At 33.3% G+C, this 57,089-nt stretch overlaps 7 protein-coding genes across 7 annotated transcripts; 3 read left to right on the top strand and 4 right to left on the bottom strand.

The window, feature by feature from the left end:
- Positions 1-19,523: 19,523 nt before the first annotated feature.
- On the bottom strand, positions 19,524-22,109 carry LOC105780945 (pentatricopeptide repeat-containing protein At2g03380, mitochondrial). The gene has a single exon (XM_012605484.2). The coding sequence runs from the start codon at positions 22,076-22,078 to the stop codon at positions 19,697-19,699; it is 2,382 nt and encodes a 793-aa protein (XP_012460938.1). The 5' UTR covers positions 22,079-22,109; the 3' UTR covers positions 19,524-19,696.
- A 5,985-nt stretch (positions 22,110-28,094) lies between these two features.
- Positions 28,095-31,316, top strand: LOC105780089 (probable mitochondrial saccharopine dehydrogenase-like oxidoreductase At5g39410). The gene is made up of 3 exons (XM_012604205.2): positions 28,095-28,565; positions 29,105-29,429; positions 30,463-31,316. Exons 1-3 carry the CDS (start codon positions 28,213-28,215, stop codon positions 31,162-31,164), a joined length of 1,380 nt encoding a protein of 459 aa, XP_012459659.2. The 5' UTR covers positions 28,095-28,212; the 3' UTR covers positions 31,165-31,316.
- A 30-nt stretch (positions 31,317-31,346) lies between these two features.
- On the bottom strand, positions 31,347-32,507 carry LOC105780090 (uncharacterized). Its single transcript, XM_012604206.2, has 2 exons — positions 32,306-32,507; positions 31,347-32,157 (listed from the first exon to the last, which is right to left on the bottom strand). Exons 1-2 carry the CDS (start codon positions 32,448-32,450, stop codon positions 31,412-31,414), a joined length of 891 nt encoding a protein of 296 aa, XP_012459660.1. The 5' UTR covers positions 32,451-32,507; the 3' UTR covers positions 31,347-31,411.
- Positions 32,508-34,788: 2,281 nt separating this feature from the next.
- Positions 34,789-37,031, bottom strand: LOC105780874 (pentatricopeptide repeat-containing protein At3g29230). Its single transcript, XM_012605404.2, has one exon. The coding sequence runs from the start codon at positions 36,841-36,843 to the stop codon at positions 34,990-34,992; it is 1,854 nt and encodes a 617-aa protein (XP_012460858.1). The 5' UTR covers positions 36,844-37,031; the 3' UTR covers positions 34,789-34,989.
- Positions 37,032-42,931: 5,900 nt separating this feature from the next.
- Positions 42,932-44,872, top strand: LOC105780994 (lamin-like protein). Its single transcript, XM_012605554.2, has 2 exons — positions 42,932-43,193; positions 44,445-44,872. Exons 1-2 carry the CDS (start codon positions 43,013-43,015, stop codon positions 44,774-44,776), a joined length of 513 nt encoding a protein of 170 aa, XP_012461008.1. The 5' UTR covers positions 42,932-43,012; the 3' UTR covers positions 44,777-44,872.
- A 3,315-nt stretch (positions 44,873-48,187) lies between these two features.
- On the top strand, positions 48,188-50,969 carry LOC105780715 (uncharacterized). Its single transcript, XM_012605196.2, has 7 exons — positions 48,188-48,475; positions 48,556-48,650; positions 48,929-49,046; positions 49,177-49,295; positions 49,776-49,962; positions 50,059-50,202; positions 50,508-50,969. Exons 1-7 carry the CDS (start codon positions 48,254-48,256, stop codon positions 50,796-50,798), a joined length of 1,176 nt encoding a protein of 391 aa, XP_012460650.1. The 5' UTR covers positions 48,188-48,253; the 3' UTR covers positions 50,799-50,969.
- A 1,582-nt stretch (positions 50,970-52,551) lies between these two features.
- On the bottom strand, positions 52,552-55,987 carry LOC105780139 (probable WRKY transcription factor 3). Its single transcript, XM_012604275.2, has 4 exons — positions 55,413-55,987; positions 54,144-54,847; positions 53,896-54,051; positions 52,552-53,092 (listed from the first exon to the last, which is right to left on the bottom strand). Exons 1-4 carry the CDS (start codon positions 55,812-55,814, stop codon positions 52,804-52,806), a joined length of 1,551 nt encoding a protein of 516 aa, XP_012459729.1. The 5' UTR covers positions 55,815-55,987; the 3' UTR covers positions 52,552-52,803.
- Between the last annotated feature and the right edge of the window lie 1,102 nt (positions 55,988-57,089).

Genomic DNA, 57,089 nt, shown 5'->3' with positions numbered 1-57,089 from the left:
TGGCATAGAGCCAATACATAAACAAGCTTACAACTTGACAAAACAGTAGGTTAACCTAAACACTACCTACTACCACTAACAAACTTAGTAACTTGAGCTAATTAACTTGTACAAATCAACAAAGTTGATTAATCAGCTCAATCACCATCAGTTTTACATCAAACATAAACCTAACATAGTTGAAATACAACTAAGTTACATTACATTAACTTAAAAATACAAAATAAGTAAAAAAATAGCTTGCTGGCTTGATGAACTAGCAGCTTCTGCATGTAGTGCCCTCGACAGTCTTGGTCGCTGCATGCTGACTGTCGAAACCATTTTTTTGAAAACAAAAAATTTTAGGGTGCCGACTTTAAAAAATGAAAATTGGGAGTCTCCACCAATCTTTTATTAAAGTGTGATTAGGTCACCTAAAACGACTTTGGTCTACGAATTTTAGAAAAATGGGTTCAGAAGTCGGTTACGTATGAGGAAGGATTAGCACCCTTATTACGCCCAAAAATTGGTACCTAGTTAATTAATTAATGTCTTAAGGTCGAAAATTTTAAAAATTTAATCTTTAAAAACTTAAAACGTTGCATATTAAGACCCTTTTCAATTCAGAGAAGCAAAAAATGCCACACCCAATACGTTAGGGCACAACATTCTAATTTCACCCAAAATGAATTAGGTCAGAATATTTATACAATAAAACTCTAAAAGAACATCCACTCATCCAAGATTTAAGAAATCACACCCAATACGTTAGGGCACGATCCTTTTAGAATCTCAAACTCGGAATATTTCCTTTACTTTAAAAGAACATCCACTTATCCAAGATTTAAGAAATCACACCCAATACGTTAGGGCACAATTCCTTTAGAATCTCAAACTCGGAATATTTCCTTCATGAATTTTTTTAAAAAAAATCTTCATTTCGAGAAATCAATGCGTCACATCCAATACGTTAGGACACAACGTGTTGAATTCCCAATAATGAGTTTTTATTTTTTTGATTGAAGAGAAATGCTCGATTGTCGGATTTAACGAAGAAAATCGGAACCCAATACGTTAGGGCTCAATTCCCTTGAAAATCCTAAATACGAACATTATCTCAATTTTAAAAAATTTCTATCTTTAAATTTGAGTAAAAGAATGATGTAACGTGATTTTATACATACAAATGCTATAATAATAATAACAATAATAAATACATCATCGACATAAAAATAATATAAGCAGATGAATAAACGAAATAATAAAAGGTAATCCATGACATGCAAAATATTAAATGTAAACACAATTATACAATGGATGGGATAGCAAACAAATAAATAAGGATCAAAAGACGATAATATACACATGAAAATTATGAAGATTAAAATATACATATAATTTACAAATAAAATTTTGGGTTATAGAATTTTATATATAAATACAATACATAATATACTTATGCAAATAAAGAAAAATATAATTATACGACCATATATAAAATAATAAAAATAGGTATATTTTAAAAATAAAAAGTGAGTATTTAATCATTAAAAACGTAAATATATACATATAAATATGAAAATATTCATTAAAAAATATAGGAAAATATTCATTTTAAAAAATATATACATGTACATATAAAAGGAATATACATGGATAAAAAAATTAAATAATGAGTACATTATCAAAATTAATTTTAAAAAAATAAATATACATATATATACATATATAAATGTGAGAAAATATAAGTTAAAAATATGTGCATAAAATATACATGTATAGATTTAAAAAAAATGATTACGTTATTAATTAATAAAATAAATGAAAAGAACAAAAAAGAAAAGAAAAACTAAATTGAATTGCAATAAAAAAAGCATGCGTAAATCCAAAATAAATAAAAGTAAAAGGATTAATTTGAACGCGAATTACATAGAGGGGCTGAAGGAAATTTTCCTTCTCCTCTAAAACGACGCTGCTCAACTTAGACCCAATTGAAATAAAAATAAATAAAAGGGTAAATTAAGAAAAATAAAAAACTTAATTACAAAAACATTAAAAGGCGGAGGGCTAAATAAAATAAATAAAATTAAAGTGGTATCACCTTCTCTCCTTTTTAAAATCATAAATAAGTAAAAAAATAATCGAAAGAAAAAAATAGTAAGCCACCTTTAAAAAACTGCCAATCGTTCTCTTTTTTTATTCTTCTTCCCTTTTTCTCCTTTTTCTTTACAATGAAGGGAGAGGCCTCTATTTATAGTTGAGCCTCCCCAAATCCAACGGTACAGATCAATTACATCAACGGCTGAGATTAAAGGGTATCTCTAAGATTACAAAATCATATATTCTAAGATTGCATATCATATCAAAGATTATACATCATATCTAAGATTGCATATCATATCTAAGATTGCATATCATATCTAGGATTGCATATCATATATAAGATTGCATATCCTCAAAAATTATGTTTCCATATGTGAGCCCGGGCTAAAATTGGGTATTATAGCTGCCCCTCTTTGCTCGTTGTCGTGTAACAGGAACGGAGCAAAGGCTTTAAAAATGCCCAATTTTGCCCGGTCGTGCTGAACCTTGGTACATCTTCAGAAGTATAGGAATTAGTGACATCTTCAGTCTGCCTCACTGCAACTTCAGGAGGATAAGACTTGCTTGTTTAGTCTGCTTCACTGCAACTTCAGGGAGATAAGACTAGATGCGATCTGCTCTCTGCAACTTCAGAGAGATAAGATCTAAGGTTTTAATCCGCTCCACTGCAACTTCAGGGAGATAAGACTAGATGCGATCTGCTCTCTGCAACTTCAAAGAGATAAGATCTAAGGTTTTAATCCGCTCCACTGCAACTTCAGGGAGATAGGATTATCGGCTTTAATCTGCTCCACTGCAACTTCAGAGAGATAAGACTTGCCATCTTCAGTCTGCCCCACTGCAACTTCAGGAGGATAAGACTTGCTTACTTAGTCTGCTCCATTACAACTTCAGGGAGATAAGACTACTGGCTTCAATGTACTCCACTGTAACCACAGGGAGGTAAAATCCACCATCTTTGATCTACTCCACTACTGCTTTGGGAGATAAGACCTGAAATCTTCAATCTATTCCACTGTTTCCCAGAGAAGTAGAATTACTGGCATCAATGTACTCCACTGTACCTACAGAGAGGTAAAATCCGCCATCTTCGATCTGCTCCACTACTGCTAAGGGAGATAAGATCTGAAATCTTCAATCTATTCCATCGTTGTCCGTGGAAGTAGAATTACGGCTTTAATGTACTCCACTATAACCACGGGGAGGTAAAATCCGCCATCTTCGATCTGTTCCACTCTCGCTAGGGAGATAAGATCCAAATCTTCAATCTATTCCACCGTTGTTCAGGGAAGTAGAATTACGGCTTCAATGTACTCCACTATAACCACGGGGAGGTAAAATCGCCATCTTCGATCTGCTCCACTATCGCTTAGGAGATAAGATCCAAATCTTCAACCTTCTCCGTCTTCGAGGGAGACAAGGCTTGGTGGCTTAAATCGCTTCCCACTATCTTGGAAAGATAAGATTCATTGCCTTCGATCCGCTCCACTCATCGCTTAGGAGATAAGATCTACAATCTTCAACCTTCTCCATCGCTCAGGAGACAAGGCTTGGTGGCTTAAATCTGCTTCCCACTATCTTGGAAAGATAAGATTCGCCGTCTTCGATCTGCTCCACTACTGCTTAGGGAGATAAGATCTACAATCTTCAACCTTCTCCACTGCTGCTCAGGGAGACAAGGCTTGGTGGCTTAAATCTACTTCCCACTATCTTGGAAAGATAAGATTTGTCGTCTTCGATCTGCTCCACTACTGCTTAGGGAGATAAGATCTACAATCTTCAACCTTCTTCACTGCTGCTCAGAGAGACAAAGCTTGGTGGCTTAAATCTGCTTCCCACTATCTTGGAAAGATAAGATTCACCGTTTTCGATCTGCTCCATCACAATGCAGAAGGCAAGATCTGCTCTTTCACCGATCTTCTCGTGGAACATGACCTGTATAATGAACCTAACTATGCCTAATGATTAGGATGGCATGATCAAAATGCATCAAATGCTCCTAACTAGACATGTGTGAATTTTGTATGAATGTAAAATTTATTTTTCTGAGAATGATCCCTCTTAGGTTGTCATTACTCGAAGTTTATTAAGGCTTTGTGACTGACGTGCTACAACGCCTTCTTGCTTCACTGGCTTTTTTGAAGAAACATTTAGCCAGGCTGCCCTCCACTGTGAACCTCCAAGTTTAATCCATTGGGATGCAAAATTTGTACCCTCTTTCTTCTACTATGACCCAAGGGTAAAAATATCTGGTCTTTTCCCAATCCTCTGCTATCACAATTCAAAGATACAGAATACGAAACTCTTTGGTTTCCTACACCATTCCTAGGGTGTCATATCAAATGATCACGCACAAATGAAGGATTCTCTTCTCCAAAGAAACCCCTTCTTATTGTTTGGTGATTTAAACTTTGTCACCCATCTGACATCCTGTCATTTTATTTGATCAATGTTTTTGACAACAAAATCCAAAGAGATAGTCTTCATTTAGACTCTTCCTTCTCAGATTTCCAACCTTTAAACTTGGTGCGTTCTAAACAATAGTCCTATTTCAGGCTCCTGTATTATTTAGAAACTTCTAGAGTAATCTGCAAAACTTCCTTCGTGAAAGTTTTATTAGTCCATTAATCATTATTCTAATGCAACATGCTTGCAAAAAGGGTATAACAATGGATGAGAATACAATTGGTTCTGAGCATAGCTCGAAAGGAATAGATTATCAAAAATAATAAACAAGGATAGCAAAGAAATTGATTGGGAATGTGTATCTTGGAAAAGAATGAAGTATTCCAAGAATAACAAATTCAGTATGAATATTGGGTGCCCCAGATATCGCAGCTTGAACTTCTCTGTACAAACTTTTTAAAGATCCTTCTGAGTTTGACATGTGTTTAGGAGATCCACAGTACTCTGCTAATGCCCCAAGATGTTGCCTACCTTTTCCTGCTAATTCAGGTATAACAAGATCACCACATGCCCCAATCTGGTTAAACTTTGAGTTGCTCTAATCACCTCGTGCCCTATTCTGATCAATATTTGAGCCGCCCTTTTCCGGTTTTCAACTCAAATCCCCTTTGGTCTCAAAGTGCCCTTTGCGGGTTTTCACTTTGGCCTCTCCATTTTCTTTTCTTTTTTCTTTCACTTTCATTTTTTTTGTTTTTGTTTTTGTTTTTTTTTTGAATCTGAACTCATAGGATTAGACAAGTCCTCGTTATCCCTTTCGATCAGAACCAATGTAAGATCTTCTTTGTGATCAAATTTCTTTCATAGAGCCTTTTGGGGCAAAATTTAACTATGACGAAAATTTTGGATCTTCCTCTTCAATTAGGATGAAATCCAACAACGGAGAAATGGTAACTTGACTTCGACAGGCTAAACCATGATGAGCCAAAGGAGAAGGCATTGCCCCGACAAAGAATTCTAAATGCATCGTTCATGATGTTAATCTTGAACATACTGTAAATTCTTGATATCGTATTGTTGTTCCGATTACAATGTCGGTGCTTACTCAAGCATATCCTGATATGACCATATGAAGATATCTTTGAACTCTTTGAAGTAACTCAACAAGGTCATGCTTCATTTCTTCGGTTATGCACGCTATCTTAAGGTCACAATCTCCATTGTCCCCTCATGAAGTAAGATTTCATTCCTGTTCTACCATCCTCAACAAGTCTAAAAATAGGCTACAATCTATGTCATCTTTAAAGTCATGAGATCCCTCTAAACACAGATCTCACTCAAAAGAAACTTCTGAGCCCGTATCAGCATCACTCATGTCGTTGATATCTGGGGACCCATAGTAGGTACCAAAGAATATACAAAAGAATGTATGAATAATCATTTGTACAATTATGAATGAATAGAATAATATGGAAGAAGATTCGAAAGAATGAAAGTATAATTATTCGAAAAGAATGAAAGAATATTGGCTCTAAAAAAATGAATGCAAAGATGTATTTTATTAGAATAACGACGTTCAGACATGAGCCTATTTCATAAAGGAATTCTTATTGCCTCTAGGTTGAAGGCAACAAGTGTGTTTTGAACATTACTCTGAGTAATCTCTAAATACTACGGGTTTCTTCGCAGCCTAATTATTTAAAACACTCCCAAGTCTATAAGGGCAAAAATCGACAAGGTCTCTTCTTGATTGTTTCATCGTGAACACTTCTCAACACGCCTTCATATTCAATCATGATGGGTACTAGATGAACCATCTATCTTGACAATACCCATGTTGATGAATTTTTCAACTAGCTTTTGAAGGTAATGCAATTTTCTATAGAATGCCCGTAATGCCCGCATGATAATCACATTGTGCACTTGCATCATACCATTTGGGATACGGGGTCGTGGAGGCTTCACATGTAAAGCAAGAACAACATGCGCATTGAATAAGCTTTGATACTGACTCATTGTACGACATTGGAATTGGTGTGAACTGGAGCTTTTCAAGACTGCTTCACACCTAATTCTTGTATTGATGAACCTGTTGATTAGCAATCGATTTGCCGTGCGTATTCACGTTTGTGCACCTCATTTCCCTTTTCTTTTGAGGCTTGCCTTCGTTATTTCCTCCAAGATCAATCTTTCCGCTCCTTATGGCGCTTTCAATCATTTCACCATTCATGATTATGTTAGAAAAGCTTTTGTTGCACTCCCTAACATATGTGTGATGAATGGTGCCTTCAATGTGTTGACGAAAAGTATCGTCATCTCTCTTTCTAGTAGAGATGGCTGAACTTGGACAAAGAACCTCCTCCATCTCTGTATGCATCGCTGAAACTTTCACTAGGCTTCTTCTCCATGTTTTACAGAGTAATTCTATCAGTACCATGTCACCACATGACCTGCATCGCTTATAAACGCTCGTGCCAAATCTCTCCATGAGTTAATATGGGTACGGTTCAATCGATTGTACCACTTGGATGTCGCCCTACGAGGCTATCCCGAAGCAATGAATCAAGAGTTGGTCATTATTGACATAACGGTCATTCGTCTGCGAACATGGTAATATGAGCTTGAGGCTACTGGTTCCATTATATTTCTCAAACTCGCATTTTGAATTTGTAAGGAGCACTAAATCCTAACCAAGCTCAATTCTTTAGCGTCAATTCCATGGTAGCCCTCAAGATTTTCCATCGCTCTAAGTTTTTCCTCCACCACTTGTACTTTTCCTCTAGTGTTTTGGCAATTCATCATTCATTTTCTTTTCCTACCGCCTCATCGAAATCAGGGATAGCAGGATTAACAAAGTTGGCTTCGGGGTTAGAGCTTGATCCCGCCTGGAAATTTATTTGCGTTGCAACGTCACCTGGAGGATTAATGGTAACAGAGGACCTACGCGGGTATATCTCAACTTGTTGGGGTGTAAAGTCCGGAGGATAGACAAGTCCCTCATTGTCACCTTCTTCATTGTTGAGCACCAATCCCTTTCCTTTGTCAACTCCTCCAGCCAATAACTGAGTCAACTTAGCCATCATACTCCCTTGAGATTCCATTATCTTTTCCATCATCTTTTGTTGAATCTTTTCTAATTGTTCATTCATTTGCTCTTGCATTTCTTTCTGGAACTGTTCTAGCCTTTGGTCCATGTCTCTAGTTTTGGATCGAGTTCCGTAGCAGTGTTTGATAGCTTGATTGGTTTCCAGATTAACTGAGGAGTGATTTAGATTAATTAGAATCCCTTAATGTATTTATTAATGCATATGAAACAATGCAATGCATGAAATGAATGCAGAAAAGGCGTCAATTTGAATTCAATTCCATATAAGAAAACTTTACTAGAAATTAAATTCCTTTACATAAAATGAATTACAAATACGACTTTGCCCTAGTACCCAGAACCCTAATTTTTCTAAGTAACAAAGCTAATTCTTGCCCCCGATCCGATTCTAATTCATACTTCATACTCAAAGATGTCACTGATCGCTAAAATCAGACGTAATCGCCTACTTCTAACTGGACCACAGCTTCCTTCATAAGATGATCTCTGCTCCTAAGTTGACTCTGAAAGTGGTGGAGCTGTTCATTATTACTACTTTCGTTTGCTTTCAAGTGCTTGATCTGGATATCACAATTTTGCAGCACCGTTTCTAGCTCTTCCAAGGAATGCACTTGCTGTCCCCCTTTTGCTTAACTCGTGCAGCGACCCACTGCTCACTCATCCCTATTATACCTATCAGCTTCTTTGACAAGGTTGGTACATTTACCGCTCTCGAGTAAACTCTATCCACTTGAAACTTTGAACAACGTAGTAAAGCCATATACTCCTCTATCGTAGGCACTAAATCGACCTTCCCGAATGTAAAACAGCTGTAAGCAGGATTTGGACGAGGGCTTGAAACAAATGCTTGTTTACCTTTACATCAAGCAAATAAGGTAGATCCCCATAATTATCACAAAAGAGCTGTTTAACCTCATCACTCCACTGACTCCAGATTTCCTTCAATTCTTGCAAATTGTTTTGAGTTGCACTGATATGCGTAAAGTCCCATAACTCCGATACATGCCCATCACCAAACTATCACCCTTTTCTTGTCGCGTTGTTTCGCACCAAGTTCAACAAATAGTATTGTCCTCTACTTTATCAAGAAACCCGCTTTCCATGATAAGCCTTCTATCTAGCAACTGAATTTGAATTGACGCCTTTTATGATGAAATGAAATGTCATGTCATGCAAATAAAACACCAAAAGTCAGTATAACATAGAAACAAGATATAATCAAGAAATAATAAAAATCCCTAATTGGATATCTACTAGGGTTTAGTATGATTCTACCTAAGGTGGATTCCTAATGTTCATTATATGAAGTTTGGCTTCTAGAGTAAAGGTACCCGAACCAGCAGATTCCTCAGTCCTTACCCATTATAGGCTCATATGGACCGAGTTCAGTTCAGGGGAATACATTTCCCTATGGCTGCACGGAGATGAAAAATCTCACGAAGACATAGGTACGGATGTATCCCGAAAGCAATCCACTACCCTACACGGAGGTAAAAACCTCACGAAGGCATAGTTTCTCACTCCGACTTAAAAGGGTGAATTTGTTCAACTCATGAAATGCATAATGCAAACAATATTTAAACAAGAAGATAATGAATGCAAAAGGATGTTATGAGTTTTTTTAAAAAAATATTTCTCGACCATAAGACAAAAAAAAATTAATTAACTTTATGGCTCAACTCTCTTCTTTTTTTTAAAAAAAAGTCCCCAGCGGAGTCGCCAAGCTGTCGAAACCATTTTTTTGAAAACAAAAAATTTTTGGGTGCCGACTTTAAAAAATGAAAATTGGGAGTCGCCACCAATCTTTTATTAAGGTGTGATTGGGTCACCTAAAACGACTTTGGTCTACGAATTTTAGAAAAATGGGTTCGGAAGTCGGTTACGTATGAGGAAGGATTAGCACCCTCATTACGCCCAAAAATTGGTACCTAGTTAATTAATTAATGTCTTAAGGTCGAAAATTTTAAAAATTTAATCTTTAAAAACTTAAAACGTTGCATATTAAGACCCTTTTCAATTCAGAGAAGCAAAAAATGCCACACCCAATACGTTAGGGCACAACATTCTAATTTCCCCCAAAATGAATTAGGTCAGAATATTTATACAATAAAACTCTAAAAGAACATTCACTCATCCAAGATTTAAGAAATCACACCCAATACGTTAGGGCACGATCCCTTTAGAATCCCAAACTCGGAATATTTCCTTTACTTTAAAAGAACATCCACTTATCCAAGATTTAAGAAATCACACCCAATACGTTAGGGCACAATTCCTTTAGAATCTCAAACTCGGAATATTTCCTTCATGAATTTTTTTAAAAAAAATATTCATTTCGAGAAATCAATGCGTCACATCCAATACGTTAGGACACAACGTGTTGAATTCCCAATAATGAGTTTTTATTTTTTTGATTGAAGAGAAATGCTCGATTGTCGGATTTAACGAAGAAAATCGGAACCCAATACGTTAGGGCTCAATTCCCTTGAAAATCCTAAATACGAACATTATCTCAATTTTAAAAAATTTCTATCTTTAAATTTGAGTAAAAAAATGATGTAACGTGATTTTATACATACAAATGCTATAATAATAATAATAACAATAATAAATACATCATCGATATAAAAATAATATAAGCGAGATGAATAAACGAAATAATAAAAGGTAATCCATGACATGCAAAATATTAAATGTAAACACAATTATACAATGGATGGGATAGCAAACAAATAAATAAGGATCAAAAGACGATAATATACACATGAAAATTATGAAGATTAAAATATACATATAATTTACAAATAAAATTTTGGGTTATAGAATTTTATATATAAATACAATACATAATATACTTATGCAAATAAAGAAAAATATAATTATACGTATATATATAAAATAATAAAAAATAGGTATATTTTAAAAAGAAAAAGTGAGTATTTAATCATTAAAAAACGTAAATATATACATATAAATATGAAAATATTCATTAAAATATAGGAAAATATTCATTTTAAAAAATATATACATGTACATATAAAAGGAATATACATGGATAAAAAAATTAAATAATGAGTACATTATCAAAATTAATTTTAAAAAATAAATATACATATATATACATATATAAATGTGAGAAAATATAAGTTAAAAATATGTGCATAAAATATACATGTATAGATTTTAAAAAATAAAATAAAAAATGATTACGTTGTTAATTAATAAAATAAATGAAAAGAACAAAAAAAGAAAAGAAAAACTAAATTGAATTGCAATAAAAAACTGGGTAAATCCAGTAAATAAATAAAAGTAAAAGGATTAATTTGAACGCTAATTACATAGAGGGCTGGAAGGGAAATTTTCCCTTCTCCTCTAAAACGACGCCGTTCAACTTAGACCCAATTGAAATAAAAATAAATAAAAGGGTAAATTAAGAAAAATAAAAAAAAACTTAATTACGAAAACATTAAAAGGCGGAGGGGCTAAATAAAATAAATAAAATTCGCAGTGGTATCACCTTCTCTCCTTTTTTAAAATCATAAATAAGTAAAAAAAATAATCGAAAGAAAAAAATAGTAAGCCACCTTTAAAAAACTGCCAATCGTTCTCTTTTTTATTCCTCTTCCCTTTTTCTCCTTTTTCTTTACAATGAAGGGAGAGGCCTCTATTTATAGTTGAGCCTCCCCAAATCCAACGGTACAGATCAGTTATATCAACGGCTGAGATTAAAGGGTATCTCTAAGATTACAAAATCAAATCTTCTAAGATTGCATATCATATCAAAGATTATACATCATATCTAAGATTGCATATCATATCAAGATTGCATATCATATCTAGGATTGCATATCATATATAAGATTGCATATCCTCAAAAATTATGTTTCCATATGTGAGCCCGGGCTAAAATTGGGTATTACACTGACCATTGCTTCAACACTCCTCCTTAGTTAGCATGTTGCAAACTCTCATCTTATCTCTCAAATGTTGAAACTTTGCAACACTGAGTGCATTTGTCAAGATATCAGCAATTTGCTCTTCAGAACTGCAATGAACCAGTTTAATAACCTGAGCTTGTTCCATTTCTTGAACTGCATGGAGCTTGATATTGAAGTGCTTGGTCCTTCTATGAAAAACAGGATTCTTTGCAATAGGAACTGCAGATTGGTTATCACACATTATCTCAATTGCTTCATTTTGCTCATGGTTAATGTCTTTCAAAATTTTTCTAAGCCATATGGCTTGATTGACTGCTGCAGCAGCAGCCACATATTCTGCCTCTGCAGTCGATTGAGCCACTACTCCCTGCTTCTTTGAACTCCAGCAAATCATAGCAGAGCCTATGTTGAATGCATAACCCGTAGTGCTCTTCATATCATCTAAAGAACCTGCCCAATCACTGTCACAGTAGTGTAATACCTCGAAAATTTCTACAATAAGGAAAGTAAGATAATATCTCTAATATAGTAAAATAAGGAAATAAAGTGCTAAAAAGGGGTAATTTTGAGTTATGGCAATATTGGGAAGTATATTATAACATATTAATTCAAGAAAGGATTAAATCGTAAAAGTGAGAAAAGTGTTGTTACCCAAGAGTAAATACTCAAAAGTTGAGGGGTTAAAGTATAAATATGAAAAAGTTGAAGGACCAATAGTGTAAATATTTTAAGGGCGGAATAATCTAGAAACTAAGAAAAATGGATGGATTGGGACCAAATTGAAAAAGGTAAAGAAGTTTGAGGGACTAAATCACAATTTTACCAAATTAAGTGATGACTCAATGATGGAATTTTAAAAGATCATACAGGGCAAAATGGTCAATTAGAAGAGAGAGAAATCTAGAAGATAATGATGATGTTGGAGATATTTTAGATTAATAAGTAAATTAATATTAGTTTATTAATATTTTAATTTGATTTTTTTAAATGATATTATTTTATTATTATTAATTTATTTAGTATATATATGTGGAAAGAAGGATGAAAAGCATCCATCCCCACCATTTTTGCATGCATTAACGTGAGAAGAAGAGGAGAAGAAAGAAAGCTTTGTTTTCTTTACAATTTGGTCCTTTCACCAAAAATCTACCATTTTCACTTAGAAATCAAAGAAATTTCCATAGCCACCAAGAGAGAAAATTGACAAGGAGACTATGGGGAGCTAGAATATCAAGTTAGATTCAAGAAATAGAGGCTGGAGGAGAGAGAAAATCAAGTTAAATATTGAAGTCAATTGAGCAAGGTAAGAACATCATGATTTCAATATATTTTTGAGTTTGATATTATTAAAAAAAGTATGAGATTTATGTTAATGTAGAGTTTTATTATATAATGTTATATGTTCTTGATATGTTAGTGAAGAGAAAATAAGAGAAAGTGCTGAGAAATAGTGTAGAGAAGGAAAATAAGAGTGTTATAGACTTAGTAATCAACATTTTACACTAAAATAGTTTTGAAACAGCAGCAGTAGTCTGACTTTGAAAATCTACCAAAATCGTATAAATTGAATTATAGGATGAAAAAATATGAAATTAAATCTTATTGAGTCTATTTTCTCATAGAAGAAATTTTGTAAGCAATGGAATTGTAAATTATGAGATATTATAGGTTTTGTGAGATAAGGTCAGAATGATTTCGGGTTCCCCTGTACTGACTTTGGAAAATCATCAAAAATTGGAGAAAAATAATTAGAGGCTTAAATTTATATGTTTAAATCCTTACTGAGTCTATTTTTAGTATAAATAAATAGTAACATCATTCAAATTCTTTACGAGGAGATTGTCAATTTTTAGTGAAGAAGGGTCGGAACTGTCAGACAGCAGAACAGGGATGACTTTAAAGAATAAACTGTACTTATTGGCTAAACCAAAAATTTTGAAAATTTTATGATAAGAATATATGTGAGTCTAGTTTCAGAGAAAATTAATGGATCTTAATTTTGAATTCTTTAGCTCAAGATATAAATAATTTAGTGATTATGACTCAAGTGGACAGCTTTGAATGAATATATAAGTAATTGGTGAAATTATAGATAATGTTACCTATAAGCATGTTATATACATTAAGGATTTGGAATGGAGAGGAGGAGGAGGAAAATATATGATTATTCAATTAGCATGAGTTTTCATTAAAATGACCAATTTATATGTTTCAGGGACTAAATTGAACAAATGTGAAAATTCAAGGGTAAATTTGTAAAATGTCAAAAAGTGATCAAATTGCACGAAATGAATTTTTTTATTGTTTAAATTAGTAAATTGAAGGAAATATTAATTTAGATCAAGATTGGATGGAAATTGAGAAAATAGAAAATTTCCAAAATGTCCCTGGATTTTGGTATTTCTGCAATTTAGCTTGGTAAGTTCGTATGAACTATATTCTGTATAATTTTAATTAAAGTGAATGTTATTTGATGATGAATATTATATAGATATGTGTTTTATTATTGAAATTGAATTATTATTGGTAATATGTACAATTATTAGATGTAGTGAGATGATTATCGGAAGCTCGATTGTGGTTGGTAGGAAATGTTGTATTATTTATATTATGAAGAACTATAAAAGCATGTTAATAATTTGAAATTTTTAATAATTAATGGAATTTTATAACTCGGTTCAATACGTTTACAAGTGCATGTATTCTGGTAATGCCTCGTACTCTATTCCGATGTCGAATATGGGTAAGGGGTGTTACAAGTAGCCAACCAGTTTCAAGTCTTCAGCCTTGGTAAACTGCATTCCATAGGACAAGGTTCCTTTGATGTATCTTAGAACCCTTTTTGCAGCTCTAAAGTGACTTTCATTTGAAAAATGCATAAACCTCGAGAGTAAGCCCACAGCATACATTATGTCAGGTCTAGTAGCAGTCAAATACAATAAACATCCAACTAGACTTCGATAGGTTGTTTCACAAACCTTTTCATGCTTATCTTGGCTCGATAGCTTTTCTCCAACAGCAACTGGTGTGTTGGTTGCTTTGCAATTCTCCATTGAGAATTTGTTGAGAGCCTTCATAGCAAAGGTCTTTTGACTTAGCCAAATTCCAGTTTCAGCTTGAGTTACTTCCATGCCTAAGAAGTAAGACATCAATCCCAAGTCTGACATCTCAAAGTGCTGTTGCATTTTGGCTTTAAAGTTGTTTAGCATCTCTCGATCTCCTCTTGTCACCAGTAAGTCATCGACATATATTGAGACAATGAGCTGAGTTTCAACACTAGTTGATTTAACATACAAAGTTGGCTCGCTGAGACTTCTTTCAAATCCTTGACTTGTCAGATAGCCATCTATTCTGCTATACCAAGCCCTTGGAGCCTGTTTCAAGCCATACAAGGCTTTGTTGAGCTTGTACACCATTTCTTCCTTGCCAGACACCTTGAAACCTTGAGGTTGCTCCACATAAATCTCCTCTTCAAGGTATCCATTTAGAAATGCTGATTTTACATCAAGTTGATGTATCATCCACTGCCTTTGTACTGCTAAGGCAACTAGCAGTCTGATGGTATCGAGCCTGGCCACTGGTGCAAAGGTCTCCAGATAGTCTGATCCATACCTCTGACTAAAGCCTTTCACAACCAATCTAGCCTTTAACTTGTTTAGGCTACCATCAGCATTGTTTTTGACTCGATAGACCCACTTTACACCAATAATCTTCCTATTTGTTGGTTTTTCAACCAGACTCCAGGTCTGATTCTTTTCAATCATTTTGATTTCTCCAATCATTGCTTGTTTCCAGCCCTCCTGGCTTTCTGCCTCTTCAAAACAATTTGGTTCAGCAATGGCCACTTGTGCTCTTTCATAGACATCAGTCAATGATCGAGTGCCTCTAACTGGAACATCATCTATATCCATTTCAGATGTGTTTTGATCAGTTTCAGGTTGGTCAAATGCCGTGTCTTCGCCATCGCCTCGTTCACCTTCTCCCAATTCCAAAGATCCTTTTCATTGAACACAACATCTCTGCTTACCAGTATCTTGTTTGTAGTAGGTTCTAGGATTCTATAGCCCTTTTTAACCATACTATAGCCGATTAGGATCCCTGTTTGAGCCCTTTTATCTAGCTTGCTTCTCTTCTTAGCTGGAACTTGAGTGTAGCATAGGCAACCAAATGTTCTGAGATGAGCCAGAGATGGCTTGAACCCAAACCAGGCTTCAAATGGAGTCTTCTGAGCTAGAGCCTTGGTTGGGAGCCTGTTTTGGAGGTAAACTTCAGATAATCGCTTGACCACGAGTTTTGGGTAAATTCTTCTCAAACAGAAGGCATCTTGCCATATTCATCAAGCTTCTGTTTTTCCTTTCACTGACCCCATTCTGTTGGGGTGTATACACATTAGTCAGCTGGTGTTTGATGCCTGCTTCTTCACAGTAGGCTTGGAACTGAGCTGAGGTATACTCAGTTCCATTATTTGACCTCAGTTTTTTAAGTTTGCAACCAGACTCGGTTTCTACAGCAACTTTATACTTCAAGAACACAGATGCAACTTCTGATTTCTGTTTTAGGAAATAAATCCAGCAGTATCTTGTATAATCATCAACAAAGAGAATAAAGTACCTGTTTCCTTTGAGAGAGTCAGTCTTCATTGGTCCACACACATTAGTGTGCACAAGTTGAAGCTTCTCAGATGCTCTCCATGTTGTGCTTGTAGAAAATGGCAATCTTGCCAATTTTCCTTGTTGACATATTTCACAAAGCTCATCATTCTTTACTGAATCGATGAAGTTTTTAGCAAGTCCTTCATTGGCCATTCGAGCTATGGATTTGTAGCTTGCATGTCCAAGCCTCTGGTGCCAGAGTCTAGAGTCATCAGTGGAGGCTATGCAGGCTAAGTGCAAGTCATTTGGCCAGTCAACTTCAAAACATTTGTCAGTCATGGTGACTGTTATGAGGTTTGATCCACTTGGATGAAAAAATTTGGCATTCTTTCTCCTTGAACACAACTGAGTAACCTTTCTCAAGTAGTTGAGTTATACTGAGAAGGTTCCTATCAATTTCAGGTACCAAGAGTACATTTGAAATGATTTTGGCACCTGTTGGAGTATAGATCAGCACATCTCCTCTTCCTTCAGCATTTATGAACTGACCATTTCCTATTTTCACATTGGTTTTGCAGGTTCTATCCAAGGTTTTGAAAATAGTTTCATCTGGTGACATGTGGTTTGTGCAACCACTGTCTAGAAGCCAGCCCTTTGAACCCTTCTTCTGATTTGCTGCACATGACACAACAAAAACCTGTTCTTCTTGATCACTGCTTTCTTCAGCCACTCTAGCTTTTGCCTTTTGTTGCTGAAATTGAATCTGCCTTGGTTTGCTTCTGTTCTTGCAAACCTTCTTAACATGGCCCTTTTTCTTGCAGTGTTGGCATACTGCATCTGGTCTAAACCAGCATCTATCTTCTGGATGACCAGCTTTTTTACAATGTCTGCAGAGTTGGTCACTGCTCTTAGCAGCATCGGGCTTAGGCCTGTTTTTCCAGAACTTCTTGCCTTTGTGAGCTTTGATGCTCGAGGCTTCTTTTACTTTGGCTTGAAAAGCCCTTTCCTAGTGCTCCTCTTGTCTGCTGGCTCTTCTTTGCTCTTGTGCATACAAGGCATTGATTAGCTCAGTTAAGGAGATAGTTGTCAAGTCCCTTGAGTCTTCGAGGGATGAAATTTTAGCTTCATACCTCTCTGGTAGAGTGGTCATGACCTTCTCAACTATTCTAGCTTCACTGAATTGCTCTCCAAGGAGCCTTATACTGTTTACAACAGCCATAATTCGATCTGAATACTGCTTGACTGTTTCTTCCTCTTTCATTTTGAGATTTTCAAAATCCCTTCTCAAGTTGAGCAGCTGTTGTTGCCTTGTTCTCTCAATCCCCTGAAATTCTTCTTTCAATTTGTCCCAAGCCTCCTTTGGTGTTTCACAGGCCATGATCCTCATGAAGATCACATCTGTCACACAATTCTGTATGCATGACATGGCCTTGTGCCTTTTTGTTCTTTCATCAGTGTGTTACCTTATTTGAGCAACTGTTGGATTAGCTCGAAGAGGTGCTGGCTCAGCATCTGAGTTAACAACTTCCCATAGGTCGAATGCCTGCAGGTAAGTCCTCATCTTAACTGCCCAAATGTTGAAGCCCTCTCCATTGAAGACAGGTGGTGAAGCTGGTGAAAAACCTGATGATGCCATGGTTTTGTTACTGAACTACAACAGGTCCTCTAAGAATATGGCTCTAGATACCAATTGTTGGAGCCGAGAGCAACAAACAGCAAGTTCAACAAGAAGCTTGTCGAGCGAGAATCGTGACTTGCAGAAGAAACAAAGTAGAAAAACAAAACAGATTTTGAAGCAAAGCTAAAATAGAGAGCATATGGATGAAAACTTGTTGAATTCATTCAAAAAACTGAAAATGGCATAAAGCCAATACATAAACAAGCTTACAACTTGACAAAACAGTAGGTTAACCTAAACACTACCTACTACCACTAACAAACTTAGTAACTTGAGCTAATTAACTTGTACAAATCAACAAAGCTGATTAATCAGCTCAATCACCATCAGTTTTACATCAAACATAAACCTAACATAGTTGAAATACAACTAAGTTACATTACATTAACTTAAAAATACAAAATAAGTAAAAAACAGCTTGCTGGCTTGATGAACTAGCAGCTTCTGCATGTAGTGCCCTCGACAGTCTTGGTCGCTGCATGCTGACCATTGCTTCAACAAAAACAATAATAAAATAGAAAGAAAAAAAAAGAAGAAAGCAAAGTTTAACGACTACCACAAGTTTGGCACCCTTTTGGAAGTTTCACAGTGAACCCAACAGTGGAATGGTAGTTGTTGATTAGGAGAATAACAGTGTTTGAAACAAGAACATTTTGATAGCCAGATTAGATAGGTCCAAGGTTAGTTTGGCATTTCCTAGCCATTTTCAAGAGAATTTAAACTAGTAAAATGGTAGAGAAGGACAAGAAGAGCATTTTGGTGGTTTCCTATCACTGATTCGACGTTAGAGTAAGAAGGTGAAGCCAACTCTCAAGAGGCGGATAGCTAGTGCTTATGTGGCAAATTTAACTTACCACATCACCTTTCTATCAATGTTGTTAACGGATGAGTGACAAAAATATTATAACCTAATAACATTAATGACTAAAACTTAAGAGTGATAAAAATAAAAAAAAATCTAATTAAAGTTGAGCCATAAAGAAAATATCTATAAGTAATTTTATTAAAAGAAAAATAATTGTGCACACCTAAGGGCGAACCATGCTAATTATTGGCATGTTTCTTCCTAGTCCTAATTGAAACAAATTCTATTATAGTGAAACTAGGTCAAGTCTTTCTTTCGCCAAATTGCATTGCAAGAAAGCTAAAAATTTTAAAATTTCGAGACTCAGGAACTGTCTATTCAGAAAGGGGGCTAGGAGATGCTCAAATTTTTTGATCAACTCAAACTAAAGTCCAAAGTACAAAATGATCTTCTTACTATTTTTAAAATCTCGAATGTTTATAGAGTGGACTTTAATCTAAGGAATCGAACGTAAGATGGAAATAAAGATTTCTCAAAGAGTGAAAGTTGAAATCCTTATATGTATATCCAAACAGAAATCCCTATATGATTGCAATTATAATTCTCACTAGAATCAAAACTAAAAATAAGATAAAAAATATTTTAGTACAAGAAAATTAATCAAATAAAATTTTGGTTGACAGAGTTTTCCCAACTTTAATTTCGACTATAACAACATATATTTACAGGAACATATACAAGGGTTGTATTCTTATTTGGAGTACATTAATTAATTAAATTAGAAGGATTCAAGTCCAACTAAGATTATTTGATCCCATGGTCGGCGACTCTCAAGGGGAAATTCCCCTACATGTCGCACCACATTAGCCTTAATGAATATAATGCGCATGGAAATACGTAGGTGATGGCAATATAAATGTGTGTTGCAGACAACAAAAGTCTGATTATCACTCTCATTTGTACAGTCATCCCTTTGTTTTTCATACCCTGGAATGGTTAGAAACATTGTCAAAATCATCTCTATCTATCCCTGCTAAACATAATGTCTTAAGAATGAATCAAACAACGACGGGAATCCAGTCCCAGGGATATTTACATCGTCGAAGCTCTCGGATTTAGTTCTATCTGACTATATCCAGCAGCCTTCTTCAAACCCCTCATCTTTGCCATGTTCCTTGTTCTGGCTGCTTCATCCCATTTTCCACTTTCTGCATATAAATTTGACACTAAATTATATACACTTGGCCTTTCTGGTTCTAAATCTAAAAGCCAGTGCCCAATAACCTCCCCCAGTTCAGTGTTTCCATGGATTCTGCAAGCAGCCAACATGGCAGCCATTGCTGATGCACTTTGTCTAGCTGGCAGTAATTTAAGCAATTCGTATGCTTCTTCGAGACGTCCTGCTCGGCTTAATAAATCTATTATGCATCCGTAATGTGCTTCACAGGGTATTATGCAATAGTCTTCTCTCATGCAGTTAAATACTCGCAGACCCTCTTCCACCATGCCAGAGTGACTGCAAGCAGTAAGTATCGATGTGAAGGTCATGTCATCAGGTTTGATCATCTCGCTTCGCATTCGGTCAAATAGCCGGAGAACTTCTTTGCAGTTTCCATGCATCCCATATGCTGCAATCATTGTGTTCCATGATGTCACACACCCTCTATTGGTGTGCTCAAATAAATTTCTTGCCATATTTAGATTTCCCAACTTGGCATAAGTAGTTATCAGGGAGTTTATTACTAGTGTTTCGTGATCTAGTCGAGTTCGATATGAATGACAGTGAACTTCCTTTGCTAGACTTAGATGTCCAAGCTTCAAGAATGCCTGGAGTAAACTTATCAGAGTGACAGAATCATGGTCGAGTTTTTCTCTTTTCATCATTCGGAACAATAGAATGGCTTCTTCGGGGTTGGCATGGTAGATATAACCCATCATCATTGACGTCCATGAAATCAAGTCCTTATATCGTATCCCATTGAAGACTTGCCTTGCATCATAAATATAACTGCATCTAGCATACATGTAGACAATTTGATTGGCAACTTCGGTATTCATACGAAATTCATGTTTCAAAATGTAACCATGAACACTCCTTCCTCCTCTTACGTTCTTCATCTCTGACAATGCTGAAAGTACATTCAGGATAGAACCTAGGTTCGGTTTGAGACCGGAACCAACCATTTCAATAAAAAGGTCCACGGTTTCGGTAGCAAATCCATTTTGGAGATAACCTGCCATCATGACATTGTATAAAATCACATCTCTTTTCTCCACTACATCGAATAACTTCCTAGCCCGGGTAAGATCATTGCACTTGGAATACATATCAACCAAAGCAGTGGTAGCTATGAGATCAAGCTCGTAACCTATCCGAATAATGCGACCTTGAATAGCCTTTCCTTCTTGCAAATACTTCAAATCAGCACAACACAAAATCCCATTGGCTAAGCTAATCAAATCTGGGAAAACATTTTCATGTACCATCTTACAAAAATGTCCCAATGCTTCCAATGGCTGCCCCATATTAAGATATCCAGTTATCATAGCATTCCAAGAACCAATGGTCTTCATCTTCATTCTACCAAAAATGCATGCCGCCATTGTTGGGACCTTGCATTTAATATACATATCCATGAGACTTGTCTCAAATACTTCATCTGAACAACCAATCCCTCTTCTAATAGCATATCCATGGATCGACCTGCCTTCTTCCAGTGCTTCCAACTCGGCTGCTGCCTGCAGTAAACTCACCATTGTCACCCTGTTAGGATCGATCCCCTCCTTCTGCATGAGACGAGCAAATTCAAACGCCTTGTAAGTAATATGACCGCCAACTAGTGCGTAGCCAGTTATCATCGAAGTGTATACAACAACATCTCTTTCAGTTATTTCATCGAACACTTTGGAAGCACCAACCATATCTCCATTCTTTGAATACAAACATATAAGTGAAGAACCCACAAATCCATCTTTACTTAACCCAAACTTTAAAACATCAAGATGAACTCCTTTTCCAAATCCAAAACTACCCAATTCAGCACAACTCTTCAAAGTAAAAGTAATAGCTGAGCAATCGAAACCAATCTTTTTTTGCTTCAATTTCAAATACAGCCTAAGAACTTCACCATATTGACCACTTCTAAAACATCCAACGAGAACTGAATTCCGAAGAAAGATATTGCTCTTGATAATTCCATCAAATACCCATCTTGATTCAAGTGAGGATCCAAACTTTTGATAGCAAGTTAGAAGTTTTGAGCTTATAAATGTACTTTGACAAATCCCATTAGTGAAAATACAAGCATGGAGCTTTCTCAAAGAAACAAAATCTTTACAATTCTCCAATAAAGAAGCAAAATTTTCTACTTTATGGCTAGTTGAATGATAAAGGAATAAACATCGAGAATTAAAAGAGGGGATTGCGTTGGTTTTCTGGAGAATTGAAGGAATTTTAAGTAAGAAAAGAATCATGCTTACATGTAGAATAACTGAGAAGCGATTGTCCCTGATTAACGAATGGTTTAGTATCAATAAAGGCCCATTTCCGAAATTATTTATGGAAATGGGCTATTTTCAAAAATAATAATGGCGTTTTCAGGGGATATCCTAAAAAAGCACGTGGAAGTACTTTTCTAGGATATCCCTTGAAAATACGTTTACGTCAATGCGTTTTTGAATTTTCGGTCTATACCCGTTATTATTTTTAAAAAAAATCTATTTCCATAAATAATTTCGAAAATGGATCTTTATTGGTGCTAAATCCATTAACGAATATATAGACCCATATGAATTAATTTTTGAAAAATAAACTACCCCATCAATGGTTGTTATTTTGTTACCGTTAATTTTTATTAATTTTATCACTTCACCGTTAAATAATAAAATTGTGTACTTTCACGTATTATTTAAAATCAAAATAAGAATGATTCTTACTAACAGATAATTTGTTTTAATTTTAGAATGACTGACGTGAAAATATGAAATCTTGTATCAGTCAATAAATAAGTTACTTGTGGCATCACTTGGATAGAGCTTTTGCAGTGTCTTCGATCAACTTTTTGGGCTTTAGTTTACTATTTCGTGTGATTTCTTCAAGAGTTTTATTGATTCTATTGTGAGGTATTTTGAGCAATATCGAGGTTGCAAATATCCATTGATGTAAGAGTTGTTTGAACTTTAGCCAATAGTTATATCGGACGAATTATAGAATAAAGATCATTCTTTAAACGAGATTCTGTAAAGTAGGACTGATAAATCTAAATTGCGTTAACAAATATTGTGTGTTAATTATATTCTTATTTACTTTATTTTGCCTAATCTTGAACAACGTAAACGAAGTTATTTATTCCAACAATAATTACAACATTAAAGTTGGAACAATTAGCCAACTAAAAGTTACAACACTAAGTGCACTGGAAAAATATAAAACAAAAATTAGTGAAAAATAAAAAATTGTAAAAGAAAATTAATTAATTAATTATTATCAACTAAAGAAAAGTATATAAATATAAAATAAATTAAGAAAAATATTGGATTAATTTAAAAGGAAAATATAAATAATCTGCATGAGAGGATGAGAAAAGAAAATCTTAAAAGTTTTTAAAGTTTTTCCTTAACAAATTAAAGTAATTTTTTAAAATTTGCTTTATTTATTTTCTTTAATTGTTTTGGTATTGAGCTTTACCTCATGACTTTAATTTAGTCTAAGATTTTAATATAATATAAATATTAATAGTGTAGTATCTATCATCTATATAAAAGTACGAGTATATATAAAACTTTTGAATCGAGAAAATATCTTTTATTTTTATCATATTATTAAAAATATTAATTATCACTTAATTAATTTGAGTTAATTATGTTAATTAATTATTATTTTGAATTATGTTATTTTGCATTAATTATATAAAGTATATTTCATGTTAAATATGTTAAACATGCTTTAATTATTATTTAAAATTATTTTATTTTATATTATTTGAATTGTGATAAATTAATATATTTTAATTATATTAAATATTTCAAATAGAAAAATATCATTTTACACTAATTATACTAATAAATAGCATTAAAAATATTTTTATTTTATTTTTAAAATTGTAATATAACAAGAATAATAAGAACCAAAATGATCTTAGTCATTAAATCAAAATGTTCTAGGACTCTTTCAAATTAGATAAGTGTTGGTTGATCGTATATTTTATTATAGTTCTATGATTCAGAGTACCATTTCCTATTTGATCCCTTTAAATTCCATATTCGAAATTGCGATACAAATATTTACGTGAAAAATTCCTTTCAAAAAGTTTATAATTGAACTACTTGAAAACGACTCTTCTGCTCAGAAATGAAATGTTCCAAATGCTCCTAAAAATTCTTGCTTCTATTTGACCATTTGTATCTATATGCATCAGGATCTCGAAATGTTCTAGACTCTTTCAAATTAGATAAGTGTTGGTTGATCGTATATTTCATTATAGTTTTATGATTCAGAGTACCATTTCCTATTTAATCCCTTTAAATTTCATTTTTGAAATTGCGATATAAATATTTACGTGAAAAATTCCTTTCAAAAGTTTATAATTGAACTAAAATCACATGGATATTTAAAGTACATAATTATGTCTCAAAAAAATAGGTAGTATCATGAGAAAAAAAAGAGAGTATAATTCAAACATCAAATCATGATTAAGCCATTTTGTAATCTAGCATTTAATAAAATTATTTATAAAATGAGCATTATGAAAGTAGTTTAACATGTAACACCCCTTACCCGTATTCAACACCGGAATAGGGTACGAGGCATTATCAGAACACATACACTTGTAAACGTATTTAACCGAGTTATAAAATTACATCTAAATTAACCTTTCAAAATTATTAACATGCTTTTATAACTCTTCACAATATATCCTCAAAATATTATAATCATAATAAATAGGGTCTACGAGACCCGATACATACTCATGCAATTCAATGCTTCATTTTCATTTCATTCAATTCGCAATTTCTCATGCTCACAATTTAAATCATATCACTGAGCATATTTAAATCATATCACTAGCAATTTCCATTTAATTCACGTACAATTCAATGCCATTAAGTTCAACACTAATACGTATTTACCATTTAACTCAACGTTTATCGATTATACCATTCATTAACACATTTATGAAATTCTCAATTTTGCAATGAAAATATCACTTTAGCTTAAATAACAACATCATCCTGGTATAAATACACTACCACTTATCCATTTACTTTAATTTTTTTGGGCCCATTTGTCACTTACCATCCTTAATCAAATTAGGGAACGGTTATGGAAAATTGAGTACTTCACTTCCACTTTGCCATAGTATAACTATGGTCTTGCATATGATCACTTATCACTTTCCGAAGCCATAGCACTGCCACGATTTTACAAGGATCACATTTATCACTTGTCACTTGTCCCTGATCAGATAAGTGTAGCTAAAGCTACCACTTATCACTTGTCACTTGTCACTAATCAGATAAGTGTAGCTAAAGCTACCACTTATCACTTGTCACTGATTAGAAGTACTTAAATCCGACGTTTCGCTCAATTTGATCATTTATTCAGTTTTTCGTATTGTTATTTTATTCTCAATCCATCAACAACTATATATCATCATATACTATATAATTCATGAAATTAACATTTAATCATTAAATTTCAGCCATATGAACTTACTATTCCATTACCTTTCCACACTTGTTTCCTATGCACATAACACAAGATATAAACATATCATTCAACCATAGCCGCAAGCTAGTGTATTTAAACATAACTCTTTTTTGAACTAACCACATGTTAAACCATTTCACTAGAGATTACATAATTTAAACCTTACCACCCTTTTCATGATCACAAGCATATTTTCAATTAGGCACTTACTATTTCAATGCATAACTTATAAATTTAACGTGGCATAATCTAGCCACTACTTGGCCAAAGCCTAAGCATGTACACCAAATATGTTAGCCAAATACACATATAGCATAAGCATTATAAGCATGGATGAGCACAACATTTATTCATGTATCACGCTTACCAACATGTGTTAATTCATAAACCATTCATGACATTATTTCATGCCAAATCATATACCGAATATACCAGGCACACATATTATGAAACTTTATTTTCACACATGAGCTTAAACCATGACCAATAATGCACAAATATAAGCATCATTTGTATTTCATCGTTTATCAATTATAATCAAGCATATGACCAATTATACACAAATCATTCATAAATTTCCCAATTTTCTCCTCCTCCTCTCCATTCTACATCCTTAATGTGTATAACACACTTAAACAACATTAACTATAATTTCACTATTCACTCACATGTATATTCAAAGTTGTTTATCCGAGTCAGAGTTACTAAATTATTTTTATCTGGAGTTACAAAGCTTCAAATTAAGATCCGTTAATTTTTCTTGAAACTAGACTCACATATCTTCTTACCATAAAAATTTCAGAATTTTTGGTTCAGCCAAATAGTACAGTTTATTCTTAAAGTTTCTCCTGTTCCGCTGTCTGATAGTTTCGACCACTCTTCACTAAAAATGAATTATCTAATTGTACAGAATTTGGATGATGTTTCCATTTGTTTCCTTTGAAAATATACTCATTAAGTATTCTAAGCATATAAATTATAACTCATAATTATTTTTCTTCAATTTTTGATGATTTTCCAAAGTCAGAACAGGGGAACCCGAAATCATTCTGACATTGTCTCACAAAATTTATTATATCTCATAATTTACAATTTCATTACTTACACTGTTTCTTCTATGAGAAACTAGACTCAATAAGATTTAATTTCATATTTTATTCACCCTCTAATTCAATTCCCACAATTTTTGGTGATTTTTCAAAGTTAAACCACTGCTGCTGTCTAAAACTGTTTTAGTGCAAAATGTTGATTTCCATTTTGCCCCAAATTTCACAATTCATACAATTCAGTCCTTGCTCAATTAACCCCTCAATTAAGCTAATTTTTCTCAATTAGTATTTTACCTAGACATTATAAGTTATTTCACAACTATTGAAATTCAGAATTTTCACATAAAACCCTAACTTCAAACTCTTTTACTATTAGGTCCCAAACATTCACGTTCTATTCAATTCTTTCAATAAAATCAGCATATGAACAATTTAAAGCTCTAATTCCATGCTAAATCATCATATACTTCCAGCATGTATTCATAGCAACTTTCAACTTCTTTCATAGAATCAAAAACTAATGAATTCAACAAGTGGGCCTAGTTGTAAAAGTCTCAAAAATACAAAAAAATTCAAGAAATAATCAAGAATTGAACTTACTTGCAGTAAAAATATGAAGAACCAGCTTAAGGAAACCCTTCTATGGTGTTTTAGCTGATGAGAATGCAGAAAAATAAAGAGAAATCTAGATAATTCCACTTCAATCCTAGCTTTATTAAGTAAATTTTGTAATATTCCAATTTTGCCCTTAATTCTCCTTATTTTCTTGCTGATTTTGTACCTTTGCCGTCCAGCCCAAATAGACCTTGGGTCTATTTACCTTTTAAGCCCTCTTCCTTTTATCATTTAAACTATTTAATCATTTCCCACAATTTTTCATTTATTACAATTTAGTCCTTTTTGTTCAATTAATTATCGGAACTTTAAAATTTCTTAACGAAACTTTAATACTAACTTTTTAACACTCCATAAATATTTATAAAAATATTTTGGCTCGGTTTAAAATCTCCAAGGTCTCGATACCTCGTTTTTTATTCTAATTATTTTAATATTTATTTCTAGTACACTATTCACTATTTAAAAAAAATTTCCTAACTTCACATTTAATTTATACTCACTAAATTAATAATATTTTCAACTCATTTGTAGAATTTAGTGATCTCGAATCATCGTTCCAACACCTCTGAAAATTTAGGCCATTACATTTTTCCTCGTCGGATTTGTGGTCCAAAAACTACTGTTCCCACTAAACCCAAAATCGGGCTATTACATAACGAAATTTTACACAAAGGCCAACTAATTACTTGAATGAGTATTTTGTAAAAAGGTGAAAAAAATTTAAATGTAATCCACTCTAGTTTACTCGTGATGAGGGTGATATTGGGTTAACTTTTAAAAATTTTTAAACTGTTAATCATAATTTAATTCAATTTAATTATTGATTTTCATATTAATTTTAGACTTATTTTAATAAAATAAATTTTATTTTATGACTTTTTAAAATTATTTAACAAAATTTTAAAGTGTTTTTATAAATATTTTAAAAAAATTTAAATTATTTTTATTATTTTAAATATAAAATATTTATTTTTATATCATAAAAAATTAAAATTAATTATATATTAAATAGAAAAACAAATATTGCAATTTTTTAGCTCAAATTCTATAACCGTGCAATTAACTCGATTTTCAATTTTATATATTAAGTAACACACGCGGAAGAAATGAAGCAAAGCACCGCTAAAGCTCTCGACCCACTTAAAGGTAAAAAAACCTCTGCAGTCAAATTTTCTCTCCTTTTCTCTTCCATCCTCATTTTCCGGGAAAACCAGAAAAAACCCCCTAAAACCATGCAAACAGCCCAACCCCCAAATCCCCGTCCTCTGTACGACATAATCATCTTAGGAGCCTCAGGTTTTACTGGCAAATATGTAGTAAAAGAGGCTCTGAAGTTTCTCAACACCCCATCTTCTCCTCTTAAAACTTTAGCACTTGCTGGCCGTAGCCGTGAAAAGCTTGTTAAAACTCTTCAATGGGCAGCCCATCCTAGTTCTCCTCCTAATGATGTTAGTGTTATCATTGCTGATACTACTGACCTGCCTTCGCTTTCCAGTCTTTGTAACCAGACGAAGCTTTTGCTTAATTGTGTCGGACCTTATAGGATCCATGGTGAGCCTGTTGTTGCTGCTTGTGCCTCTTCTGGGTACCCTTTTTCCCTTTTTGAATGTTTTTCATATTCTTGTTCCTGTATTCGGATTTTTGGATTTGTTGTTAAATGGTAGAAATCGGGGTTTCTTTAAGGATTCTTGAGCGCTAATATGCAATAAAACTATGAAATTTCAGCTTGTTTATGGGGATTTATTCTTGATAATTTTAAGAGCATGGTGGAAATTAATGAATCTTGATGGCAAATAACTTATTTTAGGTACCTTTTGTACAACTTCTTGAAAGTTGAAAGTTATACATAATCTAGGTAATGTATTGGAATGTGTTTGCCTTGTTCTTTTATGTCAATTATGCCTGAAGAGGTTAATTTTATTTTATTTTATGCCTTTTATTATAGGATTTATTTCTAAAATAATGAGTTTTATTTAGTGCAAGCATTCTCTTCACTATCAGCTAAAGTTTTTCATCACTTTATTAAGTTATCCTACAATTAATCTCACAATTTCTTACTTTGAACTAGCAACGAATATCTACGTAATTCAATTTATTTACGCTGTTATTTGTTCATTATGTTAGGTGTGATTATTTGGATATAACTGGAGAGCCTGAGTTTATGGAAGAAATGGAGGCCAAATACCATGAAAAGGCTATGGAGACAGGTTCATTGATTGTTTCTGCATGCGGATTCGATTCGATTCCTGCTGAAATGGGGGTTATGTTCAATACGAGGCAGTGGGTGGCTCCTGCTGTGCCAAACCATGTTACCGCATATGTAAGTTTGGAGTCTGATAAAAGAATTGTTGGGAACTTTGCAACATATGAATCAGCAGTGTTGGGTGTGGCGAACATGGATAAGTTGCAACAGTTGAGGCGTTCCAGACCCAAGAAACCTAGGCCTGTGGTAAGTGATCACTCTACATTTCTGTTTGTTGTTGATATCCTAGTGTTTCATGGTTTGTCTGGGACATTAGTTTGTTGCAGGATTAGAATGCTATTTGGATTTTCTAGATATTTAAGAATTCTATGGTGCCCTTGCTTGATTTAGTTTCTGACCTCATCTTACTTCAAGCAATTTCATGTTTTGTTGCTGTGTATTTCGTCGATATAATGCTCTATTTGGTTGTTAGTTTGAAAATTGAAGGACAATTAACTTTTAATCTCAGTCGTCGCTTCAAGCAACTAGATTTAGGGTATATATGTTTTCTTGATTATACATATCCTGGATATATCTGTCTCTGCGGGTCATCACAAAGTTGGAATGTGAATCCCAAAAATGTTCCATTTGCATCCGTATCTAGTGTGCAAGCAACTTCATTATGATTCTCAGTAATACCTGATTTGCTTTATGGTTAGATCAAGAGGAGATGCTACTAGCATGTGTAGTTGTACATATATCGACTATAATAGCAGTGTGCTACTGATGACTAAAACATGGGCTTGTGACTGATGGTGAAAATGAAGCCAAGCAAACAAATTACCCTATATGGTAGTCATGATTGGTGGCAATAGAAGTAAGACTAGGTGGCTGCAGGGCTTAAAGATGGTGATAGTAAACCTTGGGCTTGGTGGCTGCAGTATTATTTGCCTACTTTGCAATATTATTCACCTCACATCAGGTGTGAGAAAATATACATTGTTTCGTTCTTATCTATTGCTAGTATAGGTCGTGGAATCCTTGTTCCCGAGGCTGATATGATGCTTGGGCATCTAGACTTGTTCAAACCTCTCCCGCAAACCATGATGATAGCTGTATCTTTGGAATAGTTTCTTTCATTAAGAATCATAAAATGTTATATTTAAACAAACTGATTCTTTATATTTCTAATCATGTGATTTACCAGTTAAATCTTGCATATTCAATACTGAAAATTAAGAGTTGGTAGATGATGATTCTCGCAATGTCTTATAACAATCGCTTACTTTTACGGTTGCAGATTCCTGGTCCCCGTCTTCCCAATGGACCAACTATCGAATACCAGGAGAAGATTGGTCTCAGGGCTTTAAAGTTACCCTCAGCAGACGCTGTAGTTGTTCGAAGGACTCTTGTTACTCTGATGGAGAACCCCCATGGTCTCCCTGGGATCAATGAGAGTCCTGAACATATTGGAAAGAGGGAGGCCTACTGGTCATCAGTGAAGCCAGCTCATTTTGGAGTGAAAATAGCATCTAAATCCCTATTAGGCATCTACCGAATCCTCGGAGTTGGGGTTTTCATTGGACTGTTGTGTAGATTTTCATTTGGGAGGTGGCTTCTATTGAAATTTCCCTCATTTTTCAGCTTTGGGTGGTTCCGGAAGACTGGTCCCTCTGAGGACGAGGTGAGAAGTGCATCATTTAAGATGTGGTTTGTTGGATACGGATTCAGTGACAGCAACCTGGCTTCAGAAAGAAACTCGAAACCTGACATGGAAATCATAACGAGAGTAATGGGACCTGAGATTGGCTATGTGACAACTCCGATAAGTCTAGTTCAATGTGCTCTCATAGTTTTGAGCCAACGAGAAAACCTGCCAAAGGGCGGAGTTTATACCCCTGGCATCGTCTTCGGTCCGGATCTCCAAGAGCGGTTGCAAGAGAATGGAATTTCATTTGATGTCGTTTCAAAGACTGCTCTCCCTAGCCATGCCCCTGCTTAAAACTGGTAAGCCTTTTGCACACAGACTTGATTATGAATCAATTTCTTTTTGATGAAATAAGATACATACAACAATCGAACAATTTGATAAACATCGAAAGATGTTTCTTTTTTTAAGTTGTGATTGGAAGAATTTGTTGTGTGTTTTCTTAAGCTTTTGTTTCTTCAATGCAAGAAGCTGTATATATAAAATTCACATGAATATGATCGGTTTGATTCTTCTAACATAGACCAATACATTTTCTATTTTACCAAACCTTTTTTGGGCCCAGAAGCCCAATAATATCATCCCAAAGTCCTACACTTGCTACACTGCCAAGACCAATTACATTTGGACTACAAGCTGCAATTGTCCAGTAACCAGCCCTAATTTCTTCATTCAATTGCTCTTTTTCCCACCCACAATACCCATCAAAGAACCTCAAATCCCCTGCCCCTATCACATTCCTCTTCACCGTCTCAGCTGCACACCCCGCACTCTCTTTTGTCCCATAATATAACCCTTCCATTACTTCTTCGAAAACCCCGCTCTTTTCATCCATTCTCGGAGTCACCAAAAATAACCCTTCTTCCAATGGCCCACCAAAAAACAACTGCCTGTCCGAAAATGTCCCTGCGATGTCTAGGGTCGGTGATCTCATTTCTTTGATCGACATGAGGGATGGTCGGTTGAGGATGATCCCGGATGGGCCTATTGGTCCTGTTGATAAAAGTAGGATTACCGTCCGTTCGAAAATATGTACCCCATCGAGCTTCTCAGTCGCGATAAGTAGACAACCCTTTTCGGGCTCATGGATGGTGTGGACCCATTTGTCGTTAATTGCAACGGATGGAGGGTGATCCACTACTGTATCAGGATTGGTGGACGATGAAGAGTTCTCAGGCTTTGATACTTTCTCTAATGCTACTAGCCTTGCTCTAAATGAACGCCAATCAGAATCAAGTGTTGGCTTCTTGTCATCATCCGACGGTGAAGATGAATCCAGATGGCAACCTATCATTGGCACATTATGATTATGAACATTCGGTCTATACAAAAATCTCTCGACAAAAAGAATAATACACGAATGTATTAAAGATTGTTAAGATAATGATATGTAAATATACAAGTACGATTCATATATGGAAATTCAAGAACTTACATGTGATGGAAGATGGGAAAGAAACTTTCCTAGAGTGAAAAAGGTTGGGGTTTTTCTTAGTAAAAGTAAGTGATCTAGCCTTGATTGAGGGCACAATCTCATGACTTTTAGTGAAGGAATTTGATGAGAGAAAGCAAGCTTCCATGTTTTTCTTATTCTCTACGTTCTTTGCTTAGTTTGATCCTAAGGGATAAGAGAGCAAGTAGAAAGCAATTTATAGTTGGAACGGGACTAAATTTGAACCACAAGCTGAGCTCATTCCCATGCCAATCAATCCAAGTTGGGGGGTGAGTATGGGTCAGTGGATATGACTTCACACATGGCAGAAGTAGGGAACATTTGGTCACCAAAACTTGGACCATCAATTTGTGGGTGATGGATTATTGAACTATTTCTAATCCCTTTTTCAGATGTGTCAAGTTCTTAGCCAGTCATTTGCTATACAGAGATTATCCGGGTAGACGCTTTTTGATGATGTTGCCTGCCTGTTTTTGTCTTCTGATGGAGATAATAACAAGATAAATGAAGGGCCAAAGGGGATCTGTTTATCTTCTTCTCAAAGGATGGATAGACTTTCTTCTTGACAGCCACTCTCAAATTCATTCAACACTTATTTATATTAATAAACTATAGGCTAATGAGTAATGAGAGCATTAGTTTTAACGAATTAGATCGCTAGTGTCCCCGGAGTGATTCCTAATAACAGAGGCATCAACAATATAGAGGAATCCATGCCAACCTTCAACAATCCACCACATTTTTAGGAAGGTAGTGTTCAAGGGAAAAACGATAGACAATCCTTGTATCAACAGACTGAGTTTCAGTGTGTATATATAAAACAGAGTGGATTTAATTCAGTAGCTTTATTTCTTGTTAGGAAAATTTATTAATAATATATATTTTTAATGTTTGTTAAAGCCATAATAATAATAATAATAATAATAATAATAATAATAATAATAATAATAATAATAACGGAATAGGTTTGAAGAATCGAAAACTTAACTTTGTTGTCAAGGTTTAAATCCTTTATTTTTGAGACAAAATTTCTCGCCACTTGATGCACATGGTTTAGACACATTTACCTTTCAAGATTAGGGATGACAATGGAGAAAAATAGAGGCAAATATTGCCAAATCCATTACCGCTTCACAGTTGGTTATGTCTATATGACTACTCACCTCGTTCCACTATGGATGTATACTCTTAAAAACCATTACCACCTCCATGGATGTTGGACATATCCATCTCCGTCTCATTCTATCCCACTTCAATTTAAATAATTAAACATAATTCTTCAATAAAATATTTAAACATAAAATATATGGACTTTCTATATTATGTTATCAGATTTTTACCCTTTTAATAATTTATATCTATAAGGATAAATTGATAATTTCATATAGTAGAGCATGTCGAGGTGAGGCAAGCAATTTTCATAACCGCTCCGTGCCCACTATCCAAAAGAAAAAATGCACCTTGCCCTGCATCCATTTTTCAAGCGAAAAAATCCGTTTCGGATTAACTCTATGGATTCGAATTTTGCCATCTCTATCGAGAGGTTAAACTTTAATTGTGTTTCGGAAAATCAATAATACCTCACTATTAATAATAATAGATTAAAAAAATTGTAAAATTGTATATATAAAAACTTTAAGGCTTCATTTGGTAGACCTACGTTTTGTACTGCTTAAATACTTCTAAAACTTTTCTTTAGAAACATACAATATGTTTTGTTCTTTTATTAAATTATTCTAATCTTAAGAAAGTTTGCTCTGGTGCTCCTCCAACTTTCTACTTGGCATATTATTTTATGGTTAAAAGATGCTGTTAGTCCCCATACTTGTATGAAATTTGAGATTAAGTCTTGTACTTTAAAAGTTTAAAATTCAACGCTCTTACTTTTTCAATTTAAAATCTTAGTCTATTCATTTTGTTGTTGATAGTTTTATTAAAATTTGTCAACTTAACATATTTATTTTATATCAATCATATACTACAACACATGAGGGCAACTTAATCAATATGTTAAATTGATAAATTTTGACAAAAAAAAAAACACTTATGATTTTAATGATTGAATTGAGATTTTCAAATAAAAAAAGTTGGAGAACTTAAATTTTAATTTTTTAAAGTACATGGATTAAATCTTGAAATTTGTCAAAGTACAAGGACTAAAACCATATTTTATCACCTTATTTTATCATTTTCAAATCACAAACCGAAAGATAGACCCAACATAATCAACATCAACTTAGTTGACCATGCTCTCCACGCATTCATCAAACAGCAGCATAATCACAATAAGTGCCAGCATTTTAATTATAGTGAGATCAATGCTATATGCATTAGATACTTGAATTTAGAAAAAATAGTGCAGATGAAGCTGATTTTCCTTTATATATGACATGGCCATGCATGAATGTTCCCTCCTTTCACCAGAAAAATGGATATGGAATTATCAATCATCCAACCATGACAAGTCAAAGAAGATCTTGAATTATCAATTCAAATGTTTCACCATCTAATTTGAACAAATATGGAATACATTATGTTTACAAATATAACCATGCCCCCATGCCGCAGAATACATGCTTTTACAGAAGGGCTTCAACCAATATGATTGTTATGCTGCTTGTGAATTGTAATTAAACAATCTTGTAGCAGGGCATCTATTTAGATCACTACCTATCGACTTCTACCGGTAAGGATGTATCTTTGGGATGTACAACTTGCTTAAGGTCCTGACCCAACCTGTCAAGCATTTGATATATTCTGTCGAATTTAGGGTGTGATCTATCGAACACAGTGAACTCATGGACTTCATTGTCTATTTCAATAGAACTTGCTCCTGACGGTTTCTGAATCCCTATGCTCCTCATCCGGAGCCTTACGCTTGCAGCACTGTCCCAATCCCCTGATGCAGCAAAAATATTTGCTAACATGGAATAATTTCCCGGATCAGAAGGATCCAACTCAAGAAGGAGATCAAGCACCTTCTCTGCAAGTTCCACGGCATCATGCAATCGACATGCTCCCAAAAGAGTGCCCCAAATAATGGCATTTGGCTCAAAAGGCATGGTATGTACAAGCCTAAAAGCTTCCTTCAAACGTCCTCCACGGCCTAAAAGGTCAACCATACAACCGTAATGCTCGATTTGAGGAACAATCCCGTAATCTTTTTCCATTGCGTAGAAGTATTCTACTCCCTCATCAATCAAGCCTGCATGGGTACAAGCACACAAGACGCCTACGAAAGTAACTCTATCTGGTTGAAACCCTTCCATCTTCATTCTAGAGAAAACCTGAAGTGCTTCACTTGCATGCCCATGCATAGCAAATCCGTGCAGCATAGCATTCCAAGAAACTACATCTCTTTTTTCCATTCTATTAAAGACGCTCCAAGCCTTGTCCAGACTACCACACTTTGCATACATATCAACTAATGCATTACACACTGCAACGCTACATTTAAACTTAAGCCTCTTTATTGAATCATGCACTTTTACACCCACCGCTAATAAACCAGACTCTGCACAAGCAGCCAATATACTAATAATGGATCCATCGTCCAACCTCAATCCATCTCGCTCCATTTGATCATACAAGCTAGCAGCCTCTTTGGCTAACCCCTTTTCTGCATAGCCGGATATAATAATAGTCCAAGGAACCAATGTCTTGAGCGGCATTTTATCAAACAAAACTCTAGCCATGTCCATATCCCCAGCCTTGCTATAACCCATAACCATCGTTGACCAAGACACAACATTCCTCTGAGGCATCTTTTGAAACAAATCAAAAGCTTCTTCCATTTCTCCTGCTTTAACAAAGCCATCCAAGATTGTATTCCAGCTAACTATATCTCTCTCAGGCATTTCATCAAACAACTTCCGAGCTTCCCTTAACTGCCTAACTTTCAGCAGCCCCGCTATCATAGAATTCCATGTAACAATATCTCTATCTTCCATTATTGTAAACATCTTCAAAGCTGCTTTAATACCCAATTCTCCAAACTTTGAATAACTATCAATAAGAGCATTAGGTACAAAAATATCACTCAAAAAACCATTCTTTTCAATCAGGGTATGTATCATTTTCACCAATTCCAAACTATCACAAGCCTTTAAAAGAAAAGGGTAAGTGAAATTATCAGCCAAAACGCCATTCCCTTGCATTTCAAAGTAGAAAGAAAAAGCCTGGCTTGGCTGTGAGTTTTGCACACAGGCTCTTATCAAAGTGTTATACAAATGAACATTGGGGAGTTCAATTTGGCTAAAAACGTTAAGAGCTAAGGTCAATTGGCGGCAAAGAGAGAAAGCTGAGATTAACTTGGGAGCAATGTAAAGGTCGTGATGAAGATTTTGTTTGATTATTTGGGCTTGGAGCTGTTTAACATGGCTTAAATTATTGCATTTGTGGAGGTCTTGGAGTTTTTGTTCAAAGAGTCTTCTTGTAGAGGACCATGATGGGGATTTAAGAGGTATGGACATGGGGTTTTGGAAGGGTATAGAGATGGTAAAATGGAAGGAATTTTGCATGAAACTGGTGGGGTTTCAAGTATTAGCTTGAATTGAAAATTGATAAGGTTTAAACTTTTGGAAGGAGAATCGATAAGCTAAGCTATTCCTCGGTTTTTCTGGTCAAGGTTTTTTCCTTTGTTTTTATTAATTGAAAGTCTTTTTGGGCTTGGTTTTATAGATGTGGCCTGCCGTTCATCTCCGGCGGCATTTTTTTTGGCAATGAAAACAAGCCTATTCGGGATAGAGAGATTTTTCAACATCAAAATCTGATTTCACATTCTTTATATTTCCTCTCTATAATATAATTTATTCAATTTAATTCTTAATGTTTTAAAGTTTTCTCACAAGCTTAATTAATTTTATAATTTAGTCCTTATCATGATCTAAATTTAACCATCATATTCAAGCATAATTCATCAATTTCTCTATAACGACAACTTGCTAAAAACTGAAGAGTTGAACAAATTAGTACATGGTCTAGCTAAATCAAGCTCACATGATCATAAATCTATAAAATTAAAGAAAATTAACTTAGGGACTTCCTTGAAATAATCATCGAATGGAGCTTTCAACAATGGAAGTATTTTCTCTTTTCTTTTCTTTTTGGTTGACGTTTCAAGAAAATGAATTGGTTTTCATCTTTCTTTCCACTTAATTGAGCTATCTATATTAGATTAATTTAGCTAATCATGGTTATTACTTTAATTAGTCTGAATTATATTCTTTAATCTCACTAACTTTTAAAGAACAATGGTTTAATAACCATTTTGGTCCTTTGGATAATTTTTATCTAAGTCCTCAAGCGTTTTCTTACTTATAACTCAATAGCGATAGACTTTTATAATTTAGTCCCTGAGTTTTAATTAACTATTTTCTTGATAAAATTACTTAACTAAAATTTAATATATCTTCTTAATAACTCCATTAATTTTTATGTTTCGTCCTTATGAACTCAATTTACGGAAATGAAGTTTTGAAACTGCATTTTTCGACACCATTGAAAACCGGATCGTTACGGAATTGTTTGGATTGCGTATGAATGAATCAATGGAACAAATATCATTTAAGTCTCTAAAATTATCAACTCAAAATCCAAGTGCACTACCAAACCATATCGCTCTAGCAAAAGAGCATTTCAGAAAGATGTGCTTTAAATTCTTAGAGTTATTGGTACAGAAAGAGCAAAAGGAGTCTTCAATATGCATTCTCTTTTGTAATTCCTATTTGAGTGGAAGATCATTATGAATAATCTTTCAAATGAAAAGGATGATTTTGTAAGGGAGTTTAAGCATCCAAAGACATATCCAGAAGCTTTTAGGTTGAGGCATGTCATTCGATGATGGCAAGATAGTTATAGAAGCTAAATCAGAATATCCAGATTCTGTGGTGTAATTCCCCACCAAATCATGGGTTTATATTAGTTTGTCATCTTTATAAAACGCATTCCTCTCTTGAGGAGAGTGTCAAAATAAGAGAATGAAAGTAGACCTTGCAAATGATTGAAGGACCAGGCATTTCTATCTTTAGGCAATAAATCTCTTAGACACAGAGAGTGAGTTAAAGTATCAATAGATGCAAAGCTTTTGTGAAAGATGTTTCCATTTGAAATATGAATGTCTTTATCATTGTCAAGTTGCCAATAAGTCCTTGAAGAAGGAGATCCTTATCTTGAAGATGTTGAAAAAATCTCAATTTAAAAACGATTTTCTTGCATAATGGAAAAGTAAAATTTTGAAAAATGACTCAGTTTGTGATATATATAGTAATAAACCTTAGACTAAAATCGTACCTGTGTTTTCAGATAAACGGATCTTTGATGTTTTTTGGCTTTCAACTAAACGATCTTCTCCGCTATTCTCATACCACGAAATACTTTGAGTGTGGCTTGAACCAATTGAATTGAAACACAAAACTAGAAAAAGTTTTCTCTCCTTTTGGGGTGAAAACAAAAATTCTCTCTTTTTTAATAGACACTGGTAAAATTGTTATTTCGAAAAAATGTAAGTAATAGTTGAGAATAAATTCTCTCTATTTTTCGGTAGAATAAAAATCTCTCAAAGTTGTATAAATAGCTCTACCAGTACCATTTATTTATAGGAGGAGAAAGTATTCCAATTAGATGCACGACCCCATGAGTGGTTCTTAGACTTTCGTTTCAATTGTTCCTCAATCATACAAGCTTCTTAAACCATTTCTCCCAAATCAATATAAGTTTGAAGATCTAAAACATCGATGATGTTCTCATTCAACCCAGCTACAAATTTAGTTATATTATCTTCCTTCTCCTCATTCTTATTAGCTCGTTGCATCAGCATCAACATCACTATCCATGAAAATATTTCGTCATAGATTTATTTCCTTGAATAATATTTTGAAGCTTTCGTTTGTTGCCCCTATAGTAATGAGGTGGAATAAACTATTTTCGCATGATTTGCTTCAAATCATCCCACGAGTCGGTCGACCTTTCATAGTTCATTCGCTGGCACTGTAATAATTGGGTCCACCAACTCAAAGCATAGTCAGAGAATTCCAAAGTAGTTAATTGAACTTTCTCTTCCTCCGAACATTTGCAATATTCAAACATTAGTTCAATTTTATTCTCCCAATCACAATAGGCATTAGGATCATGCTTGCCTTTAAATGGTGGAACACTAAATTTTGGTTTAGCCACAAAAAAATTGGCCACCGACATTAGTACTGAAGTTGCATCACAAGTATGCAAGCCACGTTTAATACATCCAGAAGACTGTTGAAGCTCATAACCATCATTACGATCATTGGTTTTATCATTAGGGGGAAGAGGCTACTCATCATCATCATCATTAACATCCAATTGAGTCAAAGTTTGGCTGAAAGTTTGTTGAACTGCCTCGTTTTGAAGGACACGAGCTTGCAATGTGCCGACCTTATTTCCCAAAATTTTTTAAAGTTCTTCGACCATTGTTGTAAGTTTATCTATGGTAACCAAGGATGTATCGTGTTTCTCTTCTTGACTACGTGTGCATGGCATTATTAGAGGCTAAAAAAAAAACTCAAATAAGAAAAGTTTATCAAAGAAAATTATACCTCACTGTTAGCACTAACAATTAAATAAACTCTAAGAGGTAAAGAAAAAAAGTTAAGATTTTCTCACTTATAACTTTTAAAGAGTAATCAAACTCGATAATATTTAAAAAAAGATGTGGGATCACTCTTTAACAAAGCTGACCTAAGGCTCTAAAAAGTCAAAGAAAAACTCAATTTCAAAGGAAGTAAGTTGTGTGGAGAAAAGAGAGGCAACTCTTTTCGTATATATTAATACAAGAAACGAAAATGTATTAGAGTACATGATAGAATAAGAAAAACTAAAAACAAAAGAAAACATGAGGCTAGAATCAAAGAAATGAAACTACCTAATAAAAAACCCGAAATAATGGAAAAAACTTGAATTTTTGTTCCATTTGTTTCAGATGTGCTAAAATAATGAAATTTTATCTAGAGCTTTCTCAAATGATAAAAATTGATCTGATAATTTTGGCACAAAATTCCTCCCATAGAATATTTTTCAACTTCTTTTTCACTTTTTGAATTTTTTATGTTTTCAACTTTTTTGTGAATCTATTTTTATTGTAAAATAGTGCCTAAAAATAGTGGTTAAAATTTCAAATTAAAAAAATCTTTCAAAAAAATTTCTAGGTAAAATAGTTTCGGAGACAAGAAAAAAAAATGGCAGCAAGAAATTGATTATTAGCACATACGAGAAATGACCAAAAATACCCTTATTAGCAGACACGAGAAATTACCAAAAATGCCCAAATCTAATACCAAATGGTAGGGAGAAGTGGACCAAGATCGTATTTAAGTTGTTCGGCTCGAAAAAAAATTCAGATATAACCTGAAAAAACGAAACCAAATAGATTTAGAAAAAAAAATGAAAACAACTAAAAGAAGAAATTCAAGAATAAAAAGAACAATAAATAAAGAAAATGGAAATTAAAAGGTGGAAGATTAATCAAATAAACTAATGGATATGGATAAAAGGTAGGTGTCCAATTGATCCCTTTGAGATATAAACCCCAATAAATTCAATTAATGGCTAACCTTCCAAGAAATAATCCTTAGAAAATTGAAGGATGAAGAATGGAATCTCATGACTCCTTGAAGGAATTGAGAAGAAAAAAATCGCTTCTAAAAATTAGAAGAAAGCAATCTTGCACGAAAGAAATTAACTTCAAGAGTTGAAAATTTTATTAATGAGTAAATATCTTTAATGAATAATGAAGACATCTTTGTATAGACTAACTAATTACATTCAAATAAAACTTTCAAGTATAATGAAACTCTATTTAATCTAAACAAGGAGTAGTTTTAGTGGAACTAAACTTTCTTGTTGACTAAGAAACATAAAACTCCTCAACAACTTAAAATACTTAAACATATTCTAAAATTGAAAATAAATAAATAATATAAAACCTAATAAATGCAAGATCGAGCTCATATATAATAATAAAAATAAGCCTAAAAATTGAAACCAATATGATTTATACTCAAATTAAAGCTTGAAACTCGTGATTTCTAGTAATAATCCCGTCCAAAAATTCTTCCCGCATGATTTTCACTAAAACGATCATAACTTAAGATCTTAGACTCAAAATTGAGTGATTCAAAGTGCATTGTGAAACTAAGAGATCTTCTATTGATATGAGACACATTGACCCAGAAATGCTTCGATCCCTTCTAAAAATGCACCGCAAGTCAACTGATTATGACATGGGCTAAGTGTACAGGTTTAATTGGGCTTCTTGAAGTGTAATGCCTAAGCTTATTAACATCTTCCATATGGGTTTTTCATCATGGATTGAGACTTTAAGTCGACGAACAAACTTGGACTCTTCTAATTTATCCTCGCTCCGTATTGAACTCCAAAGTCTAACGTTTTGAAACTTCAACTCTTCTTCACGAAATTTCTTCGTGATAAAGTTTTGAACGAAAAAATTGAGTTTTGACATCAATTGCTTGGATTTGGATCTCGTGATTGGGCCTTAAAGGAAACTAAGCTCATCCCCATCATGAGCCTTGAATTGGATTCGCTCATATCATAAATTGTTATATTATATATATGATACAGTTTTTTTTCATTATTTTTGTAATAAATTCTATTATTTTTCCCAATTTTATAAATAAAATTAAATAATTATTTTATTTTAAAGTTTTAAATAAATTAATATATGTTAATCAACATATGCAATTAGATGATACATCACATGATAAAACTAGATTATAATAGGTTAAAATATATTATAAGTAGCCAACAATCTCTTAATCTAATGGCAATAGTTTTATACTATGAGTACAAGAGTTTGAGTTTGAGTTTGATATCAAGCAACTTTATTCCCTCTCTTAATTATCAAAATATATATTGTAAGTCATTGTACTCTTTCTAAATTTAGAATTTAGTTCATGTATTTTTATTTTCAGAAATTTAATCTCTACTTTTCAAATTTCAAAATTCCAAATCAATTGTTAACACAGTTAAATTTTTCGTGTGATATTTTTGAAATAAAAGAATACCCACTTGATAACCATATAACTAAAAAGAAATGACATTGTAATATATGATTAAATTTGATAAAAGAATTTTAACGGTATTAATAGTTGGACTTCTATTTTTAAATAAAAAATTAGACTAACATTATTTAAATCTTAAAAGTAGAGAAATTAAATCCCAAATATAATAAAAATAAAATATTTGAAGTATATTTTGTCCACTATATAATAATATGTATAATGGATAAAAATTAGCATCTCTTCGACGAAATCTATTTTAGGAAGCAAAATAAAACTGCCCATCAATCATTTCGTACGTGTAACCGCTCTTCAAAATCCCCATCACTCACAGTACAAACATTAACCATAACAGCCAATAAGTATCTGCCATGTCAAACAACGCTCCCAGTGAAATTACACGTGGAGGGTGAATAAGCATCAAATAGAACATGAACTATGTAACTCTAGCACTGTCGATTTAATACGTTACAAAATAATCTTAATTAATTATTTTTCCAACTCATCATTTGACTTCAACAACAACAGCAGCAGCAATATATTGCAGTTACCATTACGACTGTTTCAGCCATTGCTGAACTGTGAAAGACAAAACTCTGTACGAGGTTTTCTTTTAGCGGCATTTGTCATTGCGAAGGAAAACATGGGAGCTGAAAAGAGATTCTTTGTTAAGTTTGAGTTGATGTTAATGGCGATTTTGATGGTTTCGATGGAATCTTCCATGGCGGCATTACATCGTGTTGGAGGCAAGCTAGGTTGGAACCCTAACGTTAATTATTCAGAATGGTCCGACCATGAGCGATTTTATGTCGGCGATTGGCTTCGTAAGTTATCTCCTTTCCTTGTTTGTTTTATGTTGCTGAATATTTGGTTTATTTCCGTTTTAAAAATCGTTGATTAAACTTAAAACTTCTTCCAGGAACCAAAGTGTTTTTCCGCTATTAAATCAACTATAAAAGAGATATGTCTGATTTTTTTTTTTTTACTGAAAAATACTAAAATGATCTTTGAAGCATTTTCTTTTAAGTAAATGTTTTGTTTTTATTATATAAAAGTATCATGGATACGGTAGATTACATTTTGCGTCCATTTACTTGGATAAAAATTGGTCCATGTATAGTTAATATGAGATGCACATGACACCAGTCTCTTGAATGGAAAATTTTCATTTAGCCCTCTTAAAATTTTAAATTTGTAATGGTAAAATTGCACTGACCCCCAAAAATGATAAAATTACATTTTTACTGTTATAAAAATATACAATTTAATTTCGGCCTCTTTCAAAAATTTCCGACTTCGCCCCTACATGGCACGCCATGTATAACCAATCGGTTATTATGTCAAGCCATATGTCAATTTTTAACATAAAAAAATGGATGGAAATTTTTAACTGAAAGAACTAATTTGCTATTTGGTGTTTAACCGTATAATTCTTTTAGTAAAGAGGACAAAATTCAATCTAACTCCTAATACAAGGACTTCTATATATTTTTACTAAATAACTACTGACATCTTTCAATTTACATACTCAAATCTTTATTTCAAATGAAATTTTCATTATATTCACAAATTATTTAAATACATTAAAACATGTTAAGACATTATTCTAGTATAATGGTAAGGCACACCTTATATTTCTAAAAGGAGAAGATAACTACGGACTTTAAACGTGAACGTAAGATCGATATGTCATGTGATAAAAATATTGTTTTTGTTAGATTATTATTGTAACCATAGTTCCATTTTAGATGCATTGGTAGCTGTAGATCATAACATAAAATGGTGCACAATAAATGAACATTATTAATTCAAAAAAGGAAGAATTTAATGTAACTGAGATAATATGGTGTGGTTTAGGGTGATATATATAGATGGTTTTTGGTTTACTTTTGAGAAATATGAAAGCAAATCATTCCACAATATGAAAGCATCTTATCTTTTATCTTCTACCTAAAAGTGGTATATATGTGTGGACAGATAGCTATTTTGATCTTACTTATTTAACATAAAAATATTTTGAAGGCTTCAATCATTTAAACCCATCTTACTCAAATCTTGCTTCTTGTTAATTCAAGTCTTCAACTTCGACAAGCGCTACTTCAATGTTCTGGAAGTGAACGAGACAAGTTACGACAACTGCAATGATCAAGGTTTCGTAAAGAACATCACTCGCGGTGGCCGTGATGTGGTTGAGCTGACACAGGCGAGGCCGTATTACTTCCTCAGCAGCGGTGGCTACTGCTACCATGGGATGAAAGTTGCTGTCAATGTTGAAATGCTTCCACCTGCTCCGGAGCCGGCTCCGGTCAAAAATGGTTCCCTAACATCCGATGCTGTTAGCCTTAAGATTTTCCACTATATGATTTCCTTTGCTGTGGCATACTATTATTTGGTCCTTTTGTTTTAGATCAGACGGTTGATTGAGATTAAGCAGCAGTAAAATGTTGGATTATATCAATAGTGATGATGGAAATGGAAAATAATCTTCTTTTTTCGCCAAAAATGTATTCTTTAAATAAGAAAATGTATATTTATATTAAAATTTTATTAAAAGAAATATAATTACTAATAATTTTTATGTTAAATTATAAAGAGATATAATTTTTAAAAAGATTAAATATATATATATATAATATTCTTAATTCTATAATTATATATGTATAAAAAAATAAACTTTAATTATAACTATTATCGAAACCGAAATCGATTACCTAATCTCATCTTAAACCAATATACTAAATTAGTATATTATAAATACATAAAATAATATTCTAATATATAACTAGCACTAAAAATATTAATACATATATAACTATTATTATAATACAAATTAGTATTACGATATTATAACATTTAATCATCAATGCATATATATAAACTATTAATATATCATATGATATGATATAGCATTATATAATATTGTAGGAGGACTAACTTTTAAATGTACGAAACATATAGGGGTTAGAGCATATTTCAACTAGTATAATAATAAGTAATATATAATGCACTACTATTATATATAACTATTATTATAATATAGATTATAATAAAAGATATAGTATGACATAATATTATAATGTTTTATCATTTATACGTATATATAAACTATTAATATATGATACGATATAGTATTATATAATATAGCAGGAGCAGGGGGAACCGGCCAGAACAATTTTTTAAGGGGGCCGGATGAAATTTTAATTTTTTGTAGTCTATATCTTTATAATTTGTAAAGGATTAAATCAAATTTTTATAATTTTAGGGGAGCCAAAGTGTAATTTTACTTTACTAATTTAAAATTTTATATTTTATATTTTAGGGGGGTCGGGGCCCCTACCAGCCCCCCTAGCTTCGCCTCTGAGCAGGAGGCTAACTTTCAGATGTATGAAAAGCATAGAGACTTAGTAAATTTTAATTGATATAAAAATAAACAATAATATATAATAAGTAATATATAGTGTCTTTCTATTATATATAAATATTATTATATTGTAGATTATAATAAAAGATATAATATTACATGATATTATAATGTTTAATCATTGATGCATATATACAATACATGATATGATATTATGTTATATAATATAGTAGGAGGGTTAACTTTCAAATGTATGAAAAGTACATGGACTTAGAGTATAATTCAACTAGTATAATAAACAATAATATATGATAATAATTACTATATTATGTACTACTCTACTATTATAGTATGTGATATAGTATTATATAATGAGTATATTATTTGGGTTTGGGCTTAGCATAATATATTTGGGTTTTGAAATAAATATTTTAGAATATGAGTATTAAGTTTATAATTTTAATAAAAAAACAAAAAGTTATTCAGTTGTCAATATAATATAATAATGAACAATAAAAGATATTTTAGTTGATTCATATAATATCATAAAATAATAAATTCTACATACAATAAGTAATTTAATTATTTTATATAAAATAAATTTATTAAATATATATAAGTTATGTTTTTTATAAGACAAATTTAAATTGCATTGTTATTGTATAAAAGTAAAATGAATTATTACATTTAAAATTAAAATATTTATAACTTATAAAATTTAAAATTATTTGAATCCGTAAGAGTCCGCCCAGCTCGATCGGAGCCTAAATTCGAAAAAATCTGACCCCAAAAAAATCCAAGTCTGAAAGGGCCCAAGCCTAAAATATCCAAGTTTAAAGTCAACCTAATTTGAGTCTGCCCAAGTTTGCCCGTTTGCAAGCTCTAAACTTTATAATCAAGTTCATTTTAGTCTTCAAATGTATTTTTTTTTTAAAAATATATATTTTAAAAAATTTATTAACGTGACATACCACATCAACATCCGTCCACGTAGTGTGTCATCCTTGTTAAAAATATTTAGTTATTTTTTATAATTTTTAGATTTTTAGGATTTTATATATATTTAATCTTTATGTACATTTAATAAAAAGTTTATATATTTTATAAAAGAAAGACATGTACCATGATTTGATTGGCACCAATTTTTTAAAAATTTGTTAGTAAAATGGACTAAAACTATAATAGAATCATATATTAGGTAATAAATTAGAAGAAAAAATAGGTATCAATGTGAGAAAATAAGTAAACTTCAAGAGTTAAATCGTAAATTAAATCTTAATTTGTTTTTTGGCCATCAAGGACACAATGGGATATATTTTTTAAGGATTCAATTGATTTTTTTAAAATTTTTATCAAGGGCCTTTTTGATCCATAGGCCAAAATTTTTAAAAGTGAAGTGAATACCTAGATATTAACATTTACATATGTTGCTTTGAAATATTTTAATCTATATATTTTTTGAATCCTAAACATTTACGATCACAATTTCAAATCAAATGTTGTGGACATTTGAATATGCCATCGTTGTCCCTAATTTTATCACTATTGTCAAGAGTTTGGCAAAGAGAGCACGTGCATAATGATGGGTAAGGATAGACCAAAAAAAAAAGCCCGAATCCAACAAATTCCAACCCAACCCAATCCATTAGGATCGGATTTTCTTTTAGAAATTCGGGTGCAGGGAGGGTTGGGTCGGGTGAAATTAGAAAAATAGTTAAGTTGAATAGGGTTTGAGGTAAATTTGCCTCACCTTGTCTTGAAATATTTACAAAAATGCCCCTAATATGTATACATATATTAAAATTTTACTTTTAATAAATAAATATATTAAGTTTTAAGTCTAAACTCCAAAAAATATTAATCTTATTTGCTCCAAAATAAAAAAAAATTAAAAAATGTAGTCTTATTTACTTCAAAATAAAACAATTAAATTAAATTTAGGACGAGGTGAGACATAGTTGAGTCTTCTATTAAATTTTAGATTCGGGTTTGGGTGGATTTTTTTCTTAAAACTCAGGGTTGAGGCTAATTAATTAAGTTTCAAGTCGGGATCGGGTCAGGTAAAAACCCACCCACCATACCTTGTTGTCATCCCCAATGATGAGTGAAGGAAGCTTACCATACCCTCTTACCATCCCCAATGATTAGTGAAGGAAGTTTACTCTAGACATTAAATAGGGATCTAAGTCAAATAAACATGCTGCTAGAAACACTGAAAAAGTACTAAAAATTGATGTATTTTTAACTAAATACAATTTTATATAATTTTTTATACAATTTTATATAACTTTATTTCGAGATATTTTTAATTTTTAAATTCTTGTATAATTTCGATTTTTTTAAAAAATTCTAACATATTTTTGAATTTTTTAAAAAATTATATAAGTTTTTAAGAATTAAAAAAAAAAATCTCCAAAGATTTGAACTCAAAAAACTTAAGGATGAAAGCGGATAAGTTATTAATAGAAATCAACCAAGGTGTCTCCACTCCGTCCAAACAACAGTCTCTCCCTTTTACTTTCAATGGCTTCAATTTGTTACTCTTGCATTGTCTTTCCGTCCCCTTCACCCAAACCCTTCCCTTTCCTTCCAAAACTTCCCCATTCCAACCCATTTCCTTCCTTTCGGACCTCCAGACTCCGAGCCGCCAACTCCGCCCCTGTCCAAGAACAACATTACATGAGCATCGATAATCTCCGCCAGTTTTTCGACCTTAATTCCGGCAAATGGACCGGTTCTTTCCATGTAATTTATTCATTTCTCGCTCAATATTAGTTATCATCGTTTCTTAAATAATTCAAAAACAAGTTCTTCGAATTTTGCAGCAATTTGATGGAAATGGAAATCTATTGCAACAAATTAGTACTCGGCTTTCCGCAAGTTGTTATGGGGAAGATGAACTCATCAGCCTCATTCAAACGTAAGCTTTGCAATTTTAGCAATTTAAGTTTCTTATTTTTATTTTTTGAAGTTCTGTGTGGGTGAAATATGATTCTTTTATCTTATGGAAGTTCATATGATCTTGTTGATGACTTAACTCTTTGAATTTGTTAGTTCTGTTTGGTTGTTGCTTTTACTCTTTATTTATTTTTTCTTTCACTTAACTTTTTTAAAGCTGAATTGGGAAAAAAGCAATTAGGCATTGTTACTCCAAATATTTCTCCTTTCCAACTTGCTTAACAAAACTGTATTTTCTAGGTTGTACATTGAACAGCCTCAATCAAGTACTTCAATTTCTGGACATGATGAGGAAGCTGAATGGGCAGAATACAAAATAAAAGAAACAAATATGTTCACTGTTGACAAATATCAACAGGTGAGCTTTTCCAATCATTCACCTATTCAAAATCAGCCGAGTTTCGCCCTTCTTTATATTGTTATTATCATATCCAAGCTTTTAAAGTTTGTTTTCTTCTATTAGAATATCCATTATGTTTAGTCTGCAGATTGGCTTTTTCCCCAATGAGAGGGCTTTTTCATTGAGGTACCAAACCGCCGGAATGTTAGAGACCGTGTTACGGCAAGGGGTATTGGGGGAAGATGACACCGGAGAGGAATCACCAAAGTAAGTGCTTCTTGATTTTGGAAGGGCATTTGTTTTATGAGTTGAATGATTTCGAATAGTGAAAGAATCGGAATAGCAGTTCTTTCTCATTAAGTTAGAGCATTGATAATGAATTTGCTGCATAAATTCGAAACTGCTTGTTTGTTTTGCGCAAGTTTTTCTGTTATGATGAATGAATTCTGAGGTGCTGCTATGCTGAAAACCAGCAGTAATATATAACGCATGATGTATGTTATCAACAATCATAGCTCCCCGTTTTGAATAAATTTTCTGAATTTCGACTTACCTTTGAGAATGGATTTTGTAAATCAATTTCCACTGAAGCTTCATGCTTGTCTGGTAGGGTTGCTAGCCAACTTGTTTTATTATTATCTTTTGGGGGCAATGGCTCACTTCAACACAGTTTCCTCTGATTTCTCCTGATCCCCATATGCACACGGCATCAGGGTAAAAGAAGTAACTATTTGTTTTACTTGACAGAAATGTTAAGCTTCCTTCTCGCCAGCCTTCTATCGTTTGTGAAAATTGCCTATATTCACAAGCAAAGGATCGACGAGCAAGGGCCTTCCATATCATGGACCCCAAAGGCTTTGTGGATATGCTTCTTATCTTCCTTGAGGATAGAGGTGATGGCCCACTCGTTCATCCATCACTTGGCAATATAATAGTAATCAATCTTCCTCCACTTTGTTTTAGTTGACGGTAAGTCAAACTTCCTGTTGTAAGATTTGTGTATATAAACATTGTTTTTTATTGATTGTAGGATGGAGAGGACCGGATTTTACCATTTCTAGGCAAGTGGGAAGGTCATTCTGTAACAAAACGCAGTGGTGTTTATGGATCGACGATGACCGAAGCTGATACAGTTTCTTATCTTGAAATGGACGACAAGAAAAAGCTCATCCAGGTATGCATCTGTTGACTTTTCTTTTCTCTTAAGTGTCCAAAAGTCTTGAGTAACATTGGTTTAAACCAAGTACACGTATTCATTCTCCTGAAAAGCCAAGAGTCATGGAATCCTGCAGTGGAAATTGATTTATATAAGCTTCTTGACTGCATATAGGATGACAGAAAGGGTTGTTTTTGTTCCCATGCAATTACCGTATAGTCTACAGCTTTTGTCCGTCTTGATGCTCTTATTTTCGTCGATTTATTGTTATCAGACTCTTGGTCTTTTCTCATTGTGTTTCTTGTTTCTAAATACATGATCAGGATGTTACCTCCATGGACAGCAGACGTGGAGTAAGGACTAATGTGCACTGGACAGGTATGATCTCGAATAACTCAGTTGAATTTGGAGGAGCATACCAGTTGACATTATTACCAGGTGGTATGTATATGGGATACCCTTCTGATATTGCAAAGAGTGTAGCTGAATCCAAGTCATTCCACTTGGAGTTCTGTTGGCTCGACGCACCTGGTAAGAGACAACGACTCGTTCGAACATATGATGCCGAGGGGTTGGCTGTTTCATCAACCTATTTTTCCGAGGTTAAACTGTGAGTCCTTACTGCACTGCCCTCTGTTGAATGTAGAATCCATCTTTCTGCAAGTATTCTATCTTCTTTTAAATTTTGAGTAAATGAAACATATGTAAGAAAAATTGAAGCTCCATTGTTGTAACTAGTAAGATAGTTTATAATTTTGTGCAATTTATTTCCTCCTTTTAAATAATTTAATCTAAATATTTATCGAAATTAATTCTTATTTTAATTGATCATAATAACATTTAGGGTAAACTACAAATTTAATTACTTATGCATGGTTTAAATTACAAATCTAAATATTTATGCGGTCATTAATGTTATTTGATTAACTTAATTAAATTACTTCAAACCAAAAGTTAATTAATATATATAATTAAATTAATATTATAATATAAATTTATTTTATAATGCGAGAAAAACTATATTTAGTACGTATTATATTATAAAAATAGTATACATACATGTTTAACTACATATAATATATGACCTGTTATATATAAGTAAATTATGAATGTGTAATACTTATTATACAATTATGATATTATAACGTACATTCTTTTATTAATGATATGTAACCGAAATCTTAAATGTGTAATTAATTTTCTGGTATATTATAATATATATACAATAAACAATTTTATATTAATGATATATAAACTTAAACCCTAAACGTGTAACCAATTTTATGATATATTATAATAACCTATAACCTTATATATGATAATAATATTATAATGTATATTTTATATTAATGATATATAACGTAAACCCATGTAATTAATTATGTAGATTATGATATATATAATTGACATTATATAAAGAGGGTTAAGTAATTAAGTTGTTTGGGACTATTAGGAGCTTTTAACTTGTTTGGAATTTTATATTTAGGTTGGTATAATGATAAATTTAACCTTTAATATTTACATTTTTGTCAATTTGGTATTTATTTATTTTAAATTAAATTTGATCATTAATCTTTTAAAAAAGTGAAATTAATTTTCTTGATGAGAATTTTGACCAAAACATTAAATTTTGAGATATAGCAGTCCGCGTAACAATTCACGATTCACGTGTATGCATTTATATTTATATATTTGCTAAACCTAAAAGGGTATAAATGTTAATCGGGAAAAAAGTGATGGCAAAAAGGGAAAAGAGGAAAGTAAAGTTAGGGTTTGAAGGACGAGAGGTGACTATAAAAGAGAAAGAAAGAGAAAAAAAATGCAGCGCCAAAGGCCGAGCGCTTCCCCCGTAAAAGAAGGGGTGGCGTGGTATTCCACGGGAGAGGTTCTTTACAAATCGTGGCGCACACTAGTGCGATTGGCGCATATTAACACCATCTCTCTTTTGGGTTGGTAAGGGATTCCATGGCCGCTTTGCTGCTTTAGTTCTAGCAGTCAAAGCGAGGGGTATTGCCCTACATTTCTTATCTGTTTTCCCCTTCATCTATTCATTAATCTTTTGCCCCCAAAAAGATTTGGGTTTTGCTTGTGTTGGGAAAAAAAATTTCGTATCTCTTGTTCTTAAGGAATTAGTTGCTAACATAGAATCAAATTATTTATCTTTGATAATATATATGTATAACTGAATAAAATTTTATTCTTGTTTCAAAATTTCATTTCTAATTAAAAATATTAATGTTTTAGGGTTTATATGTTAAGGGTTTAACTGGTATGTTCTGTTTCTCTCCAATCGTGGTTGATAACAAGATTTCAATATGGAAATATGGGCTTTTTGAAGATTATTCATAGAAAGGGAAAAACTGGACATAAACATAATCAGTAATTGCTTATTGTCATTTTAACTGAATCTTACAAAGTATAAATTAGTGGCAGCAGCAGCAAACAAGCCCTAACATGCTTTACAACATTACTTATAAATTCCAAAACGTTCAAAACTGGGTAATTATATTATGCTTCACCAGGATTTATCCTTCAATTTCACCTGCGTTATTTATTCAACCCTTGTGCATTTTCATACCAATGAATGGCCAGACTCTGGCTGCTTTAAGAGGTGGGGGATTACACTCTTATCTGCTCCTCCTTTAGCCTTAAAACTGCTGGTCCCTGACCATTGTTTCCAAAATCCATTGCTTTCAGTAAAGAATGGTTCTGGTTCTCAGCCACAACCTTGTGCGGTTTTGTCTGCAACAAACTGTTGTTCACCATGTTGTGGCTGCTGTTTCTAGCTGCTGGAACGTCGTGGTTATGCTTTCCCTCGTATGTTGTTATGACTGCTTTTGGGTCAGTTGATGATCTTTCCACATGCTTCCTAACATTGCATCCAGCACTCGTGCATTTGTAATAGCTCCTGTAGGTATAACTTGATGCGTCAGAGATAATCCCAAAAGTCCCAGTATAAATGAGAACTAAGGAACGGATTAATTCACAATAAACATGCATCTACAACAAGATAACAGCATTGCCTACTAATCTATATTTTTATCAAATCAATAAAAATGAGAGAATTTAAATGGCAAAACAGGGAGATGAATACAAATATGACACTGTCATTTCTGAGACATGAGGTTGTTTGAGATTTGCTTGTCATACGTGTTCGGAATGCAAAACTGTGGTCCAGCAATATGAGCAGATAAAGAATTAAAGTTGAAACCTATATGCACAAACCAAGCAAATCGAACCAATATCTACCGATAGCAGACAATCGAGAGAGGTTTTTTATGCGTACTTAAGGTTTTTATCCAGTGACCAAGTCCTATGTTACTCAGATTCAGATATGGGTGTTCCATACAAGTATGTACTAAACATTAGTATGCTTTAACCTTTTCAAGTTTCTCAGTATTTGGAGGGTTTATCTTTATCCCCACCCAAATACGTTTTGGACAAGGGTATACAGGGTACTCCAAGCTGGGGCAACATAGATTAAGTTTTAGACACAACACAAGAAAGACAAGTCACAATTATTAGAGCCCTAGGGGTGTAATCCTAGTACTGAAATGCTCCAAGAAATTTAGATCATAGACTGCTCTTGTGATTATCGTATATACATCAAGCAGTCTATTTGCCACTGTAAATCACTCAAAACTTTGCACAATTGCTAGAACACCATTATTAGAACCATATATAAACATATATATAGAGAGACCATTGTACCTTGGATGAGGGTTCCCTTTCACCACTTTCTGTCCATATTTGCGCCATCTATAGCCATCATCCAAAAGGTCAACTTCACTTCTTGTTTGCACGATAATTTTTGGTTCTGTGACCGTCTTGTGCGACAACACTACTGCAGCTTCCGGCGCAGTATTCCTACAGTCAAAAGCACAACACCCTCAAAATTACATTTAATATTGAAGAAATAAGAACTTGTATGATCATTTGAAGTTAGATTTGAAATTTACCTTCTTTTCAAATTTGGTTCATCATCATCTCTTTCTTCTCGACTCTCTTCATCACATCCTTCCTCACTGTCACTTGATCCAGGTAATTCTGCAGCTTGAGTAGATTCAGAAGTTTTCCCCAGTATCGAATGAGACGACATGGTTTCACTTAACTTGTTAGAATTTAAAGCTGCAACCTGAGAACCGAATTCAGGATTTGCCTGTGAATTTGCATTTCCATCACTACCACCCTTTGCTTGTTTATTTGGCTGAGGCTTTTCATGATTGTGAGCGCCTTTGTATATAATTTCGGTTATTTCGCCATCAGCAGATCGTTCTACCTTCTTTTTCACAGGGCAATTAAGATAGGTACACTTGTAGTAGCTTCGTGGATACTCACAGCCTTTAATAGGCTTCTGTCCATACTTACGCCAGTTATAGCCATCTTCAGCAGGTTTATCCACAGCAATAGGAAGCTGGTTTTTCCTATCAGATTGGGAAGCTTCCGAGTATTCTATTGCAGAACTTTGAGGTTCTGAGGCCAAAGGAGGCATCAACTGTGAAGTTTCTTCAGGAGTGAAGGACGGATGACGGATCAATGACTCCGAAGGAGCTGATACCGTCAACGCTTGATATTCGGTTTGTGGATGAACTTGAGATTGTGCTAGGGCAGCTTGAGCTGTAACCTGTGCCAATGCTTGCCGATGGGATATTCCAAAAGGACTCTGCACAAATCATGGAACAGAAGTTTGATTAACCGTTATCATCAAGAATTAAGAAGACATTACTTTCGATGTAAGTGTATACAACCAAATCCTGGTACTCGTGTCACCAGTCCAGCAACAAGCTTCAGTGTGTCAATCTAAGATTCAAAATTAACATCCCCAGAAACATTTGAACCAATAATCACACAATTCTCCACTATTCAAAATTACATTCATTCTAAACCAAAAATTCATTGTTGATGCATACCATGAGAATTCATCCTAAAAGAAGAAAATACATACATAAGTTACACATCTATTCTCAGACACAGCAAAATGATACCCAATTGATCACTGTGTCGATAAAAAAAAATTCCCAATTTAATGGGTTAAAGGGTAGTCATCCCTAAAAGGGAACAAAAACAAAATGATTCTTCATTTAGAGGCAAAAAGCTATTAAATAAGCAATCATAAAAACTGGATAAACTACATTGAAATCCAACAGACTATAATCAACCAAATCATTTATACGTTAACAAAGCAGAGCCATAATTTAAAAAAAAATTGTAATTTCAACTCAAATTACCTGAGGAGAAAGACAAAAGAAGCTTGGAGAATTAAGCAAACCAGAAGGGGTTAGCCCAGTAGGCGCAGTGAACAAAGGAGAGTCAAAATTCAAAGGTCGGTTGTGCTTAAACCCAGGGCTTTTTTCACCTCCATCTTTAAAACCCACCTCCATAAATGAACCATCCATTGAAGCGTGGGGTAATCGAGCTCCAGGTGAAGTCATTGCTGAAGCTAGAAGCTGAGAAAAAGACCTATTCTCTGTTGAGTCAAGGTCGGAGAAAAAAGATGAAACCAGTGTCATAGGCCCTGGACTTAGCCCTAAACCACTTGAAAATAAGCCATCCATGGCTGGTTTTGGTGGTAAAGTTATGGATGGACGTGTTGGAGCTGAAAGCTTTGATCTTGTCCTTTTCTCTGCCATTTTTTTCACCTCTTCTTTCCCCAGTTTTTCAGTTTATATATTGAGAGAGAGAAATTGTCTTTTTGTTTTTGTTTGCTTTTCGGTTTCTTTGTTGCTCTGATTCTTCGATTTCGTTGCTTTTCAGCAAAATTGGTTGGTTCTTCTCATAGTTTCGTGTTTATCTTCGAGTAATGAAGTATGGGATTTGACTTTTTGTTAACATAATTAATCCTTTTTATTTCCATCTAATTATATTTTAATCCCCTTACTACACAGATATTTCAGTTTTTATCCCTCTATTTTGATTTACTATAATTTAGTCCATTTATTTTTTAATATTACTAGAAGATCCAAATTGATCACTGTTAGAGACACAATTGTTAAATTAGTCAATCATGCTAATAATAAATTTGCATATTAGCACCATGCTTAAGGTTATTTCTAAACAAAATTTCATTTTAACCACTACAACAGATCAAATTATACTTACAGAAATTAAATAATAAATTTTAGGAGACTAAAATAAAAATTAATAATAATAACAACATGATGGGACCCCTTTTGTGGATGTGATAAATATGAAAATTTTCCACATTTTAACATATTGCCAAAATTATAAAATACAAATAAACTCCAAGAAGTTTTAACTTTTTTTTGAAAAAAGAAAAGAAAAATAATATTAATCCTATAAAAAAAGAAACCTTATTCCCACTATACAGTAGAGACATTGAATGAAGACATAAGGTCATGCTGCCATGTCATAAGGCAATTGACAGATGGTATTGTTTTAGGCAGATTCTTGAATCACAATTTAATATATTATTATTATTATTATTATATTTTATATTTTATAGTGAAAATTATTCGAAGCTTACCAGGTTTGATAATAAAAAATTCACTTCTCCGCACCTCTTTGATGAAAAATCCATTATTATTTATTAAATAAAATTTAAATACAATTATAACTTTACCCTTAATTAATTATTATGTTGACAGAGCGATACAATAAGGAGAAAGTATGAAGAAGAAGGTAGTGATTATTATAGAGGCCGATTCATCCAGTCAAAGTAGAGAGTCGAAGGTTATACAGAGCTGAGAAGATGAGAGTGCTAAGTCTGGAGGCTAGAGGTAAGTTGACATATTAGATTGGTATATCATTGGAATCAATTCCTTCTTCATTGTTCCTGAAGATATTTATAGGCGAGGGTCCCGTGTAGGATGATGCTAACTTGTTAGACTTGCATTTTAACCATCATTATGGAACATGATGGGTGAATGTCTTCGATGGGATGAGAA

This window comes from Gossypium raimondii, chromosome 4 (genome assembly GCF_025698545.1).
Source record: "Gossypium raimondii isolate GPD5lz chromosome 4, ASM2569854v1, whole genome shotgun sequence".
NCBI classification, from domain to species: domain Eukaryota; kingdom Viridiplantae; phylum Streptophyta; class Magnoliopsida; order Malvales; family Malvaceae; genus Gossypium; species Gossypium raimondii.
This window is presented reverse-complemented; position numbering and strand designations above follow the sequence as displayed.

What these genes read in the sequence shown, in the direction of transcription:
- LOC105780945 (XM_012605484.2), bottom strand. Translation starts at nt 22,078, where the DNA reads ATGATTCTTTTCTTACTTAAAATTCCTTCAATTCTCCAGAAAACCAAC.
- LOC105780139 (XM_012604275.2), bottom strand. Translation starts at nt 55,814, where the DNA reads ATGGCAGAGAAAAGGACAAGATCAAAGCTTTCAGCTCCAACACGTCCA. An exon ending in GAACCAAATTTGAAAAGAAG is followed by an intron (nt 54,052 to 54,143) that starts GTAAATTTCAAA and finishes TTTTGACTGTAG; the next exon opens with GAATACTGCGCCGGAAGCTG. An exon ending in AAAGGGAACCCTCATCCAAG is followed by an intron (nt 53,093 to 53,895) that starts GTACAATGGTCT and finishes TTATACCTACAG; the next exon opens with GAGCTATTACAAATGCACGA.
- LOC105780874 (XM_012605404.2), bottom strand. Translation starts at nt 36,843, where the DNA reads ATGCAAAATTCCTTCCATTTTACCATCTCTATACCCTTCCAAAACCCC.
- LOC105780994 (XM_012605554.2), top strand. Translation starts at nt 43,013, where the DNA reads ATGGGAGCTGAAAAGAGATTCTTTGTTAAGTTTGAGTTGATGTTAATG. An exon ending in TTATGTCGGCGATTGGCTTC is followed by an intron (nt 43,194 to 44,444) that starts GTAAGTTATCTC and finishes TGTTAATTCAAG; the next exon opens with TCTTCAACTTCGACAAGCGC.
- LOC105780715 (XM_012605196.2), top strand. Translation starts at nt 48,254, where the DNA reads ATGGCTTCAATTTGTTACTCTTGCATTGTCTTTCCGTCCCCTTCACCC. An exon ending in AATGGACCGGTTCTTTCCAT is followed by an intron (nt 48,476 to 48,555) that starts GTAATTTATTCA and finishes CGAATTTTGCAG; the next exon opens with CAATTTGATGGAAATGGAAA. An exon ending in ACAAGAAAAAGCTCATCCAG is followed by an intron (nt 50,203 to 50,507) that starts GTATGCATCTGT and finishes ATACATGATCAG; the next exon opens with GATGTTACCTCCATGGACAG.
- LOC105780089 (XM_012604205.2), top strand. Translation starts at nt 28,213, where the DNA reads ATGCAAACAGCCCAACCCCCAAATCCCCGTCCTCTGTACGACATAATC. An exon ending in GCTGCTTGTGCCTCTTCTGG is followed by an intron (nt 28,566 to 29,104) that starts GTACCCTTTTTC and finishes TCATTATGTTAG; the next exon opens with GTGTGATTATTTGGATATAA. An exon ending in CCAAGAAACCTAGGCCTGTG is followed by an intron (nt 29,430 to 30,462) that starts GTAAGTGATCAC and finishes TTACGGTTGCAG; the next exon opens with ATTCCTGGTCCCCGTCTTCC.
- LOC105780090 (XM_012604206.2), bottom strand. Translation starts at nt 32,450, where the DNA reads ATGGAAGCTTGCTTTCTCTCATCAAATTCCTTCACTAAAAGTCATGAG. An exon ending in TTTCCCATCTTCCATCACAT is followed by an intron (nt 32,158 to 32,305) that starts GTAAGTTCTTGA and finishes TGCCAATGATAG; the next exon opens with GTTGCCATCTGGATTCATCT.